The 71,634-nt window shown below is 42.3% G+C and overlaps 3 protein-coding genes, 1 non-coding gene and 2 pseudogenes across 6 annotated transcripts in view; 4 read left to right on the plus strand and 2 right to left on the minus strand.

The window, feature by feature from the left end:
• Nucleotides 1-984: 984 nt before the first annotated feature.
• Nucleotides 985-13,941, minus strand: INA (internexin neuronal intermediate filament protein alpha). The gene is made up of 3 exons (XM_036265982.1): nt 12,809-13,941; nt 4,540-4,664; nt 985-3,015 (listed from the first exon to the last, which is right to left on the minus strand). Exons 1-3 carry the CDS (start codon nt 13,871-13,873, stop codon nt 2,694-2,696), a joined length of 1,512 nt encoding a protein of 503 aa, XP_036121875.1. The 5' UTR covers nt 13,874-13,941; the 3' UTR covers nt 985-2,693.
• Nucleotides 13,942-22,092: 8,151 nt separating this feature from the next.
• On the minus strand, nt 22,093-22,466 carry LOC118632792 (COX assembly mitochondrial protein 2 homolog). The gene is made up of 2 exons (XM_036266031.1): nt 22,381-22,466; nt 22,093-22,246 (listed from the first exon to the last, which is right to left on the minus strand). Exons 1-2 carry the CDS (start codon nt 22,464-22,466, stop codon nt 22,093-22,095), a joined length of 240 nt encoding a protein of 79 aa, XP_036121924.1.
• An 11,534-nt stretch (nt 22,467-34,000) lies between these two features.
• LOC118632845 lies at nt 34,001-34,119 on the plus strand (annotated as a pseudogene).
• A 12,983-nt stretch (nt 34,120-47,102) lies between these two features.
• Nucleotides 47,103-58,654, plus strand: LOC118632704 (annotated as a pseudogene).
• Nucleotides 49,601-49,707, plus strand: LOC118632851. Its single transcript, XR_004960099.1, has one exon. It is a non-coding gene; the product is annotated as a U6 spliceosomal RNA (small nuclear RNA).
• Nucleotides 58,655-62,477: 3,823 nt separating the features above from the next.
• Nucleotides 62,478-71,634, plus strand: part of NT5C2 (5'-nucleotidase, cytosolic II) — a 98,270-nt gene continuing 89,113 nt past the window's right edge. For all 3 annotated transcript variants that reach the window (XM_036264712.1, XM_036264713.1, XM_036264714.1), the window contains exon 1: nt 62,478-62,557. The gene's annotated coding sequence lies outside the window, so the exon portion shown is untranslated. The remainder of the gene's footprint in view (nt 62,558-71,634) is intronic.

Raw genomic sequence — 71,634 nt, forward strand, 5'->3', positions numbered from 1 at the left:
GTATAAATGTAATAAAAGGACTCTGGTTTGGCATAGAGAAGGATTCATTAACTAAACAGTATTCTTAGAAGCAGCAGCCAATGTCTATATTGCAAACCCATGTATTGCAATACTATTTTTCCTAAAAGATGCTTTGTTATAAAACTCATTGTTAGAACATGACTACCAGATCTCTTTTCACCAGAAGTACCATTAATGTATCTTTGAGAGGCATACAAGTACCTTAGCCAGATGGACTGAGAATTACAATACTGTGTAGGATTCAGCAAGCTTCAGCTTCACCCACCAGCATCCACTGTGAGTCACAGTCATAGACCCTCTTTTACAGTCTCTATCCTAGAACCTGGCATGGCATTAGTAAATCTCAACTTGGTGTCCATGGACTTCTGGACATCAGAAGTAGATAGTCCTAGAGGAGTCACAAGCCCCTTGATCTGTACAGAGTTTTGCATGTGTATTTTTTTTCTTCTAGGAGAAGAGTTTATAACCTTCTCCAAGGGATCTACAGTCCCAAATAGGTTAAGAATTGTTACAGTAGAGGAAAACTCTATTACTGCTATCCATGTTCTACCTAAATATCTGGGTTCTGAAAAAGTATAACCCCATTTTCAAAGAAGGAAGATTCCTATTGTTTTGAAGGACCTCTTATCATGTGTGTTCTGCCAGTGTAGTCTCGGAAATGTTCACCAAGTTAAGCCAGTTAAATCATTATTCAGGCACAGAATGCAGTGTCTGTCATCAATTGATTTGATTTCCCCACCCCCTGCCATGAATTGTTCACTTAGTGCATTATGTGTTTCAGACCAGACAGTCTGAAACAAATGCAGACTATAGCCTCAAGGCTTTGGCAGGGAAAAAAATAAATGTGGATACACGGAACAGAGAACATACCGTTTCTGAATTATCCGGGAGGCATAGTTGTCTCACTGAACCAAAACAACGCTTTTCTCAGTGGAAGCAAAAGAAACCACAAAACAAGTTATGTTGGTGGGATTCATGTGACTTTTAATTCTTATTTTACTAATGTTTTACAGTAAGTGTGGGGAGTAAAGACAGGATAGAGTGAGGGAAAGGAAGAAGAGAAAAGTATCTTTCGAGTTCCTTAAACTATGGAAGCATGTGCTAGGATAAGAAAGTTCAGTAAAAGCCTCACATCCTTTTCACCACAGAGCTCTAATGGAGAAGTGTGACAGAGACATGGCAACTCGTTAGCTCTGGTGAAGTGACTGCTGGCAGAGAATTAATCCTGCATCAAACTTGGCACACGTGGAAGACTAGGCAATGCAGCTGCTGCAGTTAGGCAGGCGAGAAGTTGATCCTCCAGAACTTACTTCCTAGCATGTGAGTAGGAGCATATGTGTCCCTTATCTGGTCTGGGTGTCTCCTCCTCTCCAGCAGGGAGCCCACCAACCATGCAGCAGTGGGAAAACTGTTGGGCAAGACTCTTTTAGAAAAGAGAAAGATTGCTTTTTTTATATTTGCTGGTGGTATTGATTGACCAGAGTGACTTCTTTTGCTTTGGGGCAGTAGCATTGTGTCCTGGTAATAACATAATCTACACTGAGCACTCTTAAAAGGCTTAAGAGAGTGAAAACAAGGCCTGTTTAGGAACTAGACTGGTAGCAAGGGGGATATGTGGATTCTAAGGATAAGGGCATGAAACAACTAATTCTATATCACCACAAACGAACCGACAGATAAATGAGACCTTCACTTTTTCCATTCGTACAAATATTCACCTCTTCTAGCTTATATTACTAAATCTAAGGTCAGCTTAATCACAGCTTGGGATCTTGGGCTAACTATTACTGTGTTTCTAATATTAAGGTGAAAAGCTACATTCTTAATTGAGTAGGATTTTTTTTTTTCCCTAATTAAATGAATTTGTTAAGCTGAAAAGCCTAAAATCTACAGAGTCTTCATTATTTTATATATTGAAGGCAACCCTTAAAACTTATCACTGCCATTTTTGTTTTAACCTGCAGAATTGGAAGGATATGAAATGGGCAGGGGGAAGTCATTACATGAATCATAGAAATGGTCAACATGCATCTTATTTTACCCATCAGAAAAGAGAGCTAAAGGGGTAAGTTCTTTTGAGGAAAGTCTAAATGTGTTTAAAAGGGGAAAATACTACACTAGCTTTTTTTTTTCTGAATAGAAGAAAAGAATATATGGAATTGAGGGGTGTGGGAGGAAAAGTGTCCATTAAACACCTATCATTTGTGAAACGGTCATATTAGAGTGGTCGGGTGTGGACCATTAGTTTGTCTTTGGCAGTGATCTTATATTTTAGATATCTAGAGTGAGATTATACAGCTGGGCAATGGTTGGTTATAGTGAGTGAAATAGGTTTTAATTTCAATTCACAACAAATGATGATGATCACAGATTTAGCACCTTAGTTTGTACTTCCTCTGTACGTGAATCATCTATCACTGCAAAGCCCGAGTTCTAGGTGAGAAAGCTGTGTTCTTAGATAACTCCTCTGTGATGGCTCTAGGACTGCAGTTTGCTCCAATTTAAGGGTGGTTTTCTTATTAGAGAATGTAAGCATTCGATGCTAAATGTGAGACTGAAGCCTTGAAGACATTTTATAGTGGTGACAGGTGTATTGGGTCAGGAATAGGCTGTTTAACAAGGCAAATGCATATTATCCCCTCTTAAGCGTTAACTCTTTTTAAGCAACAGAATTATATTTTTTGGCTTGAAATGGTGCTTTCTTCTATATTTGATTTCTCGCTTTTCTTAGTAGATACTACTGTCTCCTCCAATATTTCTTCAAAACTTTCCTCTATCTGGGAGGTTTTCTTAGAGACTACCTTAGAAGCCTCCTCTTCCTCCTCCTCCTCCTCCTCCTCTTTCTTAAGAGACAGCCCAGTGGATGACACTTTGGAAGTTGTAGAACTGAGGATTCTAGGCGGGAGCAGATAACCTGGATTGGGAAGTGGATTCAGCCCTAAAATGCTTGATCCACTGGTGCTAAAACGTGTCTCTTCGCCTTCCAGCAGCTTCCTATAAATCAAACAGAAAAAAATAATCTCAGGAGGCCAACTTGCAACTTTTAAAAAACGAACTTAACCCTGCGGCTCCTATTCATTTTAGAAAGATTCTGTAAGACTTCATAGTTTATTCATGAGACTAAGACCAATATTGAACCCCAAGGCTCAAAGGCTTGGAGTTATCCAGCACATGCGTGCATGCTCACTCAAACACCACACACACACCCATCTTCCACACCAACTGTGTTGAGAGCTCTGTCAGCTTTCATCCTATTCACAAATATATTAACAAAGAAAAAACCTACAATTTCCCTTGGCCTCATCACACTCATTTTTGGTACTTATAGTCTACAAACCTCTAGAGAAAAGTAATTTTGCTAATTAACATAATAAGTGCAATAGGATTATGGAGGTGAGAAGTTCACAGAGGAGGAAAGAACTGTCTAATTCTGCCTGAACTTGAGATCTGTACTTTTGCTATTTTTTTATTTTAATTTTAAATTTTTTCATTGATTTTTTTTTTTTTTAAGAGAGAGAGAGATAGAAACATCAATGTGAGAGAGAACATTGATTGGCTGCCTCCTGCATGCCCCCTACTGGGGATCAAGCCCGAAACCCGGGCATGTGCCCTGACCAGGAATCGAACCGGGACCTCTCAGTCTATGGGATGATGTTCAATCCACTGAGCCACACCAGCCTGGCAAGATCTGTACTTTTTCAATGTACAGGAGTACAAACGGTGTGGAACCAGCAATATCAAAGACCAGTGAATGAACCTGTTTCACATCCCAGAATTTTTCTCTGGCTGGTCTAAATGGCATTACAAAAGAGTGGCCCCAATACTTTGTTTCTTATAACTAACAGTTATCATCCTTTCTTTAAAATAAAAAATTCAAGACACTATCAGATACTCTTGAAGCTTCATTTTGAAGTAGTATACATAGTGTAAAAATAAAAAAGAAAGAAAAAAAAATGCTTAGATAGATCTGAGGTTGAATCTGAAGTCTTCCATTTATCAGCACTGTGACTATGAGTGACTTACACAGTCCATGGTTCAAGTTTCCTCATCTGCACAATGGGAATGATAAGACCTGACACCTAGATCATGTATATTGCAGTATCTAATAGAGTGTCTGGCTCATAGTAGTCAGTCAAAACCTTTTATTAGCTGCTGTTAATACATTTTTAAAGGTAAATGTTCACCTGAATTATTACCTTTAGTGGGAATCAGGGAGATACTGCATCTATTAGGACTTTCTATGCTGTATAAACCCTATTTTCAAAGTTAGAGTATGGTGGGTTTATTTCAACCTCTATATACTCACATTATCCCTTTAAATTTTAGCAGAGGTAAGTAGAAAAATCAGGACTAGCAAGGTGGAAATGGGATATAATCAAGTCAAGTGACAGAGGGATCAGTGATATCTTTCTTCATCTTCCCTCACCCATAAGAAATAGGAAAGACTAGAACCTCTTATTTAGGTAATGCTGCCCCAGGAGATTGCACTTGCTTGGGTGAGCATGCCCTTTGAAGTACCTGTAAGCTGCTATCTCAATGTCAAGAGCCATTTTGACATTGAGCAAGTCCTGGTATTCCCGAAGGTGGCGTGCCATCTCACTCTTGGTGTTCCTCAGATCATTCTCCAGTTGCCCAATACTATCCTGAAAAGCAACATATCCAACATAGTTAGGCCAAAACCAGCAGAAATTCATTGAGATTTCCACAAGTCAAGGATTCTTGAACTTGACTACACATTAAAACATCCAGACCTCTCCCCTACCCCTGCCCAGTCAAGATTCTGATTAATTTGCTCTGGGGTGGGGTCCCATCACCTAGATTTTTCCATAAAGGTCTCTAGGAGATTTGGATGCATGGTGAAGGTTAGGATTTTCCACCACAGGGCACATGGTTCTCAACTGAACACTAGGGAGATATATTTTTTCTTTTTTTTAAATCCTTACCCAAGGGTATGTTTATTGATTTTTTTTTTTTTAGAGAGAGAGAAAAAGGGAGAGGGAGAGAGAAAGGGAGGGAGAGAGAGAGAAAAAGAGAGAAAGCGAGAGAGAGGGTGGGGGGGGGGAGAGAGAAACGTTGATGTGACAAAGAAACATCAATCAGTTGCCTCCCATACACGCCCTGACCAGGGATGGAACTCAACTGGGAATCGAACCCACAACTTCTTTGTTGTATAGAACGATGCTCCAGCCAACTGCACCACCCAGCTGGGAGGGAGATATTTTCTTTCTTTCTGTTTGCTTACCATCCCTTCCTTGCTTGTTGTATTTGCTGCTAACTCACTTGTTGCATGTCCTTTCCATAACCCAAAGCCTCAGGTTAGGAGCTTAGATTTAGAAAATTCTTACTGTGGAAAGCACAGAGGACAGCAAATCTTCTCTGCTTCCTTTCATGTTGATGATTTCCTGGAAGTCTGCCACTCAGTCACCTGACTGAAAGCATTTTACTCGACAGATAAGGAGGAAGCAGAAATACTTTGTGGAATTTTTTATCCACATGGCAGATTTAAATTATAATATTAAAAAAAAAGAGAAAGAAACCAGGTTTATGTAATAGTTTTGCTCCAAATTCTTCCAGGTGCAAACCCAGGCATAGAAGAAAAATAGCTTTAAATTTGTGATTCTAGAGCAGCCAGAAGGATCTTTTATTTGTATATATATTTTTAGATTTAATTTATGTTTATTCTTGAAAAGCATTACAGCTGTCTCTCCTTTTCCCTCTGCATTGACTCCCTTCTCCCCATCACCCCTGCCTTCACTGACCTGCTGCCTGTATACATTGGTTATGCATATATGTGTGTAAGTTCTTTGGTTTATCTCTTCTCACCTCCTTCACCCCCTTCCCTCTAAGGTTTGTCACTCTGTTCCCTACTTTCATGTCTCTGGATCTATTTTGTTCATCACCTTATGTTGTTCATTACATTCCACAAATAAGTGAGATCACAGCATATCCTATTGTTTACCTGCTTAAAGTCCTCCAATGCCTGTGGAATAGAGTCCAAACTCCTCAACATGACCTATACTGTCCCCCTTGTTCAACATGCCAGCTACCCTGGCCTTCTCTTTTGCTGCTTTGACCTACCAAGCTGCTGTCCCAGGCCCTTTAGGCTAGCTATTTCCTCTGTTTGGAATGCTCTGGAGTGGGTCTTTATAAGGCCCACTTCGTGTTCATAAGACTCAGTCAAATGTCCTCTACTCAGACAGGTCTTCCTGGCATCCAACTTAGGTATTCTCTCCACACTGATCTCGCACATTATCTTACCTCAAGTCAGGGCAGCTGCTAGCCCATGAAGAAATACTGTGCAAATTAGAAAAATGTGACCTCCCTTGAGAGGACAAATTTTTAAAAAGCACCCACTTGAAAGTGGCCAGTGTGCTCAGCTCTAATCATTATCTGAAATAGTTTCCTTCTTCATTTACTAGTTTACTAATTTAATTCATCACCTTCCACTATAATGGGGTTTTTCAGCCTTGGCCCTATTGACATTTTGGGCTGGATAATGCTTTGTTGTGGGGAGCTGTTCTGTGACTTGTAGGAGATATATATATATATATATATATATATATATATATATTTTTTTTTTTATCCTCACCTGAGGACATTTTTCCATTTTTTGTTCAGGTAGAGTGGGAGGGAGAGAGAGGAACAGAGAGAGAAAGAGAAACATCGATGTGAAAGGAACACATCGAGTGGCTGCCACCCACACAACCGACCAGGGCCGGGGACAATCTGCAACCGAGGTACGTGCCCTTAGCGGGAACCGAACCCGGGTCTCTCAGGACCGCAGGCCGACGCTCTAACCGCTGAACCAAACCGGCCAGGGCACTTGTAGGATATTTAGCAGCATCCCTGGCCTCTACCCACTAAATGCCAGTAGTACACATTCTCCCTCCCAGTTGTGACTACTAAAAATGTCTCTAGACATTGCTAAAAGTCCCCTGGGGACAGATTGCTCCTGTTAGAGAACTGCTCTAGAATGTAATTCCATGGAAGCAGGGACCCTTTCTGTCTAGTACACCCCTGGAAGACGGAGCCTAGCACAGTGCACACTGGAGATGCTCAGTGAATTAATTGTTGAATAATACCACATAAGCACTTCTTTTTTAATGACCTGACAAGGTATAAGCAAATAACCCATATAATTCAGTTGCAACTTTGTCAACATGAAGAGCATTATGACTGAGAATTACATTATGAATCAGTGATGCAATAAACATATCAGAAACCTCAAGAAAGTAAGTGCTGAAGGCGGGGGGGGGGGGGGTCTTGTAATTCCCCTTGTGTGGGGATGATAAAGTCTTGGTGAAAGATAGTATTAACGCCTCAAAGGGTATAATTTCCAAATCAAGAGAATCTGCAGAAAGATTTAAAATTCATACCACTTGCCTGTACTATAGATATTGATAGGAATACCACAAAGGAGAGACTCAATTAAATGATGGCTACAGAGCAAGGAGTGATAAGCAGTGGGGGAAATACATGTTATACTGGACAGCAATGGAAATATTCCAAGGTGTGTTAAGGCATGAGGGTTTATACCCTGGCCAGTTTTGCTCAGCGGTTAGAGCGTCGGCTCACGGACCAAAGAGTGCAACCAGTCAATGTGTCTCTCTCACATAGATGTTTCTCTCTCTCTCTCTCCTTCCCTCCCACTCTATCTGAAAATCAATGGGAAAATATTCTCGAGTGAGGAGTAACAAAAAAATAAATAAATGAGAGAGAGAGAGAGAGATCATGAGGGTTTAAAAGGATTTTTACCAAGAAATTTTACTTAATGGTTGCTATTTGAGGTTAAATTAACCTATAAGCAAGTCTACTAGTGATGCTAGTAAACGAATCAATGTTAACTGTGGTAAGGGGGAAAAGAGTCTAGGTGAGGCTTAAAAAGGAGAAGGTATTCTCATTATGCAAAGGAACAGGAGAAATTCATGAAGAGAAGAGGAGGATTTCATCAGGATCTTTGAGTGGTAATTCATGCCCTGCCACAAATATCTAACATATCTCAGTCAGTTATCTATATTTTTGTCTCTTCAAAACTTCCATTTCTGCATATGGAAAATTGGAAAGTTTATTCCTTACTGAGGTATTCAGAGATTCTCAAGTTGGGATTCTAATTTAATGCACCTCATATTATTACATGCTTCCATTATCTATTAAATTAGATAATAGGCATTAGAATAACATTTGTCACATAGGAACTGCTCAATAAATGTTAGTGGCTTTTTTTATTGTTAATATCATACCATATGACTCTCTACCCTTTTAATCATATCAATAAATTAATCATGATAAATGATTACTCCTTAGATAACTAAGGAAAGCAACTTATAACTTTAATATTGAATAGTCAGAGGCATATCATTAAAGCACTAGTTTATTTTTTTAAATAACAATTTTGAATAAAAATATTTCTGAAGTGGGTTGTACCACTCTTAATTAGGACATTAAACATAACACAACCTTTCTCAGCAACTGCAGGTTATGAAAATGATCAATTATTTTTCTATAATTCTTGATGTCTTTTATCCTTTAGGTCAACTGAGGTATACCAGGCTGCTTATTTCTACCCTAAAGGACTCCAAAGAGCAGTGTTTGAACTAATGTTTGCTACTTATTGGTTTTCTTTGTCTTGAAAGAACGGATCTACTTCTCCCTGAAATGCCTGACTCCAGTGGTCCCTTCTTCTCTATCATGCTGCAGGATTGAAATCCAAACAAAGTGCTTTAGAATTATGTCAAGTAAGAATGAATAGGCTGGGGCATCAGAGAGGTAATATATAATTTAGAGATAGATATTTTTGTCTTGTTAGCAGGTTAATTAGGTTGTTTTATTTTTAAAAATTATTGTTTCACAGTGTGTTTTCTGGAAAAAAAGATTATTGGGGAGTTGAGTTCTAGATAGATGAGATTTCCTTGCACTTTTTATATTGCACATTTCACATGTCTATTTCATGGATCAGAGTAGACAAAAAGCATGACTTTGCTCCTTTCAGAAAGAATTGTGCTGATTGCTGATCATTGCTCTTCAGTGTCTCCTCTCTTTGTTTGCGCTCTTTGTTTCCCTACACCAGGCTGCCTGGCCTCGCCCTTCAAAAGCTCTTCCAAAGATGGCTTCCTGCTCATGAAATCTAAGCAAAGCACTGCAGTCTGCCCCCTCCCCCAAGCACACAGCTGCTGCTGGCTTAGCTTGAGGGAATGGGAGAGAGGCACTCCCAGCTCCAGCTGGGGTCTCTCCTGGAGTCCATAAAACAGGTGCTGAGCATCTTCCTCAGGGCTGAAAGGATGTGGGCTGGAAGTAAGAGAAAGAACTGGCTACACTAGCATCTGCACAGTACTATAGATTTCATCACTAAGGGGCTCTCAGCCAGACAACAGTTACGAGTGTAGCCATCCGGAATTACTACTCTGCATAATAAACTCACATTGAGAGAGAGGAAATTTTTATATATGATCCCCCATGTGCCTTATTCTCCCTCCTGTCTTTGTTTTATCCCCATATTAATTTTTTTTAGTCCCTACCATACTAAAACACCTTGTATTATATAAACTGGTTTACACTAGAAAATGTGGTTTAGGTTATTGCACCCCAAAATCAATCTGAGGAACAACAGGATGCAGTGTTTTTATTGAAAACTCTTATCCTTGGACCACACCTACTTGAACTACTAAATCCATACCATCAGGAGTGGGCTTGAGAATCTTTTCTTTAAGCCCTCAAGTGACCTTGGTCTGTCAATGGTTTTAGGACCCAGTAATTTCTATTTTTTTTTGTAAAGGAGCTATCATGGTGGCCCAAATGACAGTAATACAGTGAGGTAGAGAGGGTCAAGAACAAAACAAAACAGAAAGCATATGGAAGAGTTAAAGACTAAATAAATGTAGCTTTTTTTCCCCTTGAATTCTAAATTCAGGAATTAATCTATCAGACTATAGATTTATATGCAGGCACTGCCACTCCCAATCTCCAAGGGATGAGCCCCTTCCTGCTATTTAATTAGGCGGTATTCCAATTGCATACTGGAGAGAAGAGGGCAGACTTAGCTCCTCTCCCTGGAGAGCATTAAATAATGGTGATCTTGATTGTTCAGCAAGGTCTTTCAAGGAAAGCTTTAGCTTTCCAAGACTGACCATAGTATAGGGCCAGGGACCCAGTACCCTTCAAAAATGTCCTTAAATATCTTTGGGAAAATGGGGGCTCTAATGGTGGTGAAGCAGCTATGCAGGAACCCAAGTCGCCCTGTTTTAGAAATGAAAAAGGCTTCAGCCAAAGAGGATGATCGCATCTGGCTTTTGAAGACAAAAGCTCTAGCTCTTCATCATTTCTCCTGTTGCCTGAGTGGACCTCTCATGCACCACTGTGTACTTACTATGTCACCTTGAATAATATTTACCCTTTCAAAATGTAATAAGCTTTTTCTCCTCAAATAGGCTGTCAGCTCTCTGGAGCAGGGAAAAACGTGACTTTTAATAGGGCCTTCCTTTGCCTCTTGGAGGGTGGCAAGCTTGCAAAAGAAAATGAGCCTACTACTGATCACTGAAGCAGAAGAAAGAGAACAACCTCCCATTACTGCAGTGAAAAGGGAGGGGGGACTGGGTGAGAGGGCAAGAAAACAATGGCTGAATCTCATTGTGCAGAAGGAAGCTTTTCATCTTCATCAGTACTGCTGAGATTGTTAGAACAACCAGAGGATACCCTTGTGGCTTCAGGCCTTTAGGTTTTGTAGGCAAGGATGTGAACCTCTCTTCAGCCTTAGGTCCCAAGGGATAGGAAATAGCTTTCTGTCATATTATATCTTCCACCCCATCAGCAGGTCCACTGAGGCACTGAAAGCAAAAGCTAATGGGGGCAGCACTGCAAAACTGCAGACAAGCCACAGTTTCTGTTTTGTTTTCTCTTGTAGACTATGTCTACATTACCTACTATTGTCTAACACTGAAAGCCTTTTAATGCAAACAAAACAAGCCAAACAATATTGCCACTACTGTTTAGAATGCAGGGGCTATAAAAAGCAAACAGAGGACATGGCAAAGCCCAATTCAGATGGCAGTTGTGGGTAAGTGATCCTTTTTGTAGAACTATCAGGCTAGCCCTTCAGAAGATCACCTAGCTCATCCTTTGAGGCTTCTAGAAGAAAACACAAAGCTTCAATGAACTAAATGTGACTAATCCAGATTTTCTAGAGGGTAGGCCACTAAGTGAAAATTTCAAGTTACAAATCTTGAAGCAGAATATATGTCTTTACTTGAATACTACTGTAATTGCAAACTAACCAAAACAAATAGTCCAAGCAAACTTTCTTCCTTTATCAAAGAAAATAATTTAAAATGAATAACAAATATCTGTACACCAATGATTATTCTTTATCTCCAGATTAAAATCATACTTTTGAGGTTTCACTTCTTTCTTGTATGTATTTTATTAATGTTCCCCAAACCCTATTAATTTAATCAAGTGTAAACTTTTATCTTGGCTAGAATAAATTATTGCAAGTTCTTAATTATTAGCTTCTACCCAATGGAGCTTTTATTGTACCTTGAATCTGAACCACGCTATTTATATTATTTTCTACACTTTTTTCCTGCCTCTGTACCGTTATGGTCATAAGCCCAGAATGTTTTATACAGAAAAATTGAAGATGCAGTGGTCTTTGTTTGGAGAAAAAAAGGGAGGAAAGAGCCAATCACAGGAGCTTAGAGGAAAGGAAAAGATGAAAAATAAGTGGCCTATAACAAAGATAGAACCTATCTCTTTGATTTATCACATTCACTTAGATTGGGAAATGTTAAGAAAATAGGCATTTTCAAGTGGGACTTCACTGCTGCTGAGCAGATTAAGTGGTTTTTGTTCAGTGTTAAGCCATCCATGAAAGTGAATATTGATGCTGTCCACGGGGTGACCTTTGATTGCAGGTAGCCAAGACTGATGTGTTGGTGTTGCAGAAGGAAAAAAATATCGAAGCAGTTAATTGCCTAGAGAGTCCTAACTGGGACATGCGACGGGGGAGAGATTTCTGAGATGGGAAGAACTCGAGATCAGCACCGAGGACAGCGCCCCGACCATTCTCTTTTCCTCACTGATGTAAAGCTTTCTTTAGGAAGAAATATCATCAATCGGTCGACAAGGGAACCGTGTGTGTGTGTGTGTGGGGGGGTGTATATGTGTATTGGGGGAGGGGTAGAGCAAGCAAGAACAGGGTGGTTATGCTAGCCTAACCACCCATCTCATTGGTTTCCAATTTTTACTCTTTTGAAGATAAATCTTCAAAGGAAATGGGGTACAACTCTTCCCAGTTCAGTCTAACATTCTTCCCCCAAACCTAGGGCAGATCACACTCTATCAATATTTATTCCCCAGCGTACAGGAAGCCTTTCAAAGTCAACAAAAGAAACCAGAGAGCCGAGACAGCACCGACAACCATGGAGAGGGTGTAACCCACTTCCGTTGGACTCGCTCCTACTTTGGGTGGGGAACTGTTCTTCAAGTCTTACGCGTGTATATTTCCACTTGCTGACAGGGAGGCATGAGTTCGATTTTTGGAATCTGAAGAAGAGAAGCTAAGGGTTTCTTTGTTAGAAGGGCTCGTAAAAGGATGTGAGGGGCATGAGAAAAGGGCGTCCAGGCCCGTAAAATTATCAGTGGAGGGTCCAGAGGTTTGTTTGCCAAGGCATTTAGCCCACGTTCTTCCCTTCTCCCTTGCCCTCCCGTCAGTTCCTTGGGCCACAATTGTGCGGGAAAGCGCAGGACGGGGTGGGGCAGGGCGCCCCTCCCTATACAGCACTCCAGCCCTTACCTGGTAGCTAGCCACTTCAGCACTGTGTCGCTCCTCCAGCTCCAGGATCTGCCTCTCCAAGGATTCATTGGCTCCACGAAGGCCCTCAATCTCGATGGTGCGTGCCTGTAGCTGGCGCCGGTACTCGTGAATCTCCTCGCGGCTGGCCCGGATGGCCTCGGTGCTGCGCGCCGCCTGCTCGTTCAGGTTGGCAAACTTGGACTTGTACCACTCCTCGGCTGATTGCAGGTTCTTGGCGGCCAGGGACTCATACTGGGCGCGGATCTCCCTCAGCGCCGAACTCAGGTCTGGTTTAGCTACAGCCACATCCACCTCGGCCACTGCCTGCGACGATGCCTGCAGCGTGGCCAGCAGCTCGGCCACCTCCTCGTCGTGCACCTGGCGCACGAAGGCCAGCTCATCCAGCAGCGACTCCACCTTTTTCTCTAGGTCTAGGCGGGCCAGCGTGGCACCGTCCACGTCGCGCTGCTGCGCCTTCAGGGCGCGCTCGGCGCCTTCGCGCCCGCGACTCTCCTCCTCACAGCGCGCCCGCAGCCGCTGCACCTCCTCCGCCAGCCCGTCGCGCTCAAGGAGGGCCTGTGCACGAGCCGAGCTCGCCTCCTCCAGCTGCGCGCGCAGGTCTCGCAGCTCGCGCTGGAAGAGCTCGCCAACGCGCGAAGGCTCAGCGTGGCGCTGCCGCAGCGCGGCCAGCTCGGTCTCGAGCGCGCGATTCTGCGTCTCCAGCTGATGCACCTTCTCGATGAACACCGCGAAGCGGTCGTTGAGGCCCTGCAGCTGCTCCTTCTCGTTGGTGCGGATAATCTTGTACTCATTGGTGCGTGCCGCCGCCTGGCTCAGGTCCAGCCCGTCGGACACCGGAGGCCGGCGGTAGGCCAGGCCCAGGCCAAGAGACGAGGCCGAGGAGCAAGCGGCCGAGGAGGCCACATTGCAGCGGGACAGCGACTGCGAGCGGTAGCTGCCCGCGCTGCCAGTCCCGGAGAGGCGCGAGGACAGACGAGAGCTGTCTCCGAACACCTTGCGATAAGAAGAGGGGCCACACAGGTAGTGCTCCGAGCCGAAGTTCATGGTGCCGGGACCAGGGCAGGGAGAGCGACTGCGGCAGTAGGTACAAAGGAGAGGAGAGGTGCGCCAGGCTGGGCTCGGTAGGGCGTTGTGCACCGGATTTTAAGGCGCTGGGGTTGGGGCGGTGCGTTGGGGCGGTGCGTTGGGGGCGGAGCTCCTGCTCCGGGTCTGGCGGAGAGAGGGAAGGGGGGCATCGGGATCGCGGGCGGGGAAGCGCAGTGATTACCGCAGCTGCGCGCGCGACGGTCCTAGGGCGCTGGGACAGAGATATTTGTGTAGGAGCCGCCCCCGTCCACACTGTCCCTCCCCAAGGATCGTCTGACTTGAGTGCAGGGTTGCCTAAACGACTGAGGTTTGTCATCCAGAAACCGCACAGTTCTGTCGCGTCCCTTTACCCTGTCCTAGGGTTTTCTGGGAGGTGTTCCGTACGTCCATTCTCACCCCGGAGCTCCCGAGGATGAGGCCCTGTTTTTCCAGTTAGAGTGGGGACCCAAACGGGAGGCTTTGTCCTTCCCTCAGCCTTTTCGGGGTTCCCAGGGGGGAAGTGGGTCTACGTCAGAGGGCATCTTATCAGCTGTTCCTCTGCAGCTCCTGGGACCGCCAGGGGCGGGAGGCTGCGCGGAAAGACTGCGACACCCCGGGAAAAGAAGGGAAGTAGGTAAAGTGCGCATGGGCCTGAGTTGCAGAGTGGAGAGAAGCGGAGGAAAGAGCTGGGATGGCCGCAATGGGCACAGGTGAGGTGCCCCAACCATTTGTAAAAGTGTGCTGTCACGTTCACCACAGTCCCCACCACTCTCCGTTGAATTTCGCCCACTTTCTTAATTCCTTTACTTTACCTGTCTGGCCCAATAGGCAATTTGAGATTTTAGTCTGTGTAAATCCTAATCTGGTTTGTGGGAACCCCTTCCTGTAGAGATCTCTCTTTGGACAAAAGAGGTCCCTGTAAACAGATCCCCAGGAATGGGGTAGAATGATGGTGCCCTGGCCGGTTTGGCTCAGCGGTTAGAGCGTCGGCCTGTGGACCAGAGAGACCCGGTTCGGTTCCCGCTAAGGGCACGTACCTCGTACCTTGGTTGCAATTTGTCCCCAGCCCCCGTTGGGGTCATGTGGGTGGCAGCCAGTCTATGTGTCTCTCTCACATCAATGTTTGTCTCTCTCTCTTCCTCCCTCTCTCCTTCCCGCTCTATCTGAAGATGAATGCAAAAAGTGAGGATTAAAAAAAAAGAATGATGGTAACTCAGCTGGCCTCATTTACCACGGGAGAGGGGGTACTCAAAGAATGGGATCTGGAAAAGATGAAAGCTGGGAGGAGTCAGTCTGGGATCTGCAGTATGTAGTACTCACCTTCAAGCTTATAATATCTCTCTGGGTGTGGCTATGACTGTGGAGAGAGAGTAGAACTGTTTAGTAGATTCCAGAATTTCAGACTAAAGACATTTCTTGATCTTGGAATCTCAAGGAATTAGCTCTAGAGTAAGTTTTAACTTCATGGGGGGAAATATCACCTGAGACAAGACTGGAGGAAGGGGAAAAGGAGTCCTATGGGACTTTGGAGCATATCTCCTGGCTTTGTACTTGGTCATGGGAGCTGGTCAGGCCTTGTCACAGCCTGTGCCTTGGTTCCTTATCACAGATCAAACCTGAGCTGGAGAGACTCAATTCTGAATACTTTGGGTTCAGAAAGACCTGGTGAGGTAAAGAGTGGGAGAGTGCTTACATCGCTGAATAATATACTTCCTGCTAGTCATTATGCCAAATCTTTTGCATAGGTTTATCTCCTTCTGGTCACTCCTCAAGGTGGTCCTTACCTCTTTCTTACAGATAAAAAACCAGGGCTCAGCTACAGCACTCTGCATGAAGTCACTAGCACCAAACATACATTCTTTCCTCACCACATAATTGTACTTCTTAGATCAAGGAAACTCTTGGTCTCATTAAGTTCCATGTAGCCAGGATAAGGCTAAGTGAGTTTCAGAAGAGTTTTGGCCAATAACAAAGTAGTAGACTGGGTTGTAATTGAAAGAACACTGGATCCAGAGTCAGCGGTGATGGGTTTGAATCTTGGTTGCCACCTACTAAGCATGTGGAGATAATAACACCTTCTTCCCAAGGTCATGAAAGATTTAAGCTGATGCACATAAAGGTGCTTTGTAGGCTGTAAAGGTATGAGGGGCTACTGCCATCATTGTCTTCTTTCAAATAAAGGGGCACTATTTACATATATCAACAGCAGTATACGAGTTGGATTTAGTGGTGGGGTTTCAGAAAACTATACACCACATCCTTGTACAGGCTGCCCTTTGGGAGAGAGAATACAGCCAACCTTGACTGACTGTGGTTCTAGGGGCCAGTGTGAGGATGGCTCACAATCGTTGCCCCACTGCAATGTAGAAACCACAGATAATTAGAAAATCTTACTTCTGGACCATATTTCCAATTTCATTTCATCCATGTTATTCGGGACTACTAAAAATAAGCAAAATGCCCTGGCTGGGGTTTCACCTTTTTTTCTCCTTCCATCCACTGGCAAAACACACATAGAACAGAAGAAAGTATATAAAAGACCCAAACGATCCAGCAAAGGCGTAGTGGTCCTGGACAATCTAGAATGGGCTGCAGTTTGCATTTACTCAACAATTTACCTGACATTCCCAGCTGAGATTCCCCCATGAGACTTATACTTCCCTTTCCTGGCAACCCACCCCATAGGCCCAAGACATTTGGCTTAAATAATTTTAGCCCAAAGCTGTATTACAAAGGAGTGATCTTGGCGGAGCCTCAAACCACAAGGTCTGGCTTGGTTTCCTGAGGGATTGCCCTGTCTTCATCTTCCTCTGATGTCAGACTCAAGCACTGCAGACACAGTGGTGTGTCATTCCCAGGTTCTCCTTCATGCCACATCCTCTGTGGCCTCTCTGTGGCATTTGGCAGGGCTCACCACTCTCCTTTGTTTCAGGGACTTTGTTTTCAGCCTTCTGCTCTTCTCTCATATACTCTTTTTTAAATTATTAGGTCTCCCAGAGTCAGGGAGGCTTCGTGGTCAAGTCTTCTTCCTAAGAGATCTAGCTTTGCATCATGGTTCTTCCTAGTCATTGGACTTTGAATAAATCACTGTTATTTGCTGAACCTTAGTTTCTTCATCTGTAAAATTTCAATAAAACCATCCCCCTGAGTGGTTTCCATTCTGACTACTCATTAGAAGCACCTGGGAACTTAAATTCAGATGCTTAGGCCTTATTCCACACCCACTGAACCTAGGTTTAAGAACCCTTGATATAGCTCTCAGGAGATTCTGTGAAGTTTAAATGAGATTATGTATACAAAGAGGGGGTATCACAGTGCCTGCTATGCCCATGCTTAGTAAATGATAGCTATTAGGAGTATCACCTTCTTATTTTATCTATTCAATAAATATTTACTGAGTGCAAGGCACTGGACTAGGTGCTAGGAATAACGTAGATGTGGACTCTGCCTCCATGAGATTGGCAGTCTAGCAAGAGAATCAGAGGTTACAACACTAATTACACAGTTAATTGTTAATTATAATTTTGATAAGTGCTCTGAAGGAGAGTACACATTTCTGTGGGGCATATAACAAAAGGCCTGACCTATGCTGATGATTCCAAAATCCCTTTTTCCAATTTCCAACCCTTGTTGGATATCTCTTCATGAATGCTTGCTGGTCTTCAAATACTTTATATCCAAGAGTGAATTTATCATCTTCATCTAGCCCCTCCACTCCAGCCCACTTCTTGGTCTTGACTTTTCTTTCTCATCCCTGTTCCTCTGCTGGTGCAATTATTTCTTCCTGGAATTTTCTCCTCTGCCCCTACTACAACTGTTGAATTTTTTTTTTTTTTTTTTTTTTTTTATCCTTACCCGAGGACATTCTCCCATCTTTTGTTCAGATAGAGTGGGAGAGAGAGAGAGAAACATTGACGTGAAAGGGACACATCGAGTAGCCGCCACCCGCACGACCCAACCAGGGCCGGGGACAAACTGCAACCGAGGTATGCGCCCTCAGCGGGAACCGAACCCATGTCTCTCTGGACCGCAGGCCGAAGCTCTAACTGCTGAGCCAAACCGGCCAGGGCAACTGTTGAAATTTTTAAGATTCAAATGCCACTTCCTCCATGAAGCTTCTCCTGCTATTTCCAAAGTAAAGTGATCCTTCCCTCCCATGAATTCTTCTCTTCCTACCCATAGCTATACGTGGCTTATAGTTATCTAGTATTTTCTGCTATAATTATTTGTGTGCTTCTCTAAACTGAACTGGAAGCTTCTAGATAAAAGTTCTCCTACATCTATGTATCTCTCTCAGCATCTACCATAGTGTTAAACACATGTGAGGTGACAAAAAATATGGTTGAAATCTTTTGGGGAAAAATCTTTGGTATGACACCAAAGGTGCGATCCATCAAAACAATGAATAAATTTGACTTCATAAAAATGAAAAAAATCGTTTGCTTTGTAAAAGACCCCGTTGAGAAGATGAAAAGACAAACCACATGCTAGGAGAAAATATTTGCAAATTGCATATCCAACAAAGGATTTGTATCCATAATATATAAATAATTCTAAACACAGCAGTAAGAAAACAAATATTTCAATTAGAAAATGGGTAAAAGACTTGAACAGATAGTTTACCAAAAGGGATATAAAAATTTCAAATAAGCATATGAAAATATGTTTGACATCACCAACCTTCAGGGAAATACGAATTAAAACTATAGTACTGGCCAGTTTTGCTCAGTGGTTTAGAGTATCAGCCCACAGACTGAAGCCTTGCAGGCTCCATTCCCAGTTACATACCTGAGTTGCAGGTTCAATCCCAGGCCCCGGTCAGGTCCCTGCAGGAGGCAAACAATTGATTTTTCCCTCTCACATCAATGTTTCTCTCTCCCTCCCACTCCCTCCCTTTCACTCTACCCAAAACTCAATGGAAAAATATTTTGGGGTGAGGATTAACAACAACAACAACAAAACTACAATGATATGCTCTATATACCTACTAGAGTGGCTGAAAAATGTTGACAATACCAAGTGCTTACAAGGATTCAGAGCATCTGGATCTCTTATCTGTTGCTGGTGGGATTATAAAATGGTACAGCTACTCTGGAAAACACTTTGGCAATTTTTATAAAGTAAAACATACATTTACTGTATGATTCAGTAATCTATCTCCCAGCTCAGTAGTTAGCCTGAAAAAAGAAAACCTATGTTTACATAAAAATCTGTGAGTGTTCAAGCAGCTTTCTTTAACCATATATATATATATATATATATATATATATATATCCTCACCAGAGGACATTTTTGCATTTATCTTCAGATAGAGCAGGAGAAAGAGAGGGGGGAAGAGAGAGAGAGAAACATCGACATGAGAGAGACACATCGAGTGGCTGCCACCCACATGACCCCAACTGGGGCCGGGGACAAACCGCAACCGAGGTACATGCCCTTAGTGGGAACTGAACCCAGGACGCTCTGGTCCGCAGGCCGACGCTCTAACCGCTGAGCCAAACCAGCCAGGGCCAAGCAGCTTTCTTTATAATGGACAAAAATAGTAAACAACCCAAATGTCCTTCAACAAGTGAATGGGTAAACAAATTGTGATACATCCAGTATTAAAAACAATGAACGATTCTCTAGTACACTGCTGGTGGGAATGCAGACTGGTGCAGCCACTATGGAAAATACTATGGTGTTACCTCAAAAAATCAAAAACTGAATTGCCATTTGATCCAGTGATCCCACTTCTAGGACTATAACCTAAGAAGCCTGAAACACCAATCAGAAAGAATATATGTACTCCCATTTTCATAGCAGCACTATTTACAATAGCTAAGATCTGGAAACAGCCCAAGTGTCCATCAGTAGACAAATGTATAAAAAAGTGGTGGTACATATACACAATGGAGTACTATGCAGATGTAAGAAAGATCTCTTATCCTTTGAGACGATATGAAGGGACTTGGAAAGTATTATCCTAAGCGAAACAAGCAAAGCAGAGAAAGACAAATATCACATGATCTCACTTATTTGTGGAATATAATGAACACAACAGTCTGAAGAATAGGGTAGACCCAGAGACGTGGAAGTAGGGTACAGACTGACAACCATCAGAAGAGGGAGTGGTGGGGGGAAGGAAGAGATAAACCACAGAACTTATATGCATGTACACATAACCAATGGACATGGACAACAAAGCTGGTTATGGGGTAGGGGGATGGAGAGGAGGGTGTCAATGGGGAAAAAAAGGAGAAACATCTGTAACAAAAATAAATTAATAAAAAGTTAAAAAAAAATGAACGATTGATGAATATTTGGAAAAACTTGGATGAATTGCAAAGGCATTACACTGAGTGAATAAACTAATCTCAGCCCTGGCCAGGCGGTTTAGTTGGTTAGAGCATCATCCTGTACACCAAAAGGTTTCAGGTTCAATTCCTGGTCAGGGCACATACCTAGATATCGGGTATGATTCCTGGTCGAGGTATTTATGGGCAGCAACCGATTAATGTTTCTCTCTCTCTCTCTCTCTCTCCCTCTCTCTCCGTCTTTCTCTCTCTCTCTAAAAATCAATAGAAACATTCCCTTGGGTGAGGATTAAAATAATAATCAGCCCTGGCTGGTTTGGCTCAGCAGTTGGAGCATCGACCTGTGGACCACAGAGTCCCGGGTTTAGTTCCTGCTAGGCCCTGCTACGGGCATGTACCAAAAAATAAATAAATAAAAAATAATCATCATCATCATCATTATTATCTCAGCATGTTATGTATTATGTACTCCATGTGTAACATTCTAGAAATGACAAAATTATAGTGAGAGAGGACATATCAATGGTTGATGAGTTAGGGTTGTAGAGAGGATATGACTATAAGGGGGTAACATAAGGAGTTTTTTGTGTGTGGTGATGAACAGTTCTTTTACTCAAATCTATACATGTGATAAAATTTATAGAGCAAGAGAAACCTAGTACAATCCAAATTCACATAAGGTATGTAGTTGAATTCATTTGTTGTATCAGTGTCATTTTGATAATGTATTATGGTTATGTAAAATGTTATCATGGAGAGAGAGCTGGGTGAATGGTACCTGGGAACTTTCTGTACTATTTTTGCAACTTGTATTAAACTATTTCAAAGTAAGAAACAGTTCTTTGAAAAAAAAATATTTATTTATAAAATCTGTATATATGTATGTATATAAATAGGCAAATGTTCTTTGGAGTTACACACTGAAGTATTTATTTATTATTATTATTTTTTAAATTAATCCTCACCAAGGATATTTTTTCCATTGATTTTTAGGTAGAGTGGAAGGGAGGGAGGGGAGAGCAAGAGAGAGAAACATCGATGTGAGAGAGACACATTGATTGGCTGCCTCCAGCATGACCCTGATTGGGGCTGGGGATCAAACCTGCAACCCAGGTACTTGCATTTGACCGGGAATTGAACCCACAACCCTTTGGTCCTTGGGGAAACACTCTAACCACTGAACCAAACTGGCCAGGGCCATACTGGCCTATTTAGAGTTGCAATATTGTGGTTTATATAACTTACTCTCAGATGTGTTGGTAAAAACAATGCACACACATAGAGAGGGAGGAAGTAAAGCAAATGTGGCAAAAAATTAACAGTGAATACAGGTGTTTATTGTCCTTGTCTTGTAACTTTTCTCTAGGTTTGAAATTTTCAAAATAAAAAGTTAGGAAAACTTACTAAGATATAAGTAGATAAGTAAATAGGTAAAGTAAGCCAAAAAGAAACATCACCCAAATCTGGTATTGAACCAATGACCTTCAGTCTAACACTCTTCCAGCTTCAACTGACTGTGAAGTCTTCTCACCCCTCTTTCCTGCCCAACAGTAGAAAAATTCTACTTGTTCTGAAGTATTAGAATAAAGTCAGAATTCATTCTCTGTTGGGAGTATTTTTAAGCCAATTATTTTATTGGGGAGACAGATTACTCAAATGTTAATTGGTTATAGACAAAGGAAAGAAACATATTAAAGTCAGGTGTGTTGGTAAAGGAATCAGAGTACTAAAGCCTCTGCCCAACACATATTCTGAATCCAGGTTTTGTATTTCTCCAAGGCTCAATTTGTCACAGGTCACTATTCAAAAGATTCTGGAGACCAAATGAGATAGGATTCTTTCAGTTATCAACCAAGAGTCTTCAGGTCTTCTCTCAGCCAAGGCATCCAGTGAAAGTATAATTTATGTTTCAGATTCCTCTGGAGGATTATGAAGTCTCTTTCGCATTGCATTGCCATGCTCCCTGCTCTTGGTCCTTTTTTCCATGTAGTCATTCTTGAAGCATTTTCTCATCTTCCATTCAAGATCATTGCAATAACCAAAAAAATTCATAATGCTGTGACCATACACAAGAATAAACTCAAAATGGATAAAAGACTCAAATCTAACCCATGAAACCATAAAAATTCAAGAAGAAAATGGAGGCAGCAAAATCCCAGACATCACATGTAGCAGAATTTTCACCAATACATCATATTTTTGTGACATTCCTTAAGTAGGTTAATCAAGATGTTGCATTCTTCAGTGTGCAAGTGTGGAGATAAGTCAAGATGCATCTTTAGGAGGTGATGGAGTATGGCAGAGCAACCAACTCACAGCCACACCAGGGAGGCTGAAGTGGAATTCACCCAGGGAGGCTCCTCACCCCAAGACTGCCTTGCCTGGGCACCAGAGCCAGGGCAGCTCCTGGTAGAGAACATCCCTACACCTCCCACAGCTGACCCACTTACCCCTGTTGGGAGTATTTTTTTTTTTTTTTTTTGTGGTACGTGCCCCTAGCAGGAACCGAACCCGGGACTCTCTGGTCCGCAGGCCGATGCTCGACCACTGAGCCATACTGGCCAGGGCCTGTTGGGAGTATTTTAAGTGCTATTGCAAGTTCTTGATGTTACCATAGTCATCTAAGGGACATTTACTGAACCCTGGCTACATGCCGGCTGCTGGAATTACCATAATAAAGATAGAAGAGATAAAAAGTCTCACTTTCTCAGATTAATTTAAATTTTTATAACTGTAGAATCATATGCATTTTATATACTGTTTTTGAACTTTCTTTTTTCACTTTGTAAATTGTAGCCATTTCCCCATATCAGTAAGATAGACCTGTATATTTATTTTTACAGTTTAGTGCAGTGTTCAGTTGTATGGATGTACCTCAATTTGTTAAATCAGTCTCTTGTTGGACTTTGTGTTATTTCTAATTTTTCCCTTTTAAAAATACCCTAACCCTGGCCAGCGTGGTCAATTGGTTCAGTGTCATCCATCTGGTGCACCAAGAGGTCACTGGTTGGATTCCCAGTCAAGGGTCAGGGCACATGCTTGGTATTGGGCTCCATCCTCAGTAGGGGGCATGCAGGAGGCAGCCCATTAATGTTTTTCTCTCTCATGGATGTTTCCATCTCCTTTCCTCTCTCTATAATCAATAAAAACATATATTTTTTAAAAATTTAATTTTTAAAAAAGAAAATGTATTATCTGAGTGAAATCCAGATTTAATCTCTACTTTGCCTTAATCAACCAACATTTATTGAATGCCTACTGTGTGTTTGATGTTCTTTTTGTGAGAGGAGACATGAGACATGGTCACTACCCGCAAAGGGGCTTAGGATTAGTTGAAGAGTTATGGCTAACTTGAGGTTCTAACTTAAGGACCACTATAAAGCAGTATGTAGTTGATTGCACACCATATATGCTAAACACTCAGAGGGAAGCCCATCCCTGTTATGTGACAAGTTTTAGATTACTTATTTTTTCTTCCTAGTTTTTTGTTTGTTTGTTTTTGTTAATCCTCACTCAAGGATATTTTTCCATTGATCTTTAGAGAGAGTGGGAGGGAGGGAGGGGCAGAGATAGAGGGAAACATCAATGTAAGAGAGACATACCGATTGGTTGCCTCCCGCATGACCCTGACTGGGGCCAGGGATCAAACCTGGAAACTGGCCAGGGCTCTATCAAGCTTCTTTAGCTTTCACTAAAAGATGCTTGCATGAGCATATCAGCAAGGCAAGTGGGAGAGGATCATGGCTCAAACTTTCTTGGGAAGGGGATGATTTTTAAAAAGACATATGAGTCCAGCCGGTGTGGCTCAGTTGATTGGTGATACATCAATCTATGTGGGGGTAGTTTTGCTCATAAGTTTGTGTTTACACAGTTTAGCATTGTGTTGTTTTATGCATAGCCTTTTCTCTCCTTTCACTTGGTCCATATTTTTTCTTAGGGCATTTCAGGTTTCTTGATGACCATTTCTATTCAAAAATAAAATCAAAACAAAAGTTTCTATGTTTTGGCCCTAGCATTCCATCTGTGATTAAGCTTATCCAGGAGGCTCTATGTATCTGTGTGCTTCTCTCTCCTTCTTTTAGCCTTCCATGAATTATCTCTTCATTCACCTCTCCGAAATCCAAAATTAAGCTGAATTGGAGTTGCCAGGGCTCCTGGATTAGGAGAAACAGGAAGGCTTGCCAGCTCAGTAACATTTCAGAACCCTGGACAGCTCCCCAGGCTTCCTAGAGTGAGTGCCTGCTTTTTAGACTTCACAAAATGTCTTCTTGGTAAAGTCTAAAAAGCAGACTTTTGCTGACCCCAGAGAAAAGATTCCAGTCAGCAAATATTTCAGGATTATTAACTGTCTGGCTTTAGGGGTAGAAAGAGCACAGAGGATTCCCTTTTTCTCAGCGTTTGCTCCACCTGCCAAAGCCAAAAAAAAAAAAAAAAAAAAAAAACCTCTTCAGTTCAACTCAGTAAATTTATGTGGATTGGGCTTTTCCCTCCCTGGAAAGAGGAACTGCCTAAATAGGTATACTCTGAGAAGGGGAACAAAGAAACTCCAGTTTGAATGAGAAAATAATCTCTTCTAAGGGGTGGTTTTCATGTGGACTAGAGGAGAGAGCACCAGACCATTGGGGGCCCAAAAGGGGCAGGAAAGGGGATGAGAGGATGGAGTGGAGAAGACGAGCATTCAAGAAAGTCTGGGGTCTCTGAAGTCATAGGAAGTGAGCTTTGTATTGTTCATACAAGTATGCCCTGAGCACAGGCAAAGGAGAAGCCTCATATTTTCCTAAAATGGGAGTACAGAGGCTTAATGTCTCCTCTTCCATATACACATAGCAAGAGTAGCTAGACTCATTTTCAAAACATATACATATATATAATGATTCAAAATACTTGGTCTTTGTTGCTCACAACAAACTTAAGGTTTTATTATCTTCATTTTCTAAGTGAATAAACTGAGACACTGAGAGGCTGGGTAACTTACCTAAAGTGTCACAGCTACAAAACAGCAGAGCTGAGTCTTGAACCCAGCTTCTCTGCTCCAAGCTGGTATTCTTTCCATCATACTATATCCATAATGGAGTCTTTGTGTGTGTGGTGAAATATATATAACATGATTTTTATTTTAACCATCTAAAAGTGTACAATTCAGGCCAGACCAGTGTGTCTCAGTGGTTGAGCCTCAACCCGTGCACCAAGAGGTTGCCAGTTCAATTCCTGGTCAGGGCACATGCCCAGGTTGTAGGCCAAATCCCCAGTGGGGGGCATGCAGGAAGCGGCCAATCGATGTTCTCTCTCATCAATGTTTCTATCTCTCTCTTTCTCTCTCTTCTTCTCTCTCTAAAGTCAATAAAGAAAAAAATATATATTTTAAAATGTTGTATAATCATTACTAATATTTATTTTTTAAACTTTTGTGTCACCTCAAACAGAAACTCTTTATACGTTAATAACTCCCCAGTCCCCCAGCCCCTGGTTTGGTCTTGACAATTTTGGGTACCTCATGTAAGTAGAATCCTACAATATTTGTTTTTTTGTGCCTGGCTTATTTTATTTAGCATAATGTTTTCAAGGGTCATTTATTAGAACTTAATTTCTTTTTAGGTTCTGTTGGGGTGTTGTGGTTGCAAAGGACAGAGATTCTCTCAGGCCACCAAAAGTAATGAGGGGGTATTGTAAGCAATCTTGTCAAATTAAGAAAGACAGACATTTCAGCCACATGGCTAGATGTTCAGAAATAGCCATATGGCTGGACTTATTGTAACTTAAATACAGTTTGGAATCTGATCAGCACCGCTCTAGGGACTAAAATATCTCATTGCCCCCTTTGTGGCACAAATTTGCTGTTTTCAGATAGTCGATCATTTTGCCAACTTAGTGATATTTTGCTTTCACAGCTCCTGTAAGGTTTGGCATTACCAACCACCTACCTCTTTTTCTATCAAAAACAACTCGTAGGCTTTCCCTGACTCAAGCTTTCCATAATTTCAATAATGTGCTATCTTTTCTCCCTCTGTGTCCTTCATCTCCTGCACCCACTGTCAACTGACAAACTCTCTCCAAAAATCTGATTCTTTGTTCTGATTGACCTGGTTGATTGCCAGTCATCTCATATCATACCACCTTATAAGCCACCTGCATTATTAGAAATCAGCTGCCCTTTATTCAAGCATCGTTCTCTGCTCCAATCAGTTATGGTCAGGGTGATAAGTCACATGCTATAGAATATAGCTCTTAATGGTAAAGACCTGCCTTTTTGGGAGGACGTTGGGAGTCTGACAGGCAGGCAGCCAGTTATTGACTTCAATCCTCTACATCAGCTCTGCCACACAGTGCTATGAGGCTGTCTATTGTAATTTAACCCTATGGCCTATATCTGCTTCTGTGATTCACAAGAGCAGAGGTGTGTATATGTCTGAGTTGCGTATTGTGCAGATATTTCTGCATGTATTTTTAGATTATACAGGTGATTGCCATATGATGGTATGTAGTCTGGAGTTGCTTGAAATCCCCAGCTTAACATCAAGCTGCCTACTTACAGTTTCTGAATGGGGTTGTATCTCTTAAGAATGAAAATCAATTTTTAGTTCTCTCGCTAAGTCTGCAGTAACAGGAAAATATTCAGAACATAGGGTACACTGAGGTGTTAATAAATCCATGAAGTGGTTCCATTTCCTGTAAGCATAGGAAAAAGGACTGGATTTTTGGAAACAGGCCATTTTTAGTTCTGTGACTATGACAGAGGATATAGTGCTCACCAAATAGTACATAAATATCTCATACCCACTTTCTTCCTGCTACATTTCCCAGCCTCCCTTGTAATTAGGTTGGGGCATGAGACTAATTCTGCTCACGGGGCTGTGAGAATAAGTGATACATGTTCTCTACACTTTATCTTCCTGGGAGTTATGAGTTGAATTGGTAGAACCCACAATATAGAAGCAGACTGGATCCCTGAGTCATCATTAGGAATGATGCTGTCCTCGGGAGTCTCCTGGCCTGCAGAGGACTTTTTGTGAGTAGGAAATAAACCTCTATGGTTTAGGCCCTGGTTATTGGGGTTTGGTGTGACTGTTACTGCAGCATGGCCTAGAGTCACCCTGATTAGTATAGTTACTAGCTAAAACTGTGAGCTTGGGCAAATAACAGTGTCTTCAGTCCTCATTTTCTTTTGAAACATAAGAGTTTCCCCAGATAATTTCAAAGGTTACCTTCTAAGATTCTCTGATTCCTAATTGACCATTTCCTCTTTACTTTTCTGGGCAAGGTTTTTGTCCACTTCTTTCCATTCTTTCTGTCATTGAGGTATATTATGTCTCACCTGAGCCATTCCAAAGCCTTCTAATTGCCCCCCACCCCCATGTCTCCAGGCTCATGTGTGTCAGCCTTCCCACTTCCTCGGTATAGATTCTGTTATCTTCTTCCTCAGAAGCCTTCACTGGCTACCCCGCTGCTGCTGAACAAAGTCCATGTGATGTCTGACATTTGAGGCCCTTGGTAATCTGTGGTTGGTTATTTGTACAGTGCTCTCTCCTCCCGATTATGCTGTGGACTTCTTGAGGTCCAATACCATATCTGGTTCAGTTTATCCTCCCACACAGCTAATGCCTTTTTAAAAAATTATTTAATTAATTATTTTTAATCTCTCTCTTCCCCTCTGTCTCTCCCAGCTAATGCCTTTTGACGTAGCAAGTCAAATATCACCAAACTAGGAATGAAGCCCTAATAAATTTATAGAAACCACCAAATAAATTGTAATGATTATGTCTGATAGTATTATACCTACCATAAACATGCAGAACACATGTATATTAAAATGTAGAGTATGTGGTCCTGGCCTGTTTGGCTCAGCGGTTAGAGCATCGGCCTACGGTCCAGAGAGAGACCCAGGTTCGGTTTCTGCTACGGGTACGTACCTTAGTTGGAGTTTGTCCCCGGGTGGCAGCCACCGATATGTCCCTTCCACATCGATGTTTCTCTTCTCTCTCTCCCCTTCCCACTCTATCTGAACAAAAAATGGAAAAAATGGCCTCGGGTGAGGATAAAAAAGTAAAAAATAAAATAAAATAAATGTAGACTATGTGTGTGTTAAAATCCACATCTAAGGTTGATTAAAGCCTATGTGAAAGGTCGTTGCACAATAAGGGAGTTACACAGATGTAAGGCAAGGTCCCTGACCTCCAGGGGACAAGGAGTGTGTTTGGGTGGGGGTAAGGGGTTGCAGGAAGCAGTCTACTTAGAACAGCAAAGGATTCCTTAAAGTAGCTTCCTGGGGACAGCAGCAAAAGGAAACTAACATTTACATCTTTTTTTAAAATATGTTTTTATTGATTTTTTATTTTTTTAGAGAGAGAGAGAGAAACATCAATGTGAGTCCTGCCAGTGTGGCTCAGTGGTTGAGCATTGACCCATGTACCAAGAGGTCACAGGTTCAGTTCCCGATCAGGATATATGCCTGGTGGGAGGCATGCAGGAGGTGGCCAATCATTCTCTCTCATCGATGTTTCTATCTCTCTCTTCCTCTCACTTCCTCTCTCTGTATAATCAATAAAGGGGGGAAAAAAGTTTTTTAAAAAAAAGAAACATCAATGTGAGAGAGACACATTGATTGGTTGCCTCTACATGACCCCCCGATCAGGGGCAGGGATCAAACTTGCAACCCAGGTATGTGACCCTGACCAGGAATCGAACCGAGACTCTTTGATCCACAGGCTGATGCTCTAACCATTGAGCAAAATCAACCAGGGCAGTGAGCAAAACTTTAAAGAGAAACAGTATTTGCATAGCCTCAAAATATAGTCTCTAAAATATGTATTAATTATCTTGTTTTTAACATATGTCCAAAAATGCTTTGGTACTCTTCATTCCACAATATGAAGCTTAATTCTCCTCCCCTTCAGTGTGGGCTAGATTTAGTAACATGCTTCTAAAGAACAGAACAGGAGTCAGCAAAGAGCCAAACAGGAACTATATTAGTCTCTGTGATCCATAGTCTCTTTCATAACAGCTCACCTCTGCTGTTGTAGCATGAAAGCAGCCCAAGAGAATATGCAGACGAATGAGTGTGGCTGTGTACCAATAAAATTTTATTTACAGAAAGGCAGTGGGCTAGATCTAGCCTTACGGCTACAGTTTGCTGACCTCTGGGGATAGCAAATGGAAAGGAAAATATTCTAACACTGCAGTGGAGAACCTGGCAGACACCACCTTAACCAAATGATCAAGGTTAACATTACCATTAATAAGTCATATTGAAGTGATGTCAGCAAAATGCAGAGCAACTCCAAGTTCTTTCCTTTAATAACAGTGACACAAAAGGTGCCAAAAACGGCCTGAATCAACTTTTTCAGAAACACTTAACACTAACCAAAAGCCTGCAATGATGAGGGTAATGCTTTCATGAAAAACAAGCTGAATCTGGGCAAGAACAGAAACTTTGTGGTGGTGTAACTTACTCTGGTCCCACTCCCACTTCCCAAAGCTCGAATGTGGCCTTGAATGAGATAGCTGCATTCCCTTTATTGGTACCAGTAACAGAGGGAGCAAAATGTACCTCATTTTCAAGGAAATGTGGTTGTTTATTTGATCTATGTGATGGCTCACTAACACAGTGATTTAAATTTTTTTTCATCTCGTGGCACACATAAACTAATTACTAATTCTGCGGCACACCAAAACATATTTTTTTTGTTGATTTGACAAAAAAAAAATTAGGTATAATTTTGATTCATTCACACCAGACGGCTTTTGTTGTATTGGCTGTTGTCATTTTTTTTTTTATTTGACAATCGAAGGGAAAAGAGGTTGGTGCCCCTGACTACATAATGTTATTATTGCATGTTTTAAATCCTGGCCGCACCCCAGTGTGCTTTGGCACACAGGTTGAAATCGCTGCCCTAAAGGAGGGGCTCAAAGGGTTTGCCTTTATCTTGTATAACTTGGAACTCTCTACTGCTGAGGTAACTATCCAGGGAGCATTTGATGAAAACATTTACAGGCAAATGTTTCAGTCGCTTTTGCCTGAAGCAATGGGGAATCAACTAGTCCAGGGAAACCTGGACTAATCAAATCTTGGGAAGAAAGACTGGGGAAATGAGATGCTTTGGGGAATAAGGGCTTTGAAAAACTCTGAAACATATTCCTGGGAAACTAGGAAGTTTCAAACATACCCAGGGCTATGCACATGCTCAGGGAATACCTAAGAAATTCCCTAAACTCTCACTTCTGGCTGATCTTCAGGTTCCGCACAAGCAGGAGGTGAAAGCTAAGGCAAGGCTGTAAACTGCTTCTCTGGGTGTTGAAGGCATGTATCTTCTTAAAACCATGTTCAGGATAAAGTGGAGTTTCTTCCCACGGACCCATCCAATCTGAGGTAATGGAAGGATGGCAAATACAAGTCTTGTATATCACCAATGACCGGTCTTCACTCTTGGCAGACATTACTAACCAACTCCACCACTTAACCCTCTAAAGCCCAGTGTTTGCAATTCTTTTCCAAGTCATTGTTCCACACAGGTGCTAACAATTGAGAGGAGTTGGCATGGGCAGTGAAATTTATTCTGTGGATTTGTAATCAGGCACATGGAGGTTCAAACACATTCTCTGCCTCTTATTAGCTGTATGACTGTTGGCAAATCATTTAACCTTTCGGAGGCTCAGTTTTGTTATCTATAAATTGAGATATTTAATTTGCAGTGGAGTTGCATTAGAATTATCACAAGGATTGAAGGCGTGTTTATAAAAGTACCCAGTGCTCTACCTGGTCCATAGTAGGCACTCAAAAATATGTCGCTTTTAAGGAATCCCATTGATCATTTCAGTTCATGCCCTGGAGCCCAGAGGAAACATTAAGAAAACCAGGAAATTATCTCAAGGAATCAAAGTTTGGAGAGAACTACACACAGCATATACTCAAAGTATAGACTCTGAGTTCTGCAGAAATTAAAAAAAGGAGTGAGGGAGAGTTGGCTGGTGTGCTCCAGGGTGGCCTTCTGGAGGAGGCAGGGTTTGAGCAGGTTTAAGGGAGACTCAGAGTTTGGATGAACACGGGTGGAGAAGTGGAACAGGAGGAGCAAAAGTGTTAACAGAAATTTAAAAGTACAGAAAGATGACCAGCCCTTCTGGAATGGAAAGTTGAGTTTGGAAACTGTCTGGGGATAATGAGTATTTTCAGGTAAGAAGGAAAAGTCCTGGAGCGGGAACCTTGGGTTCCCCTCTTGTTTCAGGAGTGCCTATCTTTCCGAACCAGCCTCAAGCGTACCTGTGAGAGATGAAGCATGTTTCTGGGCTACCACCAGGGAGCAGTATGACCCAAAAGCTTGGAGCTTCTCGGTTCATTTAGAACTTGTTTTTTGTTCCTATTTTGTACCAGGAACTGAGCTAGGAACTTAAAATATCTATCCACCCACCTAAGGATCTAACATTTGTGGAGGGCTTTGCATGAAGGTATAATGCACTTTTCCCTTGGAAATCTCTTCTACTACCACAACCTTGTGTTATCTCCATGTATTTGTCTCATCACCATGGAGGAACTGATGTTGGGGGTTTTAAGTAAATTACTGAAGTTCAAATGCACTGTGAAGGAATCTGAATTGAACCCAGGGCTGTAATCTCCATCCCGTGCCCTCCATTACAACCTACATAAGAATAATAACACAATAATGAGTTATATTAATAATGATTAAAAAACAATGGCAGCCCTGACCGGGTTGGCTCAGCCTGTGGACTGAAGGGTCTCAGGTTTGATTCCAGTCAAGTGCATGTACCTGGGCTGCAGGTTCGATCTCCAACACTGGTTGGGGGTCATGTGGGAGGCAGATTGATATGTTTGATGTCTTTCCTTCTCTCTCTCTCCCTCCCTTCCACTCTGTAAAAATCAATGGAAACATAGCCTCAGGTGAGGATTAACAACAACAAACCAAGGGCAGAATTTCAGTCTGAGAAGATGAAATAGGTCTGGAGATGGATGGTGGTGATGGCTGCATAACAATGTGAATGTGCTTAATTTCACTGAACTGTACACTTAAAGTGATTAAAATGGGAAGTTTTGTTATATATATGTTACTACAATTTAAAAATGGTACTACTATTTGAAGGACAAAAGGCAGAATCAGAGTTGAATATTTCCGCATCAGTTGTCAAACAATACTTTAAATGCATGATTTTTAATCAGTAAATAGTCATTGATAACTAATAGTTGTTTTTTTAAATCCTTACCCAAGGACATTTTTGTATTTATCCTCAAATAGAGTGGGAGGGAGAGAGAGAGGAAGAGAGAGAGAAACATTGATGTGAGAGAGACACATTGACTGGTTGCCACCCACACGACCCCACCCAGAGCCGGGGACAAACTGCAACTGAGGTACATGCCCTTAGCGGGAACCAAATCCGGTCTCTCTGGACCGCAGACTGACGCTCTAACCACTGAGCAAAACCAGCCAGGCCATGTTTATTGATTTGAGAGAGAGAGAGAGAGAGAGAGAGAGAAACATCAATCAGTTGCCTACTGTATGTACCCTCACCAGAAAGCAAACCCACAACCTAGCAATCAAACCTGCCACGTTTTGGTGTACACACTCCAACAAACTGAGCCACTGAGCCAGGGGAATAGCTAATAGTTTTATTCAGTTTGATGATAATGATAAATAAAGAATGTATCTTTAATTGAAATACCATAAAAAGTGGGATATTAGTGCCTAGAGGTGTGGTTCATTGGATTGAGCATCATCCCATGGACTGAGAGGTCCCCATTCAGGGCATGTGACCGGTTGCGGGCTCGATCCCCAGTGGGGGTCGTGTAGGAGGCAGCTGATCAATGTTTCTCTTTCACATTGATGTTTCTATCTTTCTCTCTCCCTTCCTCTCTAAAAAATCAATAATAAAAAAAATAATAAAAACATTAGGATATTAGAATATTTTATAAATAAGAGCCAGGTTACAGAAATCAGAAGACACTGTGTTAAAGGTGTTAGCAAGAATGTTCACTTTCTAAAAAGTATATAGAAAAATTAAAAACACTTTTCTTAAAATGAAAAAATACAAAATAAAAACGGCAACTACCATATAACATTCATTAATAACAATAATTAATATTAATATTAGTAGCCATCTTTTAAACACACTTATGGCCCTGGCCAGTTTGGCTCAGCGATTAGAGCGTCGGACTGCGGTTCGGAGAGTCTCGGGTTCGGTTCCCACTGAGGGCGCGTACCTCCGTTGCACTTTGTCCCCGGCCCTGGTTGGGCTGTGCAGATGGTGGCAGCAGCTCAATGTGTCCCTTTCACATTGATGTTTCTCTCTCTTTCCCTTCCTCTCCCTCCCTCCCACTCTATCTGAACAAAAATGGAAAAATGTCCTCAGGTGAGGATAAAAAATAAATAAATAAATAATAAACACACTTATGAAGCCCAGCTAGAATGGCTCAGTGTCGTCCTGTGTACCAAAAGGTAGATGGTCTGATTCCCAGCCAGGGCACATACCTGGGTTGTGGGTTGGGTAGTTAGTTGGGGCAAGTAAGGGAGGCAATCACATCAATGTTTCTCTGTCTCTCCCTTCCTCTCTCTAGGCATGTCATTAGGTGAAACTTAAAAAAAAAATTAAATAAGCCCTGGCTTCTTTGGCTTAGTAGTTAGAGCATGGCCAATGGACTGAAGATTCTCAGTCAAGGGCACGTACCACGGTTGCAGGTTCAATCCCCAGCCCTGGTTGGGGTAATGTGGGAGGCAACCAATTAAGGTGTCTCTCTCACATCGATGTTTCCCTCTGTCTCTCTCACCCTCCTCTCCCATTCTATCTGAAAAATCAATGGAAAAATATCCTCAGCTTTGCGCAGTGGCAGTATTGTAGCCAATGAGGTTTATCCGAGGTGCGATTATTGCTAATTGAAAAAAAAGAAAAAGAAAAATATCCTCAGGTGAGGATTTAAAAAAAAGCATTTATAAAGTTATTAATCATTTTTAATTCTCATAACCACCAATTAAGTACTATTACTCCCATTTAACAAATAATTTCATTACTTGGTCTGTCCTTACAACTCCCCCCGACACAACTCTAGTATAGGCTGTGATATGCACCTACCTGGTGCTTGGTTGACCATCCTGTGAAGTGTGACATTGTGGAAAGACCATGGTCTTCGGATCTGACTGACCTGGAGCTGATACGGGCTCTGCTGCTTTACCAGCTGAACGTTTTGGGGCAAGTTACTTAATCTCTCTGTGCCTCAATTTTTTCATTTGTAAAATAAAGATAATAATAGTACCTACTTCATAGGGATGTTGTGATGAACATATACAATAATGTGTATGTAAAATGCTTAGCATAGTGCTGTAACACAGTAAGCACTTGGAAATGATGGCTGTTACTACAGTCAGACCTCGGTTCTCGAATGTCTCCTATTTTGAACAATTCAGTTCTCAACCAAATTTTTCACAGGAAAAATATCTCAGTTGTCAAACAAAATTTTCATTTTGCGATCTGACAACCCTTTCATGATGATATCTGTATGATCAGTCACGCATCTCTCAGGAGAGAATGCCCAAGTATGAATCAGTTTACCACTAAATCTTGCATTGTTAACGTCTCAGGAAACTGTCCTGTGAATATTTTTGTGGGTTTTTTTTTTTTTTTTACTTTTGTTGCTGCTTATTATTATTGAATACGGTACAGTAAGTCACGATGGGTCCTAAGAAGATTAAGGGTAGCAGCAAAGTGAAAAGGAAAGTTGTGAGAACAACAATGGAACTTAGACATGTACTATATATAAGAGAGGTTAAAACAGAATCATTTGGGGATCTGGAACAGATTAATCCAATTTACATTATTTCTAATGAAAAAAATTATTTGGTTTTTGAAAAAATTGCTTCTTGAACAGCCTTCCAGAATGAATTAAGTTCAAGAACTGAACTTGCCCAAGCTCCATTGTATTTGCACATATGTAGTAGAATGCTCAGAAAATAACAAATAAATGGATGGGTGTGTCTTGAGAGTACCTAGAATAGCTCCTGGCCCTCCTGTGGACATTGGAGGAAGGAGTCACACAGCAGAGGATATATGGACCAATCAGCTTAGCTCATGGGATGATAGGGCTGGATAAGGTTCTTTGAGTCCAATTCCATCATTTTTTAAATATGTTTTTATTGATATTTTAGATAGAGAGGGAGGGAGAGAAAGAGAAACATTGATGTGAGAGAGAAATATGGATCAACTGCTTCCTGCACGCCCCTCCTTGGAGATTGAGCCTGTAACCTGGACAGGCATGTGCCCTGACCAAGAATTGAACCCGGACCTCTCAGCCCATGGGACGATGCTCAATCCACTGAGCCACACCGGCCTGGCCAAGCCCATCATTTTACAGAGAAGCTGAAGCCCAGGAAAGGGAGTAAGTCACCTCTTCCTGCCAATCAACCAGGAAGTTACCCTGAGAAGCAGTCTGGTGTGGTGAAAGCCACTCCCCATTAGGGAGTGAGTCAGGCCTGGGTGGCCTCGGATCTGTTCTGAGAGGTTCTCACCTCCACCCTTTTTTTGCAGGAGTGGCCAAGAGGATCATGAAACTGGGAAATCCACAGTTTATCCTAGTTCCTAGGGCAGGGAGTAAGGAGAGGCAAGGGGAGGAGTCCTGAGCACCTAGCCCTAGCACACCTTTGGTTAATATTTATTCTCTCTTTTTCCTCAGCCTGGAAACCAAGGGGAAATAAAGCAGCAGTTTGTGAGGTAAGATCCCAGGGACTCAGAGAGGCTTGTTCCTGTGAGAGATGACTCAGCACAGGCCTCAGAACCACAGGGAGTGTCCCCCAGTCTGGATTCTGCATAGGCCCAGGTCACTAGGTAGGTCACTGTGTCTGTTACTATTCCTCTGCTCAGGGGAGATTCTGTCTCCTAGGAGCCTGAGGATATCCTGGCAGCCCCCAGCTAATGAGTGGGTAATAGTATCAGGGTCCGTGTGGTTTGATCTCTCAATAATACACTTCCCCTTGAAGAGACCTCTCATGTCTTGCCTGGATGCAGTGACTTTCCTTCTCTCTGGACTCTTGTCTATACTACCTCCAGACTAGGCTTTCTAGAACAGATGTCATCAGGGAACTCTCAGTGAGTACCTTAGTACAGTGTGGTCATAACCAAAATTTCTACCTTATCCCAACCCCTTCTCCTTTACTCCACCACGCACCCTATGCTCTAGCTCAGGGCTTCTCAGTGTGGTCTATGGACCACCTTCTTCAGAATCATTGAGGACACATGTTTTAAAATGCAGATTCTTGAGCCTACTGAATCAGTTGCTCCTGGGGCATGGGAATCTGCATTTTAATGATACTGAGGCTGATTCTTGGGCAGAACTGCCATTTAAGAATGGTTGCTCTGCCCTGGCCAGTTTGGCTCAGTGGTTAGAGTGTCGGCCTGTGGTCCAGAGAGACCCGAGTTCAGTTCCCGCTAAGGGCACGTACCTCGGTTGCAGTTTGTCCCCGGCCCTGGCTGGTTGTGCGGGTGGCAGCCACTCGATGTGTCCCTTTCACGTTGATGTTTCTTTCTCTCTCTCCCTCCCACTGTATCTGAACAAAAAGTGGAAAGATGTCCTCGGGTGAGGATTAAAAAAAAAGAATGGCTGCTCTTCCAAACCAGATTGTTAAATTTCCTGTCTCTGGGCCCTCAGTGTCCTTTCTTATGCTGTTCCTCTTTCTAGAATGCCCTTCCTACACTTCCCAACCTGCTGTACTCTGTGTACTCTAAGGTTCATCTCACATGTCAGATCCTCTACACTGCTTCTCTCAAATCTCAATTCCTTTTTGTGTGTGCAGAGTCACACTGTACTTTCTGCCTACCTCTGCTCTAGAATTTTTTGTTGTTAATCCTCACCCAAGGATATTTTTCCCATGAGAGTGGAAGGGAGGGAGGTGGAGAGAAATAGAGAGATAGAAACAGAGACAGAGAAAGATGTGAGAGAGACGCATTGATTGGTTGCCTCCTGCACATGCCCTGACTGGGGTGAGGATCAAACTCAGCAATACTGGCCAGGGCTAGAATTTTTATACTGTGTCAGGGTTGGCTCCTATACTTGTTTGTGAGCTCCATGGAGACCATAGATAATTCCTTTTTTAATTCCCAGGGCCTAGCAAAGTACATGACGGAAAGAAAGCATGTTTGCCTCAGTTTAACTCAGAAAGGTAGATTTAATGCATTTTGTAGCTGACAGAGCCAGGATATATGGTGCAGGTTCTTGCTTCATAGTTTCAGTCTGTTAACTTGGTCTAAATGTTTGGTCTACCCTTGAGGAAACTATGAATTTATATTTTGGCAAGAGGTGTTTAGATTAGCCATGAGTTTTGGCTTAGAATTTATTTTTTGAAATCCCAATGTGTGACTCTGTTAGGCCAAGGAACTGCCTTCTCTTGATCTCTTTGAGCATAGAAACCACCTGACTTTTTGTCCACCTCAGATCTGTTCCCGAGGAACATCCATCTCATGATTCTTTTTTTTTAAATCTTTATTGTTGAATGTATTACAGATGTTCCTCATTTTTCTCCCATTGACCCCCTCCTCCCCACTCCCGCCCCCCTCCTGCCTTTTCCCACACTGTTGTCTGTGTCCATTGGTTATGCATATATGCATATAAGTTCTTTGGTTTATTTCTTCCCACCTCCCAAACCCCCTTCCCTTTGAGGTTTGTCAGTCTTGCAACCAATTTGTTCTTCTTAATCCCTTCACCTTTTTCACCCATTCCTCCAAACCCTCTTCCATCTGGCAACCAACAAAATATTCTCTGTATCTATGAGAATGTTTCTGTTCTGCCTGTTCATTTTGTTTGTAGATTCCATTGTTGATAGATATGTGTTCATTGCCATTTTGTTTGTTCATATATTTTATCTTTTTCTTCAAAAAGACCCTTCAGCATTTCATATAATAATGGTTTGGTGGTGATGAACTCCTTTAGCTTTTCCTTGACTGGGAAACTCTTTATATGGCCATCGATTCTAAATGACAGCTTTGCAGGATAGAGTAATCTTGGTTGTAGGTTCTTGCTTTTCATCACTCTGAATATTTCTTGTCACTCCCTTCTGGCCTGCAAAGTTTCTTTTGAGAAATCAGCTGACTGTCTTATAGGGGCTCCCTTGTAGGTAACTAACTGCTTTTCTCTTGCTGCTTTTAGGATTCTCTCTTTGTCTTGAACCTTTTGCATTTTGATGATGATGTGTCTTGGTGTGGGCCTCTTGGGGTTCATCTTGTTTGTGACTCTCTGTGCTTCCTGAACCTGTATGTCTGTTTTCTTCACCAAGTTAGGGAAGTTTTCTGCCATTATTGTTTCAAATAGGTTTTCGATTTCTTGTTCTCTCTCTTCTCCTGGCACCCGCAAGATGCTAATGTTGGCACACTTGAAGTTGTCCCAGAGGCTCCTTACACTATCCTCATTTTTTTGGATTCTTTTTTCTTTTTGCTGTTCTGATATTGGGTGTTTGTTGTTTCCTTATATTCCAAATCGATGGTTTGCTCTTGGCTTTACCTACTCTACTATTGAATCTATGTAAATTATTTTTTATTTCAGTTAGTGCCTCCTTCATTTTATGACTGGTCCTTTTTTATGCTCTTGAGGCCCTCACTAAGTTCGCTGAGGTTCTCACTAAGTTTATTGAGCATCTTTATAAGCAGTATTTTGAACTCAGGATCTGTTAGGTTGCTTATCTCCATTTCGCTTAGTTCTTTTCCTGGAGATTTTTTCTGTTCTTTCATTTGGGACCTGTTTCTTTGTCTCCTCATTTTGGCTTCCTCCCTGTGTTTGTTTCTATGTATTACTTAACGGGAGGTATGGGGCTAGCTGAGACCAGATGCTGCTCGTTTGAAAGAATTTAGGAAAACCCGAAGACAGGCCAATCCTATGGTTAAGCAACTGGCAACAGCTTGGGTGGGCCTGAAAGTTGGGTGGGGCGGGGCCTCAGGGAGTCACCAGGGCGGGGCAACCAGTGTGAGCCAGGTTGCTGGAGTCCCAGATAAGGCAGCTGTCGGCCGCCCAAGGGAAGGGCTCACCAAAGGAACAAAGGCCTCTGACAGCATATTTGTCCCGGAGAAAGCCCCCTCTCCCGCCCTCTCTCCAGTGCCAAACAACTCAGTTCTTCTCTGTATGTCTCTGGTGCCCCTGGACCTGCCTCCCCTCCAAGCTTAGAGGTAGTGAGTCCGATAAGTCCGTGTGCGGGCCCTTTAAGAGGAGCTGCCTGGGGCTCCAGTTGCCTCAGCCTCCCTGAGCCTCAGTTCCCGCTGGTTTCTCCAGCCAGAGGTTATGGGGATTTCTCTTCCTGGCACTGGAACCCTGAGCGGGGCACCTGGTGTGGGACGGGGACCCCTCAGTCCTCAGGGAGGATCTTCCCAGCTGAGGTGTCCTCCTGATTTTTATCCGCTACACGTGGGTGTGGGACCAGCCCGTCCGCGTCTGCCTCCGCCCCTCCTACCAGTCTGGATGTGGCTGCTTCTTTAATTCCGTAATTGTAGGACTTCCATTCAGCTCGATGTCAGGTGGTTCTGAATGATGGTTGTTCTGTAGTTTAGTTGTAACTTTGATGTGGTTGTGGGAGGGACACGATACTGCATTTGCTTACACCGCCATCTTGACTGGAAGTCCCATCTCATAATTCTTGACCTTTAAACCCTAATGACATAACTGCCACCTCAGCCAGACACACCCTGCACCTGTTATAGTTTATTGGGTACTGGGTTTCAGTTTAGGAAAATGAAAAAGTTCTATCAGTGGTGATAATTACACAACAATGTGCAATTTTTAAAAATCTTTATTGGCCCTGGCCAGTTTGGCTCAGCGGTTAGAGCGTTGGCCTGCGGTCCGGAGAGACCCGGGTTCGGTTCCCGCTAAGGGTGCGTACTACGGTTGCAGTTTGTCCCTGGCCCTGGTTGGGTCGTGAGGGTGGCAACCACTCGAAGTGTCCCTTTCCCGTCGATGTTTCTCTCTCTGTCTCTTCCTCTCTCTCCCTCCCGCTCTATCTGAACAAAAAAACGAACAAATGTCCTCGGGTGAGGATAAAAAAAAAAATTCTCTACAGGTTTGGACGTTCCTTATGTTAATAATATGATGTTCAGATCACAAAATGAAGATCACAGAAATGATTAAACCAGCTACCCTTTATACTTTTTAGACAGGGAAACAATACATTTGTGAAAAATTGACAAAACAAAAATAAATTAGTGATCATTGAAAAGGAATATAAGCAAGGTTTGGGTATTCATTAATGAAGAATTTGAACAAAGTATTAAATTAGAAAAGAGGCTATAGATTTGATTATTCAGACTTTTGGCTCTAAGTTGTTTAGCAATAAGGGGTGTCTTCCCGGTGCAGGGAGGACTCCTTTCACATAGAAGATTTATTTCCTGCCTTCAAAGAAACAAGGGAGGATCAAGGTGCCCTTCTGATACTAGATGTTGGTCTAGAAACTTTTTTAAAACATTAAAATAATTTCTATTTTTCAATTATAGTTGACATACAATATTATATTAGTTTCAGGTGTGCAGCATACTAGTTAGGCATTTATATAACTTATGAAGTGATCATCCTAATAAGTCTAGTACCCATGTGATACCACTCATAATTGTTACAATATTATTGACTATATTCCCTATGTTGTACTTTATTTTTTAAATTTATTGATTTGGGGGGGAGTGAGAGACGGAGAGAGAGAAACATCATTTGTTGTTCCACTTATTTATGCATTCATTGGTTGATTCTTTTTTTTTTTTTTATCATCCTCACCCGAGGACATTTTTCCATTTTTTGTTCAGGTAGAGTGGGAGGGAGAGAGAGGAAGAGAGAGAGAGAGAGAAACATCGATGTGAAAGGGACACATCGAGTGGTCGCCACCCGCACAACCAACCAGGGCCGGGGACAAACTGCAACCGAGGTACGTGCCCTTAGCGGGAACCAAACCCGGGTCTCTCCGGACCGCAGGCCGACGCTCTAACCGCTGAGCCAAACCGGCCAGGGCATTGGTTGATTCTTGTATGTGCCCTGGCTGGGGATGGAACCCACAACCTTGGCATATCGGGACCACAATCTAAACAACTGAGCTGCCCGGCCAGGGTCCATATGCTGTACTTTATATCCCTACTCTATTTTTATAACTGGCAATTTGTACATCTTAATCTTTTGCCCTTTTTTACCCATTCCTCCAACTCCTGTCTCATCTGACAACCATCAAAATGTTTTCTGTATTTCTAAGTTTTGTTTCTGTTTGGTTTATTTTGTCTGACTTATTTCACTTAGCATAATACCCTCTGGGTCCATTCATGTTGCAAATGGCAAGATTTCATTCTTTTTTATAGCTGAGTAATATTCCACTGTATATATGTATCATTTCTTCTTTATCAATCCATCTACTGATGGATACATAGGTTGCTTCCTTATCTTGGCTATTATAAATAATACTGCAATGAGCCCAGCTGTTGTGGCTCAGTGGTTGAGCATCGACCCATGAACCAAGAGGTCATCAGTTGGATCAGGATACATGCCCAGGTTGTGGGCCCAGTCCCCAGTGGGTTCATGCAGGAGGTGACCAGTCGATGTTCTCTCTCATTGATGTTTATTTCTCTCTCTCCCTGTCTCTCTAAAATCAATAAAGGAAAAAAAATTCAACAACAACAAAGAAAAAAATATTTTTTTATTAATACTGCAATGAACATAGCAATGCATATGTTTTTTTTTTATTCTCACCTGAGGACATTTTTCCATTTTTTGTTCAGATAGAGTGGGAGGGAGAGAGGGGAAGAGAGAGAGAAAAACATCAAAACCCTGGTCTCTGAACCGCAGGCCAACGCTCTAACCACTGAGCAAAACCAGCCAGGGCTGCATATGTCTTTTTGAATTTGTGTTTTGGGTTTCTTCAAGTAAATACCCAGAAGTGGAATTCCTCGGTCCTTCTTTGTCTCTTATTATAACCTTTGTTTTAAAGTCTGTTTTGTCTGATATAAGTATTCCTACCCTAGCTTTTTTTCTTTTTCTTTTTTTTTTTTTTTTTTATTATTCTCACCCGAGGACATTTTTTCATTTTTTGTTCAGATAGAGTGTGGGAGGGAGAAAGAGAGAGAGAAACATCGATGTGAAAGGGACACATCGAGTGGCTGCCACCCACACGACCCAACCAGGGCCGGGGACAAACTGCAACCGAGGTATGTGCCCTTAGCGGGAACCGAACCCGGGTCTCTCAGGACCTTAGGCCGACGCTCTAACCGCTGAGCCAAACCGGCCAGGGCTACCCTAGCTTTTTTTCATTTCCATTTTTATGAAATACCTTTTTTCATCCTTTTACTTTCAGTCTGCATGTGTCTTTTGATCTGAAGTGAGTATCTTATAGGCAACATATATATGGTCTTGTTTTCTTATCCATTCAGCTGCCCCATGTCTTTTGATTGAAGCATTTAATCTATTTACATTTAAAGTAATTACCATTAGGTGTTTAGTTCCTGCCATTTATTATTCATATTTTTAATCTTTTTTTTCTCCCTTTTTTTTTTTATCTTCACCCGAGGACATTTTTGCATTTATCTTCAGATAGAGCAGGAGGAAGAGAAGCGGGAAGAGAGAGAGAGAAACATCGATGTGAGAGAGACACATCGACTGGTTGCCACCCACACAACCCCAACCAGGGCCAGGGACAAACTGCAAACAAGGTACTTTCCCCTAGCGGGAACCGAACCCGGGACTCTCTGGTCCGCAGGCTGACGCTCTAACCGCTGAGCCAATCTGGCCAGGGCTTTTTGTCTTTTTTTTTTTTTTAATCCTCACCGGAGGACATTTTTCCATTTTTTGTTCAGGTAGAGTGGGAGGGAGAGAGAAGAACAGAGAGAGAGAGAGAAACATCGATGTGAAAGGGACACATCGAGTGGCTGCCACCCACACAACCGACCAGGGCCGGGGACAAACTGCAACCGAGGTACGTGCCCTTAGCGGGAACCGAACCCGGGTCTCTCAGGACCACAGGCCGACGCTCTAACCGCTGAGCCAAATCGGCCAGGGCCTTTTTGTCATTTTTAAAGAAGCCCCTTTAAAAATGGGCTTGTAGCCTTGGCTTCCACTCTATTTGTAGCCTTGGCTTCCACTCTATTTGAACAAAAAATGGAAAAATGTTCTCTGGTGAGGATTAAAAAAAATAAAATAACATCTCTTGTAATACTGGTTTGGTGATGATAAACTCCTTTAGCTTTTTCTTGTCTGGGATCAAGTATCTTTAATTCAAAGTAATTAATATGCCATTGTGGGATATTTTGGGGCAGTCTGTCTTGGGCTCTGATACTATGAACACAAGTGTATAAATCTGTCTTCAAGACCATGTTTTTAATTCTTTTAGGTACAAAACCAAGAAGTGGAATTGCTGGGTCATGTGGTAATTCTATTTTTAATTTTTTGAGGAACTCTCCTACTGTTTTCCACAGCAGGTGCTCCAGTTTACATTCCTAACAGCAATACAAGGGTTCCAATTTTTCTACACTCTTGCCAATACTTGTTATTTTCTGTGTTTGTTTTGTTTTGTTTTGGTGTGTGTGTGTGTTGCTGTTGTTTTTTAATCCTCACCTGGAGATATTTTTTTCCATTGATTTTTGGAGAGAGTGGAAGAGGGCAGGGGAGAGGGAGAAACATTGATTGGTTGCCTCCCACGTATGTGCCCTTGATTGGGAATTGAACCCACGGTCCCTTGGTCTTCAGGCTGGTGCTAACCACTGAGCAACACTGGACAGGGTTGTTGCTTGTTTTTTTTTTTTTTTTTTAAATAGCCATCCTACTAGCTATGAGGTGGAATCACATTGTAGTTTTGATGTGCATTTCCCTAATAATTAGTGATTTTCAGCCTTTTCCCCTAATGATTAGTGATTTTCAGCATTTTTTTCCTGATGATTAGTGATTTTCAGCATTTTTTCATGTGCTTATTGGCCATTTGTATATTCTCTTTGGAGGGGTATCTAGTCAAGTCCTTTGCCTAGTTTTAAAGTACTTTTTAAAAAATGTTTTTATTGACTTATTTGAGAGAGAGGAAGGGAAAGAGAGAGTGAGAGAGAAAAACATGGATGAGCTTACCCTACCCCTGGGGACCAAACCCACAACCTGGGCATGTGCCCCAACCAGGAACTGAACTGGGGACCCCTTGGTGCATGGGATGATGCTCAACTAACCGAGCCACACCAGCCTGGGGCCTTTGCCTATTTTTGAATCAGGTTGTTTGGTTTCTTTGCTGACAACTGTAAGAGCTCTTTCTCTATTCTAGATAGTAACCCCTTATCAGATACATGATTGCAAATATTTTCTCCCATTCCATGGGTTGCCCTTTTACTCTGTTAATAGTGTACTTTTATGTGTAAAAGTTTTTAATTTGATGTAGTCCATTCTATCTTTTCTACTGTTGTCTGTGCATTTGGTGTCATATCCTCCAATAAGCTTTCAAGCACAAAATTTTAATCATCTGATGGTTCTTTTTTTAAACTCCTTAATGATCTGGTTTCTGTACTTCTTCACTCTCACCTCTTGCTAACAGCTCCACCCAAATGTACTTATCAAGTCATTCTGAATTATTACATAGCTATGAGCATTCACCATGCTCTCTGACATTACCATGTCTTTACACTTGGGTAGTCCTCTCCTTGCTTTTCATTCATCCCTTAAGACTTCTTCAAGTACCTTCTCCTCTGGGAAGATTTCTTTGACTTTTCACAGATTTAGGTGCCTTCCTTGGCCTCCCAATGTTTAGTTTTACTATAATACTTATTAGACTGTGTTTTGACTGTTTCCTGTCCCTTCAAGTAGACTACAAATTCCTTGAAGGCAGGGACCCTATCCCTATCTTGTCATCTGCATGCTCTCAAACTGGGTTTAACAGTTGAACTGGGATCTCTGCCATTGTTTAGTTGCTTTGATCTTGAGCAAACAAGTTAAATTCCCTGGGCCACGGTTTTCTCATATGATTATTGTGATGGTTAATTGAGATGTTTTTCTAGTGCTTGGTGCTTACTCTGACCCAGAGTAAATGCTTAATAAAAATTAGCTGTTATTATCATCAATTTGTTGAGTTGGTATCTCAAACTCTAATCAGTTGTATGACTTTAGACAAAATTCTTAAACTCCCAGAGCCTCAGCGTTTCCTTCTGTAAAATGAGGTATTTGTCTTGGATCATCTATAGCAGTGATTCTCAAGCTAGGCTGCACATCTGAGGAGCTTTAAAAAATACGGTATCTAGCCCTGGCTGGTGTGGCTTAGTTGGTTGAGTGTCATCTTGTGCACCAAAAGATCCATGGTTCAATTCCCAGTCAGGGCACATAAAACATATGAAAAGAAATACGAGCCCTGGCTGGTTTGGCTCAGCGGTTAGAGCGTTGGCCTGCGGTCCAAAGGACCTGGGTTCGGTTCCTGCTGAGGGCACGTGCCTCGGCTGCAGTTTGTCCCCGGGCAGCCACTCGATATGTCCCTTTCACGTCGATGTTTCTCTCTCTCTCTCTCTCTTCCTCTCTCTCCCTCCCACTCTATCTGAATAGAAAATGGAAAAATGTCCTTGGGTGAGGATAAAAAATAAATAACTAAATAACTAACTAAATTAATTAATTAATAAAAACAAATACGGTATCTAACAGAGAACATTTTGATGGTTGCCAGATCGAAGAGAGGTTGGGGAGATGGGTGAAAAAGGTGAAAAGGATTAAGATGTACAAATTGCCAGTTATAAGAACAGTCATGGGGATGTAAAGTATAGCATAGAGAACATAGTCCATAATATTGTAATAATTATGTATGGTGTTATATGGGCACTACTAGACCTACTGGTGTGATCACTTCATAAGTTATATAAATGTCTAATCACTATGTTGTATACCAGAAATTAATATAATATTGTATATCAAGGGTAATTGAAAAAAATTTTTAAATACTGATATCCCCCAAGATTAGGCATGAGGTACAGCTGGGTATGGGTATTTTTTAAAAGCTCCCCTGGTGATTCTAATGTTCTGCCAGAATTGAGAACCACTGATCTAGAGTTTCTTCCAGATATAACACACTGGAAAGTTGAGCTACCAGGATTCCCAAGAGGCTGGGAATGGAATGTGTCCCAGCATTCTTCTGTTGTCATCTTTTGTTAGTTTAGCAAGAAGCATTATCAAATAAGCTCACTAAGCTAGAATTTCAAGAGTATTCATGGATTCCTGAATATTTAATATTTAGTAGCTCTCTCCATTCTGGATAGACCTAGGGGACCTGAGAAATAGAAAAAATTGTCTCTTCCCTACCCCCACTGCTCTAACCCAAGGCCTAGGAGTCTATCCTGGAGTGTTGTACTGTGGACTCCTAGTCAGGCTGGAGGAGAGGATGGAGGGAAGGATCCTTGGTATAAACTTATTAGAGAAACTTGGGACTAGGAGGAGGTAGTATCTGAGAGTTACAAATAAACATTTATTTATAGTACTTTAACACCATATTCATAGCCATCACTTATTTGATTCCTAAAGCAACCTTGAAAAGTACAGAGCAGGTACTGCCTCCATTTGGTAGAAGAGAAAAACAAACCACTGAATGTTTAAGGGTCTCACCAAAATTTATACAGTGAATTAGCAGCAGGGTCAGCACGATAACCCCTGTGTCCTGACTCCCCGCCTGGCCCCTCTCACTTGTCTGGGAAGAAAAACTCTGCACACTCAGTGTGAGATAATAAATATATATATATATTGGTTTCTCTCCCTGGTTCCTGGCAGAGTTCTTTAAACCCTCGTAATTCCTGTGTGATAGGAGCATCATCTAATGAGGTGACTCTGGGTGGGCTCCTGATGAGGGCTGGTTACAGGAAAGACCAAGCCAAGATTAGAAGTTTGGAATTTTCAGCCCTGCCCCTCATTCTCTTAAGAGGAGAGAAGGGCTGGAAGTAAAGTTAATTATATGTGATAAAGCCTCCCCACAAATCCAAAAAGTATGGGGTTCAGGGAGCTTCCAGATTGTTGGACACATCTACATACTGAGAGTGAGGTGCACCTCAAGTCCACAGGGACAGAAGCTCCTGTGCTCAGGATCCTCCCAGATCTTGCCCCATATAACACAGTGGTTACTCTTCATCTGGCTGTTCATCAGTATCCTTTAACAAACTGGTAAACATGTTTCCCTGAGTTCTGTGAGCTGTTCTAGCAAATAATCGAATGCAAGGGGTTGGAAGTCATGGGAACCTTCAATTTGTAGCCACGTTGGACAGAAGATTTGGGTAACCCGGGGACCTACTTCTTGGGATTGGCATCTGAAGTGAGGGGCCTTCACTGACTGAGCCCTTAAATGCCATGCTGGTATCACAGAGAATTGCTTGATGTGAGAACCCCACCACCACACACATCTGATGTCAGAAGTGTTGTGAGTGTGGCAGTAGTAGTGTGAGAGTAAAGAAAGACACAAGAGGAGGACTGGGACTTTTTCTAAAACATCCAGGTAGCTCAGAGTTCTTGTTTCCTTAAAATTGGAGCTTAGAATCTAAATGGCCCTATCAGATGCTATGAGGAACAACTAAAATGATTCCTCCCAATTCCCCTGTGGTCTCTCCACCTCTGAATATAGCAGTGCTCTCTGGGGTCATTACAAATGCCTTCAGTTTTGCAAAGTTTGGGGTGTTTAATACTACCTTTGAGGCTTGGACATTCAGGGAGGTGTTTAGTTATTGTGGCTGGGGTGTCCAGGAACACTCAGAAGGCCACATAGGGCAATGTTAGCCAAATGTTGGGTCATAGATGAAATGGAAAAACCAGAAAAGGGAATGATTTTTTTACTAAGCTCAATTTAATTTAAAGCCCTGTCTTTTATTCTGAAATTATGTCCTTCTTACTTTTCTGGTGTTAAAATGGCCTTTCATGAAATAGCAATGATAGTAGATGGTAGTTTAACATCCCAAATGGCATGGTTAAAAGATGACTACCCTTGCCCTGGCCGGTTTGGCTCAGCGGTTAGAGCGTCGGCCTGCGGTCCAGAGAGACCCGGGTTCGGTTCCCGCTAAGGGCACGTACTTCAGTTGCAGTTTGTCCCCGGCCCTGGTTGGTCGTGCGGTGGCAGCCACTCGATGTGTCCCTTTCACATCGATGTTTCTCTCTCTCTATCTCTTCCTCTCTCTCTCCCTCCCACTCTATCTGTACAAAAAATGGAAAAATGTCCTCAGGTGAGGATAAAAAAAAAAAAAAAAAAAAAAAAAAAGATGACTACCCTGTGTGAATTTGTAAATTCCCAAAATTGATCCAAGAAATCCCAAGTCTAGTAAGCATTCACTATATTGGAGCCATGTGACCCCAGCTCCTCAGGTATATGTGAGACCACAGAGAGAACCTTACCTCAAGAATGGTGGTAAAACATCGAACAGTAAAATAATTAAAGTGGCTGTAATTGGACTTTGCTACCCATGAATTCATGTAGAAGGAAAAGTACCATTGTCATTTTGGTTTTATTTCATAAACATTTATGTAGTGCTTACTAGATGCCCAGCCCTGTCTCAAATGCTGTACAAATATGATCTCATTTAATCTCCATCAAGTCTGTGAGGTAGATCCCTATTATTTTCACCTCCATTTTAAAGATGAGGAAACTAAGACATGAGAGTATTTGAGAAACTTACCCAAGGTCACAGCTAGTTAGCAGCAGGACCTGATGACAAAGCCAGGGAGTCTGGCTCTGGAGTCCATGTTCTTAATCCCTACACCATGCTGTCTGGTTAGAGGCAATTTAAAACTTTCATGGCATGTAATGATCTATTTTTAGCTTCTGATTCCACAGACAGAAGCTGCCTATGGACTAAACTGTCCGATCTGTATTGAGCTGCTCTTTTGAGCTCTTTCCATAATACTGCTGGGAGAGTCAGAGTAGGCAGCTGGCCCTTTGACAGAGCCTGACAAACATGAGTAGCAAAAGCAATGAACTTTGGATAAGGTCAGCAAGCTCTTGTAGCATGGAACCTGAGTCTGTGTAAAGGCCTTCTGAGATGTCTTTTAGAGCCTAAACTGGTAGTTTTCAAACACATTCTTTTCTAAAGCAACCAAACCCTTTTTTGAACAGGCATAGGGGAAGTTAATGCACACATACACACATGCACATGCATGCACACACCTATGTGGAATCACTTCTTAAAACAGATAAAAGCTGAGGTGTGTTGAAGCAGAAGTGGGATCCAGTTGACCTTACTCTATTCCTAATGCACTATTGAAGAAAACAATGTGAAAACCATTGCTCCAGACCAGGGTTTCCTGAAGCATGGCCTATAAAACGTTAGTCTCATAAGATACTTTGTAGAAAAAAAGTTTCTTGGTCAAATACGTTTGGCAAACTCTGGATGTTCTATCTTTGCTTTGAAATTTACAGTTACTTATTAGCAGATAAAGAGCCAGAAGTCCTGGAAAGGGGTGAAACCACTCTTAATCCACAATTTCCCTTTTTAAAAAAATGGACAAGTGCTCGCTTCGGCAGCACATACACTAAAATTGGAACGATACAGAGAAGATTAACATGGCCCCTGCGCAAGGATGACACGCAAATTCGTGAAGCGTTCCATATTTTTTAAAAAGAAAAAAAAAATGGATGAATTGTGTTATACTCACACAATGGAATACTATAGAGCAATGAAAATAGACAAATGATTGCTACATATAGATGCATCTTACAAACATAATGTTAAGTGAAAGAAGCCAGTCACAATAGCATGCACACTGTACGAGTCTATTTACATAAAATTCGAAAACAGGCAAACATACATATATGGACTTGGAAGTCAGAGTGGTCAGACAAAGTAGTGCCTGGGAGGGTGCATGAAGTGGGTTTTAAAGCTTCTGGTTATATTTTATATCTTGATTTGGGTGGTGATCACGTAGGCGTGTTTACTTTGTGAAAATGATTTATGCATTTTTCTGTATACTTGTACATATATGTTATCCTTCATTTAAGAAAAAAGGGGAGCCCTGGCCAGTTTGGCTCAGCGGGTAGAGCGTCAGCCTTTGGACCAGTGAGTCCCAGGTTCGATTCCGGCCAAGGGCATGTTGTACCTTGGTTGTGGTTCATCCCTGGCCCTGGTTGGGTCATGCAGAAGGCAACCAATGTGTCCCTCTCATGTCGATGTTTTTTTTTCTCGCTCTCTCTCTCTTCCCCTCCCACTCTATCTGAAGATATTTGAAAAAATATCCTTGGGTGAGGATTAAAAAGAAACAAGGGGAAAACAAACAAAACACATCAACATTCAAGGGACCAAAAAATAAATGTATATAAAGTTGGCTCTTCAAAATATAATCTGTCCTTTAAAAAAATTCTTTTCTAATTCTGCAGATTTTCTGAACCAGTTTACCTGGTTCAAAGACAAGGCTCCTGGAAGTCTGGAGGTCAGAAGTCTGAAATGGATTTCAGTGTGTTAAAATCAAAGTGTCACAGTGTTGTGTTTCTGTGTTCCTTCCGGGAGCTCTAGGGGAGAATCAGTTTTCTTGCCTTCGCACCTTCTAGAGTCTGCAAGTATTCTTTGGCCCATGGCCATCTTCCATCTTAATAGCTAGCAATGACCATCAGGTCTTTCTCACATCTCATCACTCTGACACTGACTTTTGTCCTTCCCTCTTTTACATTTAAGGATCCTTGTGATTACATTGGATTCACCTGGAAAATTCAGGATACTTTCCTTCTATGAAGTCAACTGATTAACAAACATAATTCCATTTGCTACCTTAATTCTTATTTTCCACATAATTGTAACATAGTCACAGCTTCCAGGGATTAGGTCATTATTCTGTTTACTACACTTGCTAAAGAATTAGATGTATATCCTAGTACTTAACCTAGTCTCTCTCTTGTTATTATGGACTTTCTTTTAGATAGTATCTGACCAAAAAAATTAGTTGAGCCCTGGCCAGTTTGGCTCAGCGGTTAGAGCGTTGGCCTGCGGTCCGGAGAGACCCGGGTTCGGTTCCCGCTAAGGGCATGTGCCTTGGTTGCAGTTTGTCCCTGGCCCTGGTTGGTCGTGCGGGTGGCAGCCACTCGATGTGTCCCTTTCGCATCGATGTTTCTCTCTCTCTCTCTCTTCCCCACTCTATCTGTACAAAAAAATGTCCTCGGGTGAGGATAAAAAAAAAAAAAAAAAAAAAAAAAAAATTAGTTGAAAAGAACTCTTTTGGGGTTTGTTGCAAGTAAAAGTAATAAACTGAACAAACTATCACTCAAATGAGAGATTTATTTACTTTTAACTCAATAGGACACTGATTACAAGAGCTCTATAGATGCCAGGTTAGGGAGAACCCCAGCTTGTAGCAGCCCTAGAAACTGTCTGGGTCTTGGGCACTGCACCCTGCTCACGCCAAGGAAATGCCATCATTGAGGGCTAGTATCTGACATCTGAAGTGGAGCCACGTAAAAGGATTAAGAGACTGGTGTTCTGAAGGTGAGGTGACGTAGGAATTTATAATCCCTGATTCTGCAACCGTGAATCAGTTTCTTTATTTGGGTTAATTGTAGTTTCTGCAGTATCAGAAGGCTGTTGTTCACAGTACCTCCTTGGACTAGCAAACAAGGAAGAGACCCAAAAAGTCAGTTGTTGCCTGGGCAGCAGGCAGCAGGAGGTAGTTCGGATTGGTTACTGCCATGGCAACATTGATTACTGTCACAACCAGGCATGAGGTAGGAAGTTAGCATTGTCAGCGAACACGTGGACCACCTGCATCAGAATTAGCTGGGGAGTTTGTTTCCATTTCAAATTTTCAGGCCACATGGCCAGAGACTGGGATAGATTCTGGAATCTGCTTTTTAGAAAGCTCCCCAGCCAACCCTTATTCCTGGTAAATTTTGAGAACCACCGATTGAAGAAAACAATACATTACTGTTACAAATCCCTATACAAATCCCTTGCAACAGCCCAATCTTAAAAAGACAAAATGGATGTTCAGTATCACTGGGAAGGACTGGGGTGGGATACAAGCAGGGGTCAGCATGAACCAGGACTGGAGAGGATGGCTAAGATGCAGGGCTGAGTCTCTGGTACTACTGAGAAATACTCTTCTCTCTCTAGGAAGGTGCACTGCACAAAGAACATCACCAAGAATTCAGGCTTCCTGATGTTTGTGAGAATCACGGCTGTCATAAGCCACAGTGGCTGAAGAGAGTGTGTTCTTATCCCTCCCATGGGTTAGGAGCAAGTGCATTACTGGATGTGTGAAATTCACAGTGTTGTTTTTGTGTTTCTTTAATACTACTTATAACTAAAATTCTGGGCAGATTCTGATTTGCTAGTTGTAGTGAAAACTCTTGACTGCCTACCTAGCATCCCCTTCTCCCTGTCATAAATCCTAGTTTTGCTCAATTATTCTCTCATCCCCAACCCCAGGGACAAAATAAGATTAATCAGTGTATGAACCTTCCTTGGCAACAACTGTTGGCCCAGAGATTCTGCATGTGTTCTAATTCATCCCAGAAGGACTTAGAGTCTGTGGTGGAGGAGAGGCGTCTGTCTTTTGTTGCCATGAACAAGGAAACTTGCAGCCATTCTACAAACATGAGGGGGAACTATTTTAGGAGGAAGGCAGCCCTGAAGGCAGCAGGTCAGAGAATTGAAACATGTTCCTTATGGCAATGTCTGTTTCTGAATCGTGTACCTTGGAATCCACTATACCCCTGGACTTTCTATTTAAGCCTGTTTTGACTGCTTTTCCTGTTACTTATGGTCATATGTTTCCTAATGTCTACAGACACTGGTTTGCTTTGCACTCTCTGGTCTATGCATTTTATATGTAAACTGTAAAAAAGTTTTTTAAAAAGGAGAAGACTACATCGTGAACTGTAAACTTAACTATACTTATCAGAGAATTGGCTTTCTGAACAGATAAGTAAATGCTTTTTCTCATTCTGACATTAGTATGCCTTAGTCTTCAATGTGGGTGCTGCTTAACCCAAAGACGAAAGTGGGCTGCACTGCTCTAGTATGGGGCTGTCAGTTCTGGAGCCAAAGTGAAGAACTGTTCCATTTTAAGTTCAATAATATCACTCGTTTTGATGGACATTTAGAGACCAAGACTGGAACGGTTAGTGATATATCAGATATACCTGGAAACAAATTATACTGGTGTTTTACTCAGGTTCCTGCTTCAAGAGACTGCTGTTGACTTCACAAGGCAGAGCCCAGCAATGTAAAAATGAGAGCCCTGCTGTGCCTCCTTTAAGAAAAATTTAATCAGCCCTGGCCAGTTTGGCTCAGCGGTTAGAGCGTCGGCCTGCGGTACAGAGAGACCCAGGTTTGGTCCCCGCTGGGGGAGCATACTTCGGTTGCAGTTTGTCTCCGGCCCTGGTTGGTCGTGTGGGTGGCAGCCACTTGGTGTGTCCCTTTCGCGTCGATGTTTCTCTCTCTCTCTCCCTCCCACTCTATATGAACAAAAAATGGAGAAGTGTCCTCGGGTGAGGATAAAAAAATAAAATAAAAAGAAATAAAAAGAAAATAAAAAGAAAAATTTAATCAAACGTACAGCATTGTAAAAAGCATTAAAATAGAATCTACTCACAATCCCTCCTTATATTTACTTAGTTATAAATTTATTTAAACATATATATTGAATCCCTAGTGTACGACCCTGGGCTAGGTGCTGTATCCTCTCTCAGTGGACAAGGCAGACACTGTCCCTCCCCTCCTGATGCCTACAGCCTAAGGAGGAGGCAAATATTAAAGACATGATCACACAAATACGTACTGAATTGTAGCTGTGTGAGTAGAGGGAAGGGAAGGGAAAGGAAGGTACAGGGCAGTATGAAAGTAAATACCGGGCTGGAAGGATTAGGGAAAACCTCTATGAGTAACATTTGAGCTAGGCCCAAAGGAAGAATAGAGTTAAAATGGTGAAAAACTGACCTGGCCGGTTTGGCTCAGCGTTTAGTGTTGGCCTGCAGTCCAGAGAGACCCGGGTTCAGTTTCTGCTAAGGGCACGTACTGTGGTTGCAGTTTGTCCCCGGCCCTGGTTGGGTTGTGCAGGTGGCAGCCACTTGATGTGTCCCTTTCACATTGATGTTTCTCTCTCTCTCTCTCCCTCCCACTCTATCTGAACAAAAAATGGAAAAATGTCCTTGGGTAAGAATAAATAAAATAAAATAAAATAAAATAAAATAAAATAAAATAAAATGGTGAAAAACTTTTCAGGCAGAGGAAACAGTACATGCAGGGCATGAGGACCAGAAACTGAAAAGCAGAATATGGAAGGAGCCCAATGAACATGGAGAAAATGGTCCTATTTATATATCTGAGTCCCTTTTTAAAAAGTGTTTTGAATTTTTTTCCTTTATTGATTTTAGAGAGGGAGAGAGAGAGAGAAATAAACATCAATGAGAGAGAACATCGACTGGTCACCTCATGCATGAACCCACTGGGGATCGGGCCCATAACCTGGGCATGTGTCCTGACTGGGAATTGAACCGGTGACCTCTTGGTGCATGAGTTGATGCTCAACCACTGAGCCACACCAGCTGGACTTGAATTTTTTTTTACTGTGGTAAAATATATATAACAAAAATTAACCATTTTAAATTTTCAAGTGTACAACTCAATGGAAGTACATTCACAATGTTGTACAACCATCACCACTGTTCATTTTCAGGACTTTTGCATCACCCCAAACAGAAAATCTGTACCCATTAAGCAATAACTCCTTAGTCTTCTCTTCCCTGAGCCCTGGCAACCTCTTATCTACTTTCTGTCTCTATGAATTTGCCAGTTCTAGATATTTCACATAAATGGAATCATATATTTGTCCTTTTTATTTGGCTTATTTTACTTAGTATAATGTTTTCGAGGTTCATTCATGTTGTACCAGAATTTCATTCATTACTTTTTAAAGATTTTTAAAAAAATATTTGTTTTTATTGACTTTTTAGAGAAAGAGGAAGGGAAAGAGAAATAGAAACATCAATGGGAGAGAGAAACATCAATCAGCTGCCTCCTACATGCCCCCTCACTGGGGATCGAGTCTGCAACCCAGGCATGTGCCTTGACCAGGAATCGAACTGGGACCTCTCAGTCTATGGGATGATGCTCAATCCCCGGACCCACACTGGCTGGGTTTAAAGATTTTTCAAATAGATTTTTAGAGAGAGAGGGAAGAAAAGGGAGAGAGAGGGAGAAACATTGATATGAGAGCACACATTGATGGGCTGCCTCCTGCATGCCTCTGACAGAGAATTGAACTGGCAACCCCCCTGGTGTACAGACGGTGTTCAACAAACTGAGCCACACACCTGTTCAACCAGCTGAGCCACACTGGCCATGGCGTCATTCATTTTTATGACCGAATAATGTTCCATTAGTATGCCTTAGTGCATACATGTGTGTGCATACATGTGTGCGTGCGTGTACGTGTGTGTGTATCTCCATCCAACACATGAATGGATAATATTTGTTTATCTATTAGTGTGTTGATGGACATTTGGGTTGCTTCCACTTTTTGGCTACTGTGAATGATGCTACTATGATGGCATACAAGTATCTGAGTACCTGTTTTTTATTATTTTGGGTATATACCCAGAAGTGGAATTATACCCAGAAGTGGAATTGCTGGATCATATGGTTACCATGTTTAATTTTTGAGGAACCACCGAACTGTTTCCTACAGAGGCCACACCATTTTACATTCCCACCAGCAGTTCAGGAGAGTTCCAGTTTTTCCCTACAACCTTGCCAACACTGGTCTCCCCTCCCCTCTACTTTTTATGTAATTGTAGCTATCCTAGTAGGTATGAAGTACTATCTGTATGTATCTGATTCTGACTCTATTGTTCCCTTAGGAATCTATCTCTCCTGAAACTCTGAAGCTCTTTGGGGTCATTAATCTGGAATACCTTCATCTTTTACCTGTGTCTAATTTCCAAAAGAGATATTCAGCCCTCTGGAGTAAAGTGTAGCTGAGGGATCAATTTGGATCCCCAATGTCTACCCCCTGGTAGGTGTTACATACATAAAACAATTGTGATAAAGGTGGCAGATATTGTCTCTCTCACTTAGTAAAAACTCAATGGAAATTTCTGATAGGCACCTAAGAAATTTTTTCTTGAGTCAAATAAATAAATTTTCATGAATGTATGAAGCAATCGATTGGTTGGCTACATTCCACTAATTTAAACTGCAAATATGATCCCTGCCCCTCCTCTGCTTTATGCCCTCAATCACTCTCCATGGCACTTAAGGTAAGGCTCCAAATCATTTATATGGTCTACAGTGTCCTGCGAGGTCTACCTGCCTCCTTCCAGGACCATTTTTGGCTACTTTCTCCCTTTCTCTCTAGACTTCTAAACACTCCACAGATATACAAGGCTTTTCGCTACTTTAGAGGTCTTTTTACCTCCTGGTCCCTATTTCAGGAATTCCCCACTCCTCCAAACAAATCCCTCTCTCACTTTTTACTTACATCCTATTCATCCCCCAGGTTTCAGCTGAGAGGTTACATCTGGGAAATGTTTTTCAACCCTCTCCCTACCTCAAAACCTAGCCCCTATTTTGTTCTCCCTCATAGCATCTTTTACTTTTCTTGCATAGCATTTATCAAAATTGTAGTAAAATAATTGTTTAAAGCCCATCTTCCCAAGCAGTCAGAAACCTCCAGGAGGCAGAAACTTATCTCTGTTGATCAGTGTCAGGCACATGGTTAGGAACTCAATGCATATTTTTGAAGAGATGTGGGTGCTCCTAAATCTTTTATGTATTTCTCATCTGTCAGATTAGATTAGATATTTCTGTTTAGATTAAATGTTTTCTGATTATCTCCATGCATAGTACCTGTATTGGCACTTATTACAGTTAAGTGCTGACCTTATGCTATTAGAGAAAGAAGGATAAAAAAGAGGAAAACTTTGAGCTGATTGGAAGGAACAAAGATCAAACACTTCCTGGCAGAAAGATTTTTAGGCAGCTGGAGGCTCTTTCTAGGCCCCAGGCCAGGGTGTTGAGCAATGATTGCATTTCTCTGAGAGCCTCCAGCCAAGAAGCAGAAAACTGATGAGTGACCTGTGAATGTGACTCACATTCTGAGTGACTCAGAGTTTATAGTATTATGGGGAAAATAGTGTTGATTAGAGAAGGACAGCCACGTAGGTGCTTGGGCAGGAAGTTTGGTGAGAGGTCGTCCAGAGCCACAGTGGGATGGCTTCTCTTGCCAAGGCCCAGGCCCTTCAGGCAATGTTAAGTTCGAGACCCCAAGCAAGCTGCTTAAGGCTCCTCATTGCTTCCTCAGGCCCCCAACCCTCTTTTAGAAAGTTGATTCGTAGTTGCAATGGCTTGTTTCACTCTTGAAAGTTGAGAAGTCAAATGTCCTGTTCTTTTGCATAAAAAATAATCAATTTTTGGTTACAAAAGCAGTACATGAATACATTTATCTTCTAAAACATTAAAACTACCTCTCCACATCCCTTGCTGCTGGGCCACAGCCCAGAGTCTCAGGGAATGATCAGCTGTGCTGTTTTCTTCCTCATCTTCTTCTGCTTCACCCCTTTCCCTTTCCTGAATTGTTTCATGGAGGAGCAGTGTAAAGACTTCCCCCTCCATGAATTTGTGGCCCTGACAGGTGCGCTTCTTGCCATCTGCTGCATGATTTTCATGGGCTTTGCAGATGATGTCCTGAATTTGTGCTGGTGTCATAAGCTGTTGCAGCCCACAGTTGCCTCACTATCTCTCCTTATGGTCTACTTCACCAACTTTGGTAACACGACCATTGCGGTACCCAAGCTCTTGTGGTACCCAATTCTTGGCCTTGGGGATCCTGTGATTGGACTTGGGGATCCTGTACTATGTCTACATGGAGTTGTTGGTATTGTTCTGTATCAATGCCATCAACATCCTGGCAGGAATTAATGGCCTACAGGCTGGCTTGTCACTTCCTGCTCCCATCATCATCTTCAACCTGGTAAGCTGCAAGGTGATTGTCAGGATGAGCTTATCTTTTCCCTCTACTTCACGACCCCCTCCCCCATTTTTTTTTTTTTTTTACCACCCTGGGATTACTCTACCATAACTGGTACCATCACGGGCATTTGGGGAAGATACCTTCTGTTACTTTGCTGGCATGATCTTTGCTGTGGTGGGCATCTTGGGACACTTCAGCAAGACAATGCTATTCTTCTTCATGCCTCTGATGTTTAACTTCCTCCACTCACTGCCTCAGCTGCTGCACATCATCCCCTGTCCTCACTACCATATGCCCAGACTCAATACCAATACAGGCAAACTGGAGATGAGCTATTCCAAGTTCAAGACCAAGAGCTTCTCTTTCTTGGGTACCTTTTTTCTAAAGGTAGCAGTGAGCCTCCAGCCAGTGACAGTGTGCCCGAGTGAGAATGAGAACAGTGCCTTCACTCAGTGTAACAAAATGACCCTCATCAACTTGCTACTTAAAGTCTTTTGGCTCATGCACGAGAGAAACCTCACATTTCTCCTGTTGCTGGTACAGATCCTGGGCAGTGCTGTCACCTTCTCCATTCAGCACCAGCTTCTCTGACTCTTTTATGTCTAAGTCCCCTGATCATTGCCCTTTACTTCATAGTCTCCAGGGTTCCTGACTCAGGCCAACCTCACTCCAGACCAAGACTGCCTTTTAGCCCAGGCCTCTCCCACCCTTCATCTTTCTTAGCATTTCCTTTCCCGTGTAATTATTGACATACTGAGCCTTTCTTGCCCTCTAATGATTATTGTTTGTATTTTGCCTATGATTTGGTTCAGTCTTGGGTGACATACTCTAGCCACAATCAAACTGACCAGATGCATTAGGAGCATGAAGATGAAGACCTTTTTAACCAGGGCAAAGGAGAAACAATGGAAGGAATGGGAGATGCTAGTCTGGAATAAGTCCTTGGGCAGAAGTCTTCAAGTACCTGAAAAGTAGAAGGTCAAGAGAGATTAGATCTGTTTGTTCTCTGGGCAAGAGGGTAAAGGTTTCATAGACACTTTTGAACTGGTCAGAACTGCTGAGACCAAGGAATGCATTACTCTGGATAGTGGGCTTTCTGTCATTAAGGAGTTTTCTTACAGATGCAAATGGATGGTGGATGGGTGGTGGGGAGGCCGATAAACATTTCTTGAGTGCTATGTGTGCCAGGACTGTGCTGAGGACCTTTCATTATCTCTTTTGTTAATAATTAAAAAATTTTTTCTTTTTTTTAATCCTCACCAGAGGACATTTTTCCATTTTTTGTTCAGATAGAGTGGGAGGGAGAGAGAGGAGGAGAGAGAGAGAGAGAGAAACATCGACGTGAAAGGATCACATCAAGTGGCTGCCACCCGCACGACCAACCAGGGCCGGGGACAAACTGCAACCGAGGCACGTGCCCTTAGCGGGAACCGAACCCGGGTCTCTCTGGAACACAGGCCGACGCTCCAAACACTGAGCCAAACCAGCCAGGGCTTGTGTGTTTTTTTTTTTTAATCCAAAAAATTTTTTCAATTACAGTTGACATACAATATTATATTAGTTTCAGGTGTACAACATAGTGATTAGACATTTATATAACTTATTATTGTTATTATTTTTTATCCTCACCCGAGGACATTTTTCCATTTTCTGTTCAGGTAGAGTGGGAGGGAGAGAGAGGAACAGAGAGAGAGAAACATCGATGTGAAGGGACACATCGAGTGGTCGCCACCCGCACAACCGACCAGGGCCGGGGACAAACTGCAACCGAGGTACGTGCCCTTAGTGGGAACCGAACCCGGGTCTCTCAGGACCGCAGGCCGACGCTCTAACCGCTGAGCCAAACCGGCCAGGGCCATTTATATAACTTATGATCACCCTGATATGTCTACTACCCATGTGACACTATACATAGTTATTACAATATTATTGACTATATTCCCTATGCTGTACTTTATATCCCTATCCTGTTTTTATAACTGGCAATTTGTACTTTTTAATTCCTTCCCCCTTTTCACCCATTGCCCCCAACCCCTCTCCCATCTGTCAACCATCAACATCTTCTCTGTATCTATGCGTTTATTTGTTTTGTTCATTCATTTTTTGTGTGTGTTTTTTTAGATTCCACATATAAGTAAAATAATATGGTATTTGTCTTTCTCTGACTTATTTCACTTAGCATAATACCGCTAGGTCCATCCATATTGAGACAAATGGCAAGATTTCATTCTTTTTTATGGCTGAGTAAATATTCCATTTTATATATATATACATATATATATATATACACACACACACACACACACACGCACACACACACGCGCACACACACACATACACACCACATCTTTATCCATTTGTCTCTTTATGGACATTTAGGTTGCTTGCTTCTCTATATTGGTTATTTTAAGTCATGTTGCAGTGAACATAGGGGGGTACATGTCTTTCCAAGTTAGTGTTTTAGGTTTCCTCAGATTAGTACCCAGAAGTGAAATTGCTGGGTCATATGGTAATTCTATTTTTAATTTTCTGAGGAACCTCCATCCTGTTTTCCATAGTGGCTGTACCAGTTTACAATCCCACCAACAGTGCATGAGGGTTCCCTTTTCTCCACATTCTCACCAACACTTGTTTGTTGATTTATTGATACAGCCATCCTGAGGTGTGAGTTGATATCTTACTATGGTTTTAATATACATTTCCCTGATGATTAGTGATGTTACACTTATATGGAAAATTAATTGATGACAAAGAAGGCAAGAATATACAATGGGGTAAAGATAGTCTCTTCAATACATGATTTTGGGAAAACTGTACAGATACATGCAAAAGAATGAAACTGGACAAATTTCTTATACCATATACAAGAATAAACTCAAAATGGATTAATGACTTAAATGTTAACACCGAAACTTTCCATAAAACTCATAAAAAAAACCCACAGGCAGTAAACTCTTTGACATTACTTTTTTTATTATTATTATTATTGATTTTAGAGAGAAAGGAAGGGAGAGGGATAGAGAGATAGAAACATCGATGAGAGAGAACATTGATTGGTCACCTCCTGCATGCCCCCCACTGCGGATCAGGCCCACAACCTGGGCATGTGCCCTGACTGGGAATAGAACCGGTGACCTTCTTGGTGCATGGGTCGATGCTCAACCACTGAGCCACACTGGCCGGGCGACATTACTCTTTTTTAAAAAAATGTTTTTATTGATTTTTTTTTGAGAGAGAAAGGAAGGGAGAGAGAGATAGAAACATTGATGTGAGATAGAAACATCAATCAGCTGCCTTCTGCATGCTTCTTATGGGCATGGAGCCCCAAACCCAGGCATGTGCCTGACCAGAAATCAAATCGGGGCCTCTCAGTCCATGGGATGACACTCAATCCACTGAGTCACACTGGCTGGGCTGACATTACTCTTAGCAATATATATATATATATATATATATATATATATATATATATATATATTTTTGTTTGTTTGTTTGTTTGTTTGTTTGTTATGTCTCCTTCAGTAAGGGAAACAAAAGAAAAACTAAACAAATGGGACTACTTAAAACTAAAGAGTTTTTGCATGGTAAAACAAAACAAAACAAAACAATGAAAGGAAAAGACAACCTACTGAATGGAAGAAGATATTTGCCAGTGATACATCCAATAAGGGTTTAATATTCAAAATATATAAGGATCTCAAACAACTTCAACACTAAAGAACCAAAAACTATTTGATTAAAAAAAATGAGCAGAGGACCTGAACAGACATTTCTCCAAAGCGGGCATACAGATGGCCAATAGACATATGAAAAGATGCTCAACTTTCCTCTATTATCTTATTTCATCTTGCCAACACCCTATGATGTAGGTACCATTGTTGTCTATCCCTGTACTATAGATGAAGGACTGGGTATAGTGAGATCAGGTAATCCTTCAAAGTCAAACAATTTGTAGGTGGTGGAACTTGGATTACAATTAGTTCTGACACTTTCCGAAGCCCATATTTTTTGCCATAATGGGATTCAGGCCTGATATGGGGCTCTGGACCTGTGCCGCCTTGAGATCCTTTGGACTAGAGGATTCTGTGGATGGGGGAAAAGATGCCTCTCTATCCCCCTTAAGGGAAAGGTTCACAGTGTAGGTAGAGAAGCTGGAGAAGCGGGTGAGGTAGTCTCGATTGCAGAAGGCCAAGGGATGTAGGCCTAAAGGACATGGAAGGGTTGTCAACGTGCGTCACCCCACAGCTCGGCAACAACTGCTGCCCTGTCATTTGAAGATCTCCAGACCCCTGTGAGGGACGGAGGCGCAGGCCCCCATCGCCGCTTCGCTCGTTGGCCAGGGAGCGTCGAGGCAGCCTGGTTCTGCGTCGGAGTCGGGGGTCGGAACAGCGCGCCGGTCCCTGGCCGGGCGCGAGCTGGGGGCGGGGCCGAGGCGGCGCAAGTAAGGAGGGCGCGCGCCGAGGCGGCTGCGGCAGTTGCGCGCTAGGATTGCTACCGAGCGGCGGGACGGTGAGTGCGGCGGTACCCGCGGGCGGGCGGGAGGGGAAGGAGTGGTCGAGCGAGCTAGGGAGGAAGGAGGGTGCGCGGCCGAGCGCGCGACCTGGGGCAGGGGCCGTCGTCTGCCCGTGCCCCGGTCCCCGTCCCCTGTGCCTCTAAGGCCGCAGTCTCTTACACCGGAGCGCCCGCCTGCGGGCCCCGTGACTTCGTACCCCGATCTCTACACGCCCCGCAGCTCGTGGTCACCCCCGACTCAGCGCAGCCCCTTCCTCCTCGCCACGGCAACGCCCCCAGCCTCACGTCACGCCCGCGCCATTGTTTCTCCGCGGTCGGCTGACTCCGACCCGCCTTAGCCTCGGAGCGCGGCCCTTCGCCTCTTCGTAGGCAGCCTCGCTGCGTCTTGTCCTGCCCTGCGCCCCCCGGCCCTGCTTTTCTCTCTCGGTGCGGGCAGCCCCCGTCCCGCCTCGGGGAGACACCTTTTTACTCAGGTCTGCCTGCTTTATTCTGGCCGACGCCGGGCGTCCTCCTGTCCGCACCCGAGCCCAGCCTTTCCGCCTCTTGAATCCCGCTTCCCACCCCTCGCGCATTCTCGGTCAATCCCAAGAAACTCGCGGCCGCTGTGGCGGGATGCTGGGTGGAAGGCGTTTTAGCAAGAACCCCAAGAAGTTGATAGCCCGCACGCCAGTTTTGTCGTTTGCAGCACTTACTGGAAAGCCCACACGAATGGCAAGCCGCCGTAAAAACATGCTTATTTCCAAATGGTTCCCAAGTCGGGTCAGCTGTTCAGTGGCAGTGTATTCCTTTCCCTTTCTTCGGGACCCCTGAAGCCAGAGGGCCAAGCGTGAGATGTGGATCTGAGGCCTGAACCATTAGCTGTAAGCACGTTTTGGGGGTTTGACTCCAGTAGGCCTCAAGCTTTTAAAAGCAGTAGGTAGAGCTGTGTCGGATTTATTTTTTCCCATGATTTCGTCTTTTGGGCCGCTGTGTTTGAGAGTTGTAAAGTACAGTGCTCTGCAATGACTAGTCACCATTTTAGGGTTTGTGTGGGCGCGCGCGTTTGCGCGTGCCCCGGTGCGGACAGGTTCTACATGTCTGTACATTCACTGTTCGTTTTGTCTCTTAAGGCAGTGGATGAAGACCCTGACAGCTATAATGTGAAAGAGAGAACATTGAAACAGTGCCGTTTACCGTGGCAATTTAATATTGTTGAGGTCTCTTAAATATTTACCACCACACTCTAACACTAGATTTCTCCTGGCCTGGAGAGGTTTATTTCAAGGAGACACAGCTAGTTAGCAATTAAAATCAACTCCACATGCTGGGCTGATGGTAGCACTTTATTTCTGAAATGCATTTCTTAAATTTTTTTTTATTGATTAGAGAGAACAGGGTGGGGGTGGAGAGAGAAATATATATTTATTGTTCACTATCCATGCACTGATTGGCTGAGTCCAGTATATGCCCTGACCAGGAATGGAACCTGCAACCTTGGCTTATGGGAGGACCCTCCAGCCAACTGAGCTACTGGGCCAGGGCTGAAATGCATTTCTGTTGCAATATAAGCCACTGCATTTCAGCAGTATAGGTTTCTGTAGAACCCTCATTAAGCCAGAATTTAGGTTTTAGAATTTAGTAATCAATTAATCTGTAAAGTAAGAGGGCTGAAGATGTGTTCTGCAAGGTGTCATTCGGTTCCAGGATTTGGTTCCACTGTATGAAAATTTACAATCAGCAGTAAGTTCCCAATAGTTTATAATTGTAGGAAGATTTACATAGATACTATTTACTTAAGGAATCTACAAGCCTTAGTACAGTGACATCAGGGGTATATGCCTAAAGAAAGCCAAGTTACAGTGGAATGTTAGGAGGGATAATCATTAATCTGTCTCTAGGTTATTTCAACAGTTTTATGGGGAAAGAAAGCACACAAAATGTGTTTTGTTTTGTTTTAAATACATCTTTTTGTTGCATAACTCTTACCAAAAAGCGTAATTCAATGAAATGGTTAAAAAACCCAACTTTAGCCCTGGCCGGTTTGGCTCAGCGGTTAGAGCATCGGCCTGCGGTCCTGAGAGACCCGGGTTCGGTTCCTGCTAAGGGCACGTACCTCGGTTGCAGTTTGTCCCCGGCCCTGGTCGGTTGTGCGGGTGGCAGCCACTCGATGTGTTCTTTTCACATCGATGTTTCTCTCTCTCTCTGTTCCTCTCTCTCCCTCCCACTCTACCTGAACAAAAAATGGAAAAATGTCCTCGGGTGAGGATAAAAAAACAAAACAAAAACAAAAAAAACAAAACCCAACTTTATCATATTATTTATAATTATGCTCTTCCATTTCTTATCTAAATATAGTTTTTATGTATAGTTGCTCTGTACATACTGTTATTAATTTTGCACTTACCCATATTTCTGGGATGTCCATGTATCTAGAAAATTTATCTACTTTTTATTTGTATGGAGGCTTTGTAACCTGCTTTTATGCCTAGACGTCAACAATGCCTGGCATACAGGCTCTCAGTAAATTTTTGTTGAATGAATGTAATATTTTGAGCTATTTAGACAACATCGATGAAAAAATGTTACCTATCACAGGGAACATGTTAAATAACGTGAGTAGTAAAGGTAGGCAATACTTTTAGCTAGGAGATAGCATCAGATATGTTTCAGGGACTAGATTTTGGAGTCCGGATTTGAGACCTGGCTTGCCACTTAACGTCCGTGCAGCCTTGGAGAACTTAACCTTAGAGAGCCTTCCTCAGTTTCTCTTACCATGAAAAAGGGAAAACTAGAACAAATTTCACAGGGTTATATGGATTGAATGGGATAATTCCATGGAGGCAATACTGGCATACATTAAATTTTCTATACATGTTGGCTATTACTATTTTTTGGTTCAAGGTGGAGTGATAATTGTAGGTTGGTAGGATCAGGGAGAACATACAGAAGGTGGCACTTGAGAGTAAGGAGATGTAAAAGTGGATATATTGAGGGGTTAATGGTATAGCAATAATATGAGATATAACTGGCTAGAGAAATTCTGGTAAGCTGTTTACAAGATGTTCTACACAAATTTCTTGCAGATAGAGCAGAATTAATGAAATAAGATAACTTTTTGTGAGTAGTTGGTATTTTTTTTCCAGTTCAGATCTGAAAAAGTTACTTGCTTTAAGGAAATTAATAGCAAATTATTATGGAGTCCTAAGGTCCTCATCATTTGACACAGTAAATCTTGTTTTACCATTTTAAATTTAATTGTGTTCTTTGGTTGGTCACCAAAGTTTGTGGTGGCTGTTTTTTCTGTCTCATTATATTTTTGTTAATCCTCATCTGAGAATATTTTTCTATTGATTTTTTTTGTAGGATGGAAGGGAGGGAGGGAGGGAGGGAGAGAAAGAAAGAGAAACAGAACCATGGCCCTGGTCGGTTTGGCTCAGCGGTTGGAGCGTTGTCCCTGCGGACCAGAGTCCTGGGTTCAGTTCCCGCTAGGGGCACATACCTCCCCCCTCCAAAAAAAGAAACAGAACCGTGGATGTCACAGCAATTGGTTGCCTCCCAGCCCCAACTAGGGGGCCTGGGATCGAACCTGCGACCCTTTGGTCCGCAGGCCGACACTCTGACCCCTGAACCAAACTGCCCAGGGCTATTTTTTTCTTTTTAATTCCTCACTCGAGGATATTTTTCTTCTTTCTTTTTTCTTTATTGACTTTTTAGAGAGAGAGGAAAGGAGAGGGAGGGAGAGAGAGAAACATCGATGAGAGAGAACATTGATTGGTCGCCTCCTGCATGCTCCCACTGGGGATTTGGCCCACAACCTGGGCATGTTCCTAAACTGGGAATCGAACTGGCGACCTCTTGGTGCATAGGTCGATGCTCAACTCTTGAGCCACATTGGCCGGGCTATAAATGTTAAATTTTAATACTGCCAAATTTTCCCATCTTTTTTTTATGGTTTGTGTTATTTTTTATCCAAGAAAGCCTTCCTATGCCCTGCCTGGTGTGGCCAGGGCACATGCCCAGATTTCAGGCTCTAGCACCTATAGGAGGCATGTAGGAGGCATCTGACAGATGTTTCTTTCTCTCTCTCTCCCTCCCTCTCTTCCTCTCTCTCTCCAAAAATCAATAAAAAATTTTAAAAAAGAGAAATTCTTCTTTGCCTTTATGCTGTTCATCTCTGTTTTCTTCTAAAAACCAAATGGTTTTGCTTTTTATATTTAGGTTTATTTATGCTGTTATTATTTCTTAGCCTACCTTTAATATGGTAACTGTGTTGCACTTTTTTTTTTTTTTTTAATCTTCACCCGAGGACGTTTTTCTATTTTTTTTGTTCAGGTAGAGTGGAAGGGAGAGAGAGGAAGAGAGAGAGAGAGAAATATCGACGTGAAAGGGACACATTGAGTGGCTGCCACCCGCACGACCAACCAGGGCCGGGGACAAACTGCAACCGAGGTACATGCCCTTAGCGGGAACCGAACCCGGGTCTCTCGGGACCGCAGGCTGATGCTCTAACTGCTGAGCCAAACCGGCCAGGGCGCACTTTTTTTTTTTTAATCCTCACTGGAGGATATGTTTATTGATTGATTTTAGAGAGAGGAAGTGAGAGAGAGAGATACATTGATGTGAGAGAAACATTGATCTGTTGCCTTCTGTATACGCCCCAACCAGGTACAGAACCTGAAACCCAGATATGTGCTCAGTCCAGGAATCAAACCTATGGGACAACGCTCCAGCCAACTAAGCCACATTGGCCAGGGCTGTGTTACACATTCTTTTTTCTGTCACTGTTTGTCATAAAATTGTTCCGTATAAATTCATAAGGACAGGACAGCTGTGTTAGATTCTAAACTTAGGCCAAAATAGTATAGAAAGTAAAAATTTAGATTTCTCTATTATAGTTTACGTGTTTTTCTACAGATTTCCATTACTCTACAGTATTTTGTTTAATTTGCCTAGCCCTGGCTTGTGGCTCAGGTGGTTGGAGCATTGTCCCATGTACCAAAAGGTTGCAGATTCACTTTCCATCAGGGAGGGCACATACCTCGGTTTCAGGTTCAATCTCCAACTGGGGAGAAGTATGGGAGGCAGGCAGTAGATGTTTCTCTCTCTCTCTCAGAATCAATAGGAACATATCCTTAGGTGAAGATTGAAATAACTGAATAAATAAAAATAATTTTCCTATAAAGATGAGTATTACATGTATTTTACTAGTTATCCTTGGAAAACATTTGGCAAACTTTAAAAAAAATATATGTTTTATTGACTTTTAGAGAGAGAGGAAGGGAGAAGGGGAGAGAGAAACATCAGTTGGCTGCCTCCTGCCTGCTCCCTACTGAGGATGGAGCCCACAACCCTGGGCATGTGCCCTGACCTGGAATCGAACCAGTGCATGGGACGACGTTCAATCCATTGAGCCACACTGGCCAGCCTGCAAACTTTTTTTTTTATCCTCACCTGAGGACATTTTTCTATTTTTTGTACAGATAGAGTGGGAGGGAGAGAGAGGAAAAAAGAGAGAGAGAGAGAAACATCGACGTGAAAGGGACACTCGAGTGGCTGCCACCCACACGACCAACCAGGGCCGTGGACAAACTGCAACCGAGGTACATACCCTTAGTGGGAACCAAACCCGGGTCTCTCCGGACCGCAGGTCAATGCTCTAACCGCTGAGCCAAACCAGCCAGGGCTGCAAACTTTTTTTAACTAGTCATGTTAGAATCTAGTTAGACATGTGTATCTCTAGTTTATGTTTTAGAGCTGCTAAGTAAACCAGCTAAAAAGTACAGCTCAAACATTCTTTATCAGAATTGTAAGAATTTTAATATATATCTATGGGTTTAATTGGTATCATGCTATAAATATGACCAAGCTGTAACTTAGAGAGTAAACAGAGTCTTTCACAAATCCGAAGTCAATAAATGACATTTTTATTTTTTTTATTGATTTTTAGAGAGAGAAGAAGGGATAGGGAGAGAGAAATAGAAACATCAATGAGAGAGAACATCGATTAGCCGCCTCCTGCCTGTCCCCCAATGGGGACTGTGCCCACAACCTGGGCATGTGCCCTGACCGGGAATCGAACCAGTGACCTCTTGGTGCATGGATCGATGCTCAACCACTGAGCCACACCGGCCAGGCAATAAATGTTATATTTTTAAAGTATTTACCTCTATAATGGGTTGATGAGATAATTTTATGTGGTGCTAAGAGCTTTCAGGAAAAACACACACCTACAGATAGGACATTAGATTTAGAATACTTAGATTGACGTGAAAAAATGTGTGAAATTGTATAGCCCTTGGCACCTAATGGGTAATCTGAAGTTTTGACTCTGAAAGTAGAAAGCTATTATAACATTTTTCCAAACATAAAGTACTGCAGTGTGCAGAGGCTGCAGGTATTAAACACCGTGGGCTCTAGCAGTATAAATAATTTATTAAGGACTATGTGTCAGGCACTATACTTAGCACCTTGCACTTGATGCACTGAATCTGACCATTTTGGAGTAGAAGAAACTGAAGTGATTGTATAATTTGTTTAGTCACAGAGTTTGTTAGTGCTAGAACCAGGTTTGAACCCATACAGTATGGCTCCAGAATCTATACACTTGGCCGCAAGTGTAATTCATTGACGTTGGTCAAATTGTTTAACTTGCCTATGCTGTTTTCTTCCTTGTATAATGAAGATAATAGTACCTAATTCATACTGTTGTTGTGAGAAGTCAATTAGATAAAATATGTATAGTGCTTAGAATAACACATGAAAAAAAAGCAACCACTCTATAAATGTTAGGTATTATTACGATAGCATTAAGGCATTGAATGCATGCATATCTCTGAACTTTTACCATATAAATGAACTAAGCTGTAAATATGAATTTATATATGAAAAGGTGGAAATACTATGGTGATTATTTTTGTCTTTCTGATTTTTCTGTTTTTTTATTTTGTAAGAGGAAAGGTAACAGCGAAAACAAAGTTGAATGGTGAGTAGGAACTTATTTGATAAAGAGAATGAGTTCTTTTTCTAAATAAAGGAGAATTTTTTTTACCTGCTTTAAAAAAAGCAAGAATCATTACTAAAGGCACAAAGTATATATTGGCTGAATGTAAAAACTGGCTCTGTTAACCTTTATGCTTTTGAAAGACCTTAGTTAATTATAGAAGAAGTAGATGGCATGCTACGTATCCTCACAATCTTTTAAAATGTCTTCTTTACATGCTCTCTTATTCCTTTGGGTCAGTATCCATGTTACTCAAGGTATGGTATTACTCAAAACATTCCGTTAGAAGCAACCTAATTATGCTGATGTGGAACAAATAAGTGGCATTTTGTGTGGTATGGTAGAGGTAATGGAATTCTAGAAATAACAGCAGTAGAATGTTAGGAGAACATAAGTTCAGGTCATTTTTATGTAATATTGAAACTTTAGGAAAATAGAAATAAATTTATATTTTTCTAGTTACAATTTCAGATTAGAGATTGGAGCATGTTGTTGCTTGAAGAAGAAAAACAAATTGTCAAGGCAACAGGTACTGCATTTTTTACTTGACAAGATTTCTTCTCAGTTTTATTTTCCATCCGTGAACAAGGAACCTTTTGTTCTAAGGCCTGATGTTGAAATGTTAGCAGCATATTACATTAATCAAGCCAAGAGTCTTAGGCATTTCTGAACCAAGAGTAAGATTTCACAAGGATTCATTTAGAACATTAAAAGAAACTTGTACAATATTCTTGCAATTTCAGGCTTACACAGAATTAGCTGCTGAAAGGCAAGAGCTCAAGCCTAGAGGTTTAAGAGTTCACTTATTTCTGCTCTGGCCGGTTTGGCTAAGCGGTTAGAGCGTTGGCCTGCGGTCCAGAGAGACCCAGGCTCAGTTCCCGCTAAGGGCATGTACTTCGGTTGCCCCCGGCCCTGGTTGGGTCATGCGGGTTGTCAGCTACTTGATGTGTCTTTCACATCGCTGTTTCTTTCTCTCTCTCTCTCTCTCTCTCTCTCTCTCTCTCTCTCTCTCTCTCTCTCCCTCTCTCCCTCTCTCCCTCTCTCCCTCTCTCCCTCTCTCCCTCTCTCCCTCTCTCCCTCCCTCCTGCTCTGTCTGAATAAAAAATGGAAAAATGTCCTCGAGTGAGGATAAAAGAAAAAGAGTTCACTTATTTCTGCCAGTGTGTATTAAACTGTTGTTCAAGGAACTGGGAATATAGTAGCAAACACAGTAAGTCTCACCTTCATGGAGCTTACAATTTATTTATTTACTTTTTTTTTATCCTCACCCAAGGACATTTTCCCATTTCTTATTCAGATAGAGCAGGAAGGAGAGAGAGGAAGAGAGAGAGAGAAACATCGATGTGAAAGGGACACATCGAGTGGCCGCCGCCCACACGACCCAACCAGGGCCGGGGACAAACTGCAGCCAAGGTACATGCCCTTAGCGGGAACCAAACACGGGTCTCTGTGGACCGCAGGCTAAGGCTCTAACCGCTGAGCCAAACCGGCCAGGGCGGAGCTTACAATTTAGAGAAAGGGACTGACAGTACACAAACTGTCATATATTATGTCTGGAAGTGTTAATGTGAAGGAAAAAAAAAGGGTAAGAGGATAGCAAGTGATATGTGTGGGTAGGTAGGTGCGATTTATTAATTCGAATTTGTTAGCTGTCTCCTTCACTTGGTGTGCAAACTAAAGTTGGCCTTTAATAGGAATGTACAGTACAATGTGGGGCAAATGATTCAAAGAACTCTGAATGAGAACAGGGAAATGAAAAATGAAAGAAAAAAACCCCCACCCTGGCCAGCGTCGTTCAGTGGTTAGAGTGTCAGCCTGTGCATCGAAGGGTTGCAGATTCAATTCCCAGTCAAGGGCATGTACCTGGGTTGCAGATTCCAGCCCCAGACAGCCCCATGGTCAGGGTGAGTGCAGCAACTAATCATTGTGTCTCTTTCACATTGATGTTTCTCTCTCTCTCCCGCTCCTTCTCTCCCTTTTGCTATCTCTAAAAAAAAATCAATGGAAAAAAGATCCTTGGGTGAGGATTAACAAAAAATGAACAAAACCTCTTTGTCGTGAACTATTTAAAACTATTTACTTGCTCATGTGTCAA

The sequence above is a fragment of the Molossus molossus genome, unplaced genomic scaffold (genome assembly GCF_014108415.1).
Source record: "Molossus molossus isolate mMolMol1 unplaced genomic scaffold, mMolMol1.p scaffold_m16_p_17, whole genome shotgun sequence".
In the NCBI taxonomy this organism is placed as follows: Eukaryota; Metazoa; Chordata; class Mammalia; order Chiroptera; family Molossidae; genus Molossus; species Molossus molossus.

Excerpts from the sequence above, each read along its gene's own strand:
- INA (XM_036265982.1), bottom strand. The coding sequence starts at position 13,873 with ATGAACTTCGGCTCGGAGCACTACCTGTGTGGCCCCTCTTCTTATCGC. Across the intron at positions 4,665-12,808 it reads CTGAAGTGGCTAGCTACCAG|GATAGTATTGGGCAACTGGA; the intron begins GTAAGGGCTGGA and ends GTTGCTTTTCAG. Across the intron at positions 3,016-4,539 it reads ATTGAGATAGCAGCTTACAG|GAAGCTGCTGGAAGGCGAAG; the intron begins GTACTTCAAAGG and ends TTTGATTTATAG.
- LOC118632792 (XM_036266031.1), bottom strand. The coding sequence starts at position 22,466 with ATGCATCTTGACTTATCTCCACACTTGCACACTGAAGAATGCAACATC. Across the intron at positions 22,247-22,380 it reads GAATGTCACAAAAATATGAT|CATTATGAATTTTTTTGGTT; the intron begins GTATTGGTGAAA and ends GTATGGTCACAG.